This window comes from Gossypium hirsutum, chromosome A07 (genome assembly GCF_007990345.1).
Source record: "Gossypium hirsutum isolate 1008001.06 chromosome A07, Gossypium_hirsutum_v2.1, whole genome shotgun sequence".
NCBI lineage: Eukaryota > Viridiplantae > Streptophyta > Magnoliopsida > Malvales > Malvaceae > Gossypium > Gossypium hirsutum.
In genome coordinates this window covers 97,667,565-97,739,653 of record NC_053430.1, presented here as the reverse complement: position 1 = coordinate 97,739,653, position 72,089 = coordinate 97,667,565, and the positions used below count along the sequence as shown (strand labels likewise).

Genomic DNA, 72,089 nt, shown 5'->3' with positions numbered 1-72,089 from the left:
CACGATTTACTCCACTACTTCCCCTGCTTTACTATGGACGTATAATTTAAAAAATTATTATTTTTTAATACATCCATTCCCAACCCAACTCAATTCAACTCCGTCCCATCCCACCTCACTTTAATTTATTTTTTGTTAGTTATTTTTAATATTTTCAATCTTTTTTAAAAGTATGTATTTAAACCTAATTCTTAGAAAAAATTTACACATAAAACATATGGGTTTTTCTTTGACATTTTATTACAATTTTACTTTAATAATAGTTATATATATAAGGGTAAAATGATAATTTCATAAAGTGGGGTGAGTTGGAGTGAAATGAGGTAAATAATTACTATAACCGTTCTATAATTCATATTCACTATCCCCAAAAAATCCACCTTATCCCGTCTTGTATGCACTTTTTAAGAAAAAAATCCGTCCAATAAAAATAGATTAGATCACGATATGTGTTTTGCCATCTCTAGATGAAATAGTAATTGCAGAAATGTGACATGTTTTTCCAATGGTTTGCAGTGATGGGTGAAGTGATAAGCAAGGTTGAGAGTGAACTTCTATGCAGGGCTTATATCAACATGTATCTAGGAGATGATCCACTTGACAAAGATGCCAAAGATAAGTTTGGAATCTCCTTGATTTCCCTCTTCTAAATTTCTAGGTTTATGGAATAAGGCACTGTTGGTTACTAAGATCTATATATGATTATGCAACAATGGCTATGAATGTGAGTGTGATATTAGTATTAATTCCATATTAATATGAGATATGTGTTACACGGAAGTGAATGTATACGTTTCTAACATTTAATTGATTGCCACAATCAATTCCTAGGCATTGCCTTGAAAGCTACGAATTTCTAAGTTGGCACAAGTACTATGTCACCGTTATTAGAAAGCTACCTATTCGGTTTGAATTCTGAACAATCTTTACATCATATTTTTCACTCCGTCTCATTAAATAGAATGAAATCGAGTTGGAGTCGAATTGCATTATTATGATTCATAGGTATTGGTGGGATATAGTGTTCATGTGTCACACAAAGTTGTCATGTATAGGGGTGAACAAAATTCGATTTGATTTAAAAAAATCAAATTTTTATTTCTAATTTCGAGTTAATCTAATTGAGTTATTCGAATTATTTGAATCAACTCGAATAATTCGATTTGAGTTTCGAGTTCAAGTCGAGTTGAATTTCACAATTCAAATAACTCGAATAATTCAAATAATTCGAATAATAGATTAGTGTGAACACTCTTTTGGTCTTTGTCAACTTTGAAAATAAGTAAATTGTCTCTCTCAATAAAAATTATAAAAAAATAAAAATAGTTTTTAAAATTCAAAATATTTATAAAATTTTCAAAAATTATATTTTTTAAAAAATAAAAATTCTAAAAAATATATAAAAAGATTAAAATTTTAAAATTTTTCTAAAATAATAATTTTGGGACCTAATTAATGATTCAAATTTATCATATTCAAGTATCTTATTTATTATTATTTTGTTTTGAAATTTTTTTCAAATATATATGGTTTCAATTTTATGTGCTCTAACATGAAATTAGTTATCCTATAACAATATTTTTATTTGACATATTTAATTTTTTTTAATTTAACTCGAACAATTTCATTCAATTCGATTCGATTCGACTCAACTCGATTTTACTTTACTCTACTCGATTTGAAAAAAAATTAACTTGAGTTAGGATAATAAAAAAGGACTCGTAAACTTAGTTAACTCGAAAATTTTTCACTCGGTTCTACCGAACGCTCACCCCTGGCCATGCAGATAAGTGAATCAATTCATTGAGTTCTTCACTGGTGAAAGACATGTTATTGTCTTCATTTTTTATCCGAAGATTCAATTTGATTCGATTCGATCCGATCTGATCTCTCATAAAATCTTAGTTTCAACCGATGAATTCGTTGCAATAAGACATGTACTCACAGTGTCTTTCCCACAAAAACTCAAATGTGTCCTTTCATGATTTTCAAGCTGCTTCATTATATAGCCAACCATGATGATCTTTTACTTTGCTTCATTTGTTAGTTTTCACATTCAACTAAATATTGCATGCTAATCCAAATTTATATTTTTATCTTCCCAAATTATGATTTTAGTTTTTCTATTTTCCTTAAACTTTGAATTTAATCCTCGTCTATTAATTTGACATAATTCGTGCTCTCAACTTTTTATAACTCCTTTTAATATAAAAATTTATATTAACATCATGAGTTTGAAAAGAATGTATATCCGTCTTATGATCCATATTTAAGGTTTTTAGTTGTCCATTCTAACAATATCGTTGTCAAGATTTAAACTCTATTCTTATCGGGAGAATGTAAGGTGCTTTACTACTACACTCAACACTCGGTGAAAAGAATGTTTTTTTAAATATATATTATTAGAAATAATTAATGGTGTTAAGATTGTTGTCAGTTTGAGTGTTTGGTCGAATCGAGTGAAAAAATTTGAGTTAATCAAGTTAATGAGTCATATTTTATTATCGTAAATCTATTTGAAATTCTTTCCGAATCAAGTCGAGCTGAATAAAGTGAAATTGTTCGAGTTAAATTAAAATCTTATTACAATATAACTAATTCCATGTTATAGCACATAAATTTGAAATTATATATGTTGTAGGCCAATTTTAGCCTACCATTACAAAAGGCCGTTTACAACCTTAACCCATCAAGCCCAATACCCGTTACAAACAAACTAACCCACTAACCCAATACTACCAGCCCAATACCTAAAATTAACCAAAACTACTAGCCCAACTAAACCCCTAACCCAACTAAACCCTAGCCCAAAAAAATCAAAAAAGAGCAAACCCTAGCCTAACAGCCACTTGCCTCCACAAACTGCTCTCTGCACCGCCGCTTCTCTGTCAACCTCTGTCACATCGACCAGCAGCTACCGACTCCCTCCACTTGCCCAAGTTGCACCGTTTGCAGAACAGAAGAAAGGACAGTAAATAGAATAGGAAAAATCATGTAAAATGGGGCTACAAAAGCCTTCAAAACTCAGTGTATAAAAAGAGAAAAAAGGAGAATTTTTAGGGAGGTTAGAAATACATACATTGTTTTAAAAAACAGTAAGATAAGTACCATAGATTGTTCAAGTACCAGAACCGAAATTGAAGGCAAAAAAAGAGGTTATTAATCTTCTTCCCTTTCCCGAATCTGTTTCTTTTTTCTTTTATTTCTTCTTTCTTTTCTATTCAAATACACACCCACATGCACATATATAGAGTATATTATTTAACTAAAAGAAAATAATAAAAATATACCTTTTTGACTTTTCGGCCACCATGTACGGTGGCCGGCGGTGGCCGGCGGTAGCAATCGGCGGTGGTGGTTGACCTGGGGCCTCGTCGGAGCCTAAACCTGCAGAGAAAACAAAGAAAGAGTTAGATTTTTTTTAGAAACAGATATCAAATTATTTTAAAACAAAAAAATTAACCTTTATAGATATTACAAAACGACGTCGTTTTGGTCGGCACCCTTAAGCACCAAAACAACGCCGTTTCTTGCAACCCGGTCCGACCCGATCCATGCTCGCCTAGGATCCGCGTGTTTTTGTTCTTAAGGGGCTAATTGCGCTTCAAGCCCTTCCGATTTTTCTGTACTTTTCAATCAGGTTTTAGTTTTTTTCAAATTGGCCCTGAAATTTACGTATGTTTTTAAATCGATCGTCCATGCTACGCAGCGTTTTAAAAGGTGAAGGAAATTGTTGTTTGGGTCCCTCAATGTTTAACGCGTGTTCGATTGAGTCCCCCTCTTCTGTTTTTATTCTAAATTCGCCAAAAAAATTTCGATTTTAATTCCATTTCGTCCTTTTTCTTATCTTTTCTCATTTTAATGTTATTGTATTTATTACTATCTATATTATTGTTATCACTGTTATTATTAATATAGGCTTTGTTATTTGTGTATATATCTTTAATATGTATATGTATCTATATATATAGTATTATTAATTTTTGCTTTAACGTTATTACTATTTTCTTATCATATTACTATGTATATATTTTAATACTATATTATATATACATTTAACACCATATTATATACTATTATTATCGTATCTATTTTTATTACTATTTTATCTATTCTTTTTATATTAGTATTATCATCATTATTATCATTTTTATATTATTATTATTATTATATTATATTTATATTATCTTTAATATTATATTTCTATTATTATATTTATTATTATCTATTACTTTATTTTTATTTTTATTTTAATATTATTATATTATATTCACCTTTTATATTATTATTATTATTATTATTATATTATTTTCATTACTATTACTTATCTTTACTTATATATATATACGTATTTTTATGTACATATAGCTTTTATATAGTTTTTTTTTTACTTTGTTTTTTATTTTACTTTGTTATATTTGCTTTTCGTATTTTATTATTCTGCTAGCATTATTATTATATTATTACCGCTATTAATTCATGTACACACGTGTATATACATCATGTACATACTCTTAGTATTATTACTATGTATTCAATTTTTATATATATACATGTATGTAACTGTATGTACTCGTAGTTGTTTTAATATTATTCTCATTCGTAATATATATATTACATATGCATGTTTAAATACCATATTATATACATATATTTTATATCTATTCTTATATATTCTTATTTTTGTTATTATACATATTATTTTCACTATTATCACTTATTGTTTTATTTTAATATTGTTATATATATATTCTTCATATATGTTATGTACATATTTTTTTTTCAATATCTATTATATATATATGTATATATTATGTATATATTTTAACATTACTAGTTATATATTTTTACTATCTTATGTATATACGTCAAATACTATATATAGTATATTTCTAACACCATTACTATTTATATATATATTTTACTAACATACTCTTAATTAACTTTATATGTATATTCATTGTGTTCTCATTGTGTTCTCGTATTTGATATTATTGTTACATTTAATATCGTGTGCATTGTTATTGTTTTTAATATTATTGTCGTATGTATTATGTGCCTTGATTTATTTTCAACTATTATCTTTCGTTTCCTGCCCATTTTTATATATTATCCCGTTGTTCGTTATTTTAAAATATTTATTCGTATTTTTATTTATTTCAAGAAGCAAGGCAACATACCAATTTAAACACTATGTCATCGATTTTATCGCTATGTTGGGTGAATATCAATCGACTCGTGTCAAAACGGTATATCCTTCTCAAAAGAAAACGAAACTTGAAATTTATCGTGTTTTGATCGGATCACGATTCAATGTTACTTTGAACTTGCAATTTTGAAAATTAAGACAACACTTGTTTATAAGATACCAATTTTGGGCGTCGCAAGGGTGCTAATACCTTCCTCACGCGTAACCGACTCCCGAACCCTAATTTTTCTCTGGACTTTCACGTAGACCTAAACTTGGCCTTCTTTTTGTTTTAAAAATAAATTTATTAGGTGCCCGATCACACCTATAAAAAGGATCGGTGGCGACTCCCTTTGTTAATAAAAGCGAAAGTTGGTTTTTAAATGTTTAATAAATCACCACAATTAGCGACCAAGCTAAAATTTTTACGTCGCTACAATATATAATTGAAAACTTTTTAAAAGCAAAATAATAATAAAATAAGATACTTTAATATGATAAACTTGAATTATTAATTAACTTTCTAGGTCCCAAAATTATTATTTTAGAAAATTTTTAAAATTTGAACTTTCTTTATATATTCTTTAGAATTTTTCTTAAATTTTTATAATTATTTTAAAATTATAAATTTTGGAATTTTTATAAATAATTTAAATTTTTTTGTATTTTTTAGAGACCAATTTGCTCATTTTCAAAGCTGATAGGGATCGAAAGGGTATTTATATCAATTTATTATTTGAATTATTCGAGTTATTCGAATTGTAAAATTCAACTTGACTTGGACTTGAAACTCTAATCACTTATTCGAGTTTACTCGAATAACTCGATTCAATTAACTCGAAATTAGAATTTTTCAAATCGCCCCTAGCTTAAATTGTTCAATCAGAAAAGAGTGAATTACAAAAATAGTTACCCAAATATTTGTTAGTTTTTATTTTGGTTATTTAATTTAAAAAAAATATAATTTGAATAGTAACATTTTTAAAATATTTTTATCATCGAACCGTTAAGTAATTAACATAATAATGACGTGACACTTTCTAAACTTGTTTCTTTATAAATTTAATCCCTAACTTTTATAATTTTTTTCAATTTCACCTTGATTTTATAAACAAATTCTTAAAAAAATGGAAAATTTTAAAAAATATATAAATACATAAAAGTTTAATATATATACACACAAGGGCGGAGCCAGGGGGCTGGTATGGGCCCCGGCCACCTCTAAAATGTAAAACTACTATTTTGGCCCTTAAAATTTTTTAAAAATTTTAAATTAGTAAAGGTAAAATTGTACTTTGCCCCCCTAAAATTATAAAAATTCAATTTAATCATTTACAAATTATAAAGATATCAACTATAAAAAATTAAAATTTCATCCAGCCCCTAAATTTTTTTTTTGGCTTCGCCCCTGTATACACATAAATACATAACAATAGATGAAAAAAAGTATATATATATAAATACATAAAAATTTCAAAAAGTTTGAAATGCTGGAAATCATAAATTTTTTTTATGAAAAACAGTGTTTTTTTCCCTCAGTTTCATCTTTTTTAATGGTTTCTTGGAGGGCAGCCATGGATATCAGAAACAGCAATCTGCAGTTGTTGTTGGAACTATGTACTGTGATGCATTCAAGCCATTTCATTTTGGGTTCTAAATTGAATTCCCAACTTCTAATTACCTTCAATTCCCCCAAGTTTCTTCTCAATTTTATATAAGTTTTCTTCCACAGGGGCAACTGTTGCAGTGAAATGCAAAGATGGGAGGAGTTCAAGGCCATGCTTTCAGCAAGATGTACTGGAACTAATAACCATGATTTTTCTTTTTTCCTTTTTTTGTTTTTTTTTGAAAATTTTTAAAAAAAGCTTTCATTCTTTCTAACCTTCGAGTTATTTATTGGGTTAAATGACTATTTGAGGCACGAAACTCTTTTTGGTTTAAATTAATCCTCAAATTTGATAATTGTTTTTATATCGGGGTTTGAACTAAGCAATTGTTTTTATTTTGGAGCTTGAACTTTTTTTTGTCAAATTATTCTTGTATTAGAACTTGAACTTGGCAATTATTTTTACATTGAGACTTGAACTTTAGGGTTTTCAAGAAAATATCAAGGATTAGCTTTGACCAAAAAAAGTTTAGGCCCTACCTACATAAGACCTCAATGTAGGAGCAATTGTAAAGTTCAAACCCCATAAAGTGATTTAACCTAATCTTTATGTATATTTATATTTATATTTAAATTTGTATCTATCTTTTTATAATTTTATCTACTTTTATGTATTTATGTGTGTATATATATGTATATATATTAATTTATGTAAATTTTAATTTTTAAGTATTTATATATTTTATATATCTAAATAACTTTATAATTTTTTAATTTTTAAAAGAATTTTGTTTTGTATATTTTTTTATATAAAATCATGACTAAATTGACAAAAAAAAAATAAGAAATAAAAGTTAAACCTAAATTTATAATTATAATCAATTTAAAAAGTGTCACATCATCATCTCATTAGTCACCAAACAGAAACAATCTTAAAAATTGTTAGATTACAAAGTAACAAGAAAAAGAAACTTTCCTTCTTAATTTCAGAACCTGTATAGAACAAAACGTTATGACTATTTAACATAGCAATGTAATTGTACCAGAAATAACAACAACAATTATATTAACAAGATAACTACTTTAACTAACTGGATCAACAACAGTAAACGTTGAAGTGCTCATAACATTCCTCGTGCTTGGTGATTTCTTTCCCTTCTTGTAACTTCATGACTGCTGGTAAGAACTTTATGTTTACTTCTAAACTTGGTGAACAATCTTGCTGATAATGGTTTATTAAAGATGTTTTCAATCTGATCTTGACTTGGAACATGACCAACCTGAAGTGAACCATCTGCAACTCTTTCTCTAACAAAAAAATAGTTCCAACTCTACATGCTTAAATTTGGAATGTAAAACAAAATTCCCTGAAACTAAAATAGTTGCTGAACTGTTACACCATACCAAGGCTTTGTTCTTAATTAGTACATGTAATTCAGATAATAGAGACTGGATCCAAATTATTTTTGCTGTGACATACGCAAGGCTTCTGTACTCAACCTCAGTTGTGAACCTCAAGACTACTTGTTATTTTCTTGAACTCCAAGAAACTGGGTTCCCTCCTAGGAAGACACAATAACCTGAAGTGGACCTTTGATCATTAACATCGGAACCCCAACTCGCATCTAAGTAGCCTTCTAGTAAGAGCTTTGAAGCTCGAATGAAACATAACCCGTGACCTAAGGTGTCTTGAAAATAATGCAAGATCCTTTTGACAGCTTTAAAATAAGAGTCCAATGGCTTGTGCATAAATTGACATACTTTATTCACCGAGAAGGCAATATCTGGCCTTGTGATCATAATGTATTGTAGAGTACCTATTATACTCCCATATAAAGATTCATATTCAATAGGACTTCCAACTTGAACAAACAAACTACATGTAGTCACCATTGGCTTGGGAGATCCATTTGACTTGTCCATGGATGCTCTGTGAAGTAGATCAAGAATATATTTTTTCAAATTGAGGAAAGACCATTTGAAGTGTAAGTAACTTCAATGCCCAAAAAATAGCTTAGTTGTCCTAAGTCCTTCAAAGAAAATTGATCATCGAGTTCCTTAATAAATCGATTTATCGCATGATAGTCATTCCCAGTGACAATGATGTCATCCACATACACATTAACATAAAGTAGTCGAGACCCTTCACGATGAATAAAGAGAGAATTATCAACCTTTGACACCTTAAACTTAGCACCTACAAGGAACTCCTTTAGCTTGTGGAACCAAGCTCGAGGTGTTTGCTTGAGACCGTATAATGCCTTTTTTAACTTGCATACCAGTTGTTGTCCATTAATCCCTTGTTGCTCAAAACCTGGTGGTTGCACCATGTAAATTTCTTCATGCAGATCACCATTTAGGACAACATTGTTTATGTCCACTTTTCTGAGAGACTACCCCATCGAGACAACTAGTTCAAGAACCACCCTAATTGTTGTTGGTTTAACTACAGGACTAAAAGTCTCTTGGAAATCAACACCTGTATTTTGAAGATAACCTTTAACCACTAACATGCTTTTGAATCTAGCCACCGAGCCATCAGCATTCATTTTGACTTTAAAAATCTACTTACAACCTACTGCCTTACGCCCCTCAGGTAAAGGCATTAGTTCCCAAGTCTGATTAGTGATCAATGTATCATATTCTTTCTTTGCAGCCTCTATCCAAACAACACTTTTGAATGCTTCTGCAATAGATACGGGCTCCTTTTCAGTGAGAGCTATCGAGAACACACGAGGCTTATAGATTCTATTTTTTGACCAAGTTTGCATGGGATGCAAATTTAACTTGGTGTGTAAAGGTAAAATAGACCTGTCACAACCTGCAATTGGTGGTTCAAGTGGAGGGTCATTAGCACTGAAACAAGCAACTGCTGATGGATCTACAATTTGAATTTGTCCATCTGTAAGAGATTCAGACACAATAACCCTTGTTACTGAAGAAGGTCTTGCTATAGAAGAGACCCGTGGTAAAACTAATGAGGGAGTAGAGGCACGATTACAATGCCGAGTTGCATGAATCATAACTACAAGAACAAGGGACTGCTGATGCAAATGCACTTTAGAGCCGGACTGAGACTAGGAAGAAAATTTTCATTGAAAGGGAAACTTATACTCATCAAAGACAACATGTCGAGAAACAAATACGACTTGCTTCATCAAGGCACTTGTAGCCTTTTTGATTTGTAGCAAAACTAAGAAAAACACACTGTTTAGATCAAAACTGAAATTTATGTTGATTGAACAACCGTAAATAAGGGAAACAAGCACATCCAAACACTCGAAGGTGTGAGTGAACAACTTTGACTATGTAAAGTTTCACATAAGGGGTATATCCTTGTAGAACAGTGGTAGGTAACTTGTTTATCAGATGTACTACATGAGAAAAGGCATGTGACCAAAATTCTAGAGGCATGGATGCTTGAGCCAAAAGAGTCAATCCCATGTCAATAACATTTCTATGTTTCCTCTTAGCTACTCCATTCTTCTCAGAAGTATGCAGACATGTGACCCTCTATTGAATTCCTAATCGAGAGAGTTCCTTCGAGAGAAAATGATACTTTCTGCCCCAGTCGCTTTGAAGCATTTTGATTGAATAACCAAACTGAACTTGAACAAACTTCTGAAAGTGAAGAAAATAGCTTAAGACTTTAGATTTATTCTTTAGGGAATATAGCCAGGTATATCTGCTATACATGTCAACAAAAGAAACATAGTAGAGAAAGCCATCTAATCAGTTGCGTGCTAGTCCCCAAATATTTGACACAACTAACTCAAAAGGTAAAATGTACATTATTTTGGAAGAGTTAAAAGGAAACTTGTGAGCTTTGCCTAGTTGATAAGCTAAACACACTTAAGGAAATTCATTATAACTGAAAACAATATTACAATCACGCAAAACTTGATCAAGTGTGTTATTACACAGATGACCGAGTCATTTATAACACAATTCAACAGGAGGTCCTTGTTGAACATTATATGCTAGTTGCGCTGCTGACTCTCATATCCTAGCAACCACATTAGTAATTACCCTAGAAGTTGCTCGAGAAATATCAAATCTATAGAGTCCATCATGCATGTGGCCCACTAGCAGTGTTAACCATGTCTGAATATCCTTCACAAAATAAAGAAAATGATGAAACTCAAAATAAATGTCATTATCTTTTGTAACTGTCCTACTAAAGTAAATTCTTACAGATAGCTGGAACATGAAGTACATTCTTGAGTTGCAAACAATCCTAGCACCAGCCAATAGAGCAGAAGACCTTACATTAGCTATAGACACAGATGCACCATTTCCCATAGACACCTTACTTGTACATGTATAAGTCGATATATTGGTGAGATTGGCTATGTTAGGAGTAATATGATTAGTTGCTCCTGAGTTAGGGTACCAGATTTGATCAGTGCTGACAGAAGAAGAGTCTCGAAGATTGCTTGGAGAGGACTGAAAATGAGGTTGTGGAGAAGAAACAGACGAGCCACAACAATTAGATAGAGTGGAGTAGTGAGATGCTTGCCCATTGAAATGATGATAGTTGACTGACATAGAGAGTTGTGATTGGTACCAGAAAAATTCTCATCAAATCGGTAATAGTAGGTTTAAACCACATGACCAACTTTGCCACATAACTGACACTATGGCCGAGAACGAGACCAACTACGACCAGCACCATGGAATCTGCCTCGAGACCAACCTCTTCCATACCTCTGTGTCCATGGTTGAACTCGTAAGAATAACTCTTGGAATCTGCAACTTGTTTTGATCGATCATCTTATTTTTGGTGAGATGCCAAATTGGCCTATAGAGGAACTTTAGTGAGTAAGGCCACCTGCCTCACCTCGCAATCAAAAAGCATCTCTGTCAGCAAATCAAGTGACACCGGAGTTTCCGATGCTAACACACGAATAGACTCATATTCCATCGAAAGCCCTGCTAAAATAATGCTCACTTATTCTTCATCAGTCACCTTACTACCAGCTGCAATCAGGCTATCACTCATACTTTTTACTTTGAACAGGTATTCTTTGACAGTAATATTTACTTTCTTTAAAAAATATAAAGCATGACGCATACTTGAAGCTTTAACATTTGACCTCAGCACCAAACTATTTGTCAATAGTTGACCAGATCTCAAAGCTAGTCTTAGTTGTTGTGAGATACACCAAGACTGTATTTTTTTACTGTAAATAACAACCACGAAGCGAGAAACTTGTCCTGTTTCTTGTGAACAAGAAAAGCTGGATTGGCAACCAGCTACCTTTCATTTCCAGTTAGAAATTGTGCAGGAACATTAACAGTGCCTAACACATATCCTTTAAGAATCAACAAAACTTGATGTTTCCATAAAAGAAATTTGTTCTCACCAAGTTTTATCTTCTCATGTTTGGAAAAGTACTGAATCTGCTGCAAAATCAGACTATTAGTATCTTGGGAACCAACTGCCTCCCCAGTGTTTGATGAATGATGAGGAGTATCAGCTGTTGGAACTTCATCCATAGCCATTAAACCACAAAACACGATACTTGTTATATCACGAAAATACTAGATCTTGATACCATGTTAGATTACAAAGTAACAAGAAAAAGAACTTTCTTTTTTAATTTCAAAACCTGCATAGAACAAAACGCTATGACTATTTAACATAGCAATGTAACTATACCAGAAATAACAACAACAACTATATTAACAAAATAACTACTTTAACTAACTGAATCAACAATAGTAAACGTTGGATTACTCATAACAAAAATGTACGCTTAGACTATAATAAAAACAAAAACAATGTTGAAAATGTTGGTGACCAAATTTATAACTTTTTTAAGCCGAGTCATAAAAATAAAAAATTATACATAATTAGATTACTATCAAAGAAATTTACTCATAATAAAAATATATCAATAGCGCAAAATCCTTCTCATTGATATCAGTAGAGATATGATTTTAACTTTATCACTATTTATATAAATTAAATACACTATTAATATTGAAATAAACATTTAAAAATATAAATAATATTACAACAAATAATTTAGTAGTCACTATATGTAAATTTAATTAACAATCTACATTAACTAATTAATAATTAATAATTAAAACAACTATTATTACAATATTTATATTTTAAAAATAACTTCAAAAATAGAATTGTCATGTTTGTAAAATTAAACTGTTTTTTATTAATGAAACATTACAAATTTTATGAAAAATTTTAAGAAATAAATTAAATGTAGTCTAATTAATACATACCATCGATCCAGGCTAAATTATACAAATTATGAATCAACCCTTAGTGCTGAGTAGTGTTATCAGCATCAAAAGCAAGAACAAATTCGACATAAAGATTCTTCAAAGCAATGATAACTGTCATGACTAAAGGACCCATAATTGCTCCCTGTAAAACCAAACCAAAATCACCAAATTATAATCACACTTGATAACATGAAAAGATACAAGGAAGAGGACATAACATTACTTCTAAAATGGAGGGGAAAAAAGCAATGCCACCAAAGATACTAAGTCCAGTCAAGTAAGCATTATGTCCTGGTATCTCATCTTGTATTGCAATTGTTCCATAATCCAATAATATAATATGAATCGATGTAAGTAACACAGCTTCGATATATCTCGATTCCATCGCTAACTGAACTACGGCCGGTATCGACGAAACCCAAGCCGGAGTTATCGGCAAAAGAGCGTTGAAAAGAGCTAAGAATGTGCACATATAAAGGAAATGAATACGGTAAAATCTGCACAAAAGATATGTGAAACATCCTTGGAACAATGTGAGCTTAGCTGTGGCTAATAATACACTACTAACAGCATGGTCAAGAACTTGAGCACATCGGTTCCTGGTAGATTTTGAAACTGGTAACATTCCCAAGACATGATCCATTACCCCTCCTGAATCTGAAGTGATTAAATAATATAATAGCCATAAAAACACTGTTAATTCAAATATGAAGTTTACTAGTCCAGCTGCTCCTGATACAATGAGGATTCCTAGAAAGAACAAGAGATTTGCACCCGTTCCCAACACTGTTAAACAACTGAAAAATACCCTTTTAGTTGAATCCAAGCTTTGAAGTAGAAATGCTTTGATTTTCTCTAATAAATCTTCCTTAGCTATCGAAGACGTGAGTTTCCTATAGATGCCATAGAAGTCACCATAGATTGATTTCCATTCTCCTTTTTTTACTTTTGATTGTAACCCATGAATGGTTTCATATAATGGCTTTTTGTAGAAAATGCTTTCATTGTTCATGGTTGCAACTATTGATGGCTGCTCAAAATATTGCTTAAAACCATCAACAATCTCTGTCACATTGTAATAAACAGCTAAAGAATCAATGTTTTGTGACAAAGTTTCATAAAACTTTGGCATATAACTATCAATTAACTCTGGGATTTTATTATCATCAATCCATTTGTTAATCCCAATAATCTCACTGTAATTGTTTTCTTCCAAATGTTTCTTCAATGAAATGACTGCTTCTTTCCCTTCAATTGCAATCTTATAAGAAAAGAAAAGGAACCCTAACATTGACCCTAAGATCATAAACAAAATTAATCCAATCCCAACCATTGTATTCAATCTATTGAACAACATTGAAGTTATATCTTGGCCTAACTTTCCAAAAAATGAGAAACTTTTGTTGTTTTCAGTTGCTTTTCTCTTTGATGAAATTCTTGAAAGAGTTGAAGCAAGTCCTGGTTTAATCATAACTCCAAAACCAGATATATAAGCTAAAAAGCAAGGAACTGTAATAACTGGGATAGAGAAAAACCCTATTCTTTCGTAAACAAGAACAAAAAGGCCAAAAGTGACTAGCCATTGCATGAGCTTGGAGAAAGCAATTACACGTGATTTTTGATGACGACGACCGGATGCACGCGGTGTCGAACACGAAGAGGAAGAATGGTAGCTGATGAGACGGAGCAAGGCGGCATGCGAGTCGAGGAGGGAGGCGGTGGTGGCGCTCAAAATGGCGATTGGGATAGCGATTAGGGTTTCAAATAGGCCAAGGCTAAGAGGGTGTGCCCAAAAGGAAACTATCAACATTCGAAGCTCACGTAAAGGCATGGAACAAAGGATTGCCCATTGGAGTGGTCGCCAATAGTTTTGAAGGAGTTTGGTGAGGCCAAAGAGGAGAGTTAACGTTAACACAAGTCCTGCATGAGCCATGGCGACGTACATCGCCATTCGTATGGAAGGATCATTGGATGAAAATGGCGATTTTTGGCCTTTTTTTCTTCTTGGGGTTTTCTTTCTTTTCCTTGGGCTTGAATTAGAGAAGGTTTCATTGCCTGTTTTGGGTTCTTGATGATCATCTTCATTTGCTTGTGCTGAACATGGGTGTTCATCGCCATGCCTGATTTTCTTGTTAGGTTTTGAATGACTTTTGGGAGTGTTTTGATTAATTGTTTTTGACATAATTTCGTAGTTTTATCCATATTTTTAATGTTAAGATTAGGAAATGGTTGAAGTGAGAGAAAGATAATAAAGAACTAAGATCCGAGAATCAATGAAGAAATTTCAGAGTTTTTTTTTAGGAGCATTAAAAATCACAAATAATAAAATTTAGCTAATGAGGGCTTTACTCAATTAGCAAACGGGAAGATATTGTGTACCTACATTTCGAGACCTATTACATGCAAATGTATAGTTTTTTTAATCTCATCTTGTGCGATTGTCATGGTTAAGTTGGAATTTAGTTAGTCTAGTCAGTTTGTCGGTTTTAATCTAAATTATATAAATTTTTAATCTGTTTGTGATGTAATAGTTTGACTCCACATTGTGATTATTTAGATAATCTATTTGTAATCATTTAATATTTGTATTTATATGGTTAAAAAAACAATAAAATTTAAAAGAAAAAAATGTATATAATTTCACAAAAATAAAAGGAGATATTAGAATCAAGATACAAACGACGAACACTTAAAAGCCATTTGGTTGAAAAAAATTTCAAATTTTACCCATGTTAAGTCAAACATCGATTAAATTGAGTTTGTATGTAATAATATTCTATATATTGTCGGTGTATAGATTTTATGTACATTCAGTTAATAATAAAATAATATATCATTATTAGTGTAAAATAAAAAGTATTGAAGGATATAAAAGTAAATACAATTAATTTTATTTAATATAATTAAATATTAATTATAATTATTTTGTTTCTTTACTCAAATAGCTAATAAGTTTAGATAAACTTTCAAATTTTTAGTTGATATTAGAAAATTTTAAGGTAAATTACACTTAAGGTCACTAAACTCTTAGCAAGTTTACATTTTGATAACTCAACTTTAAAAAATTATAAAATAGTCAATGAACTATTTGAAAGTTTTCATTTAAGTCACTGTATTATTTCAAAGTTTTTTTTAAGTCAATGAGTTGTCAAGTTTTTTTTTTTAAGTTTGGCTAGTGAGCTTCAAGTGATGATAAATATCAAAAGTAACATATTTTAGCTTCATTCTTAGTGCATTTTTGATGATTTTGTGACATTAATTGTGAATTATATACTCCTAATTTTTTATATTCATGTTTTGATGCTTAATAAAGCACTTAGGAGCAATAAATGTGAAAAACAGGTGGAAATTAGAACATTGGAGCAATCCAAAAGCTAAACACATGCAGTAGAGAATCACACAGGCTGACCACATGACCATGTGTGCCACATGGGTGTGTGTCCTGGGTGTGTGGATTTCGGGAACCATGTGCGCTAACAGTTGGAAGTGACGATGTTTAGGTTTTTTGACACTTTAAGAAGGTATAAATAAGGATATAAAAAAGGGAATAAGTAGCTACCATAAAATAGCACAAACATTACTCGAAGAACATCATTGAACCCGATTTCGAAGCAATTCTCCATCAAGATTCAAGATTGCAAGTTGATTTCCAAGGGACTTATCATGAATTTCTTTTATTTTAGTGGTTATATTGTATTTTTGGTGTTTATTCTTGCAACTATGAATTAATTTTCTTAATACCTAAGGGAGATGAACCCTAGCATGGATTCTATTGTTTGATTTCTAAATTTATTGTTTGATTTCTAAATTTATGCAATAAAACCTTAGTTCTTTGTTTTCAATTTTGAATACTTAATTGTTCTTGGGTTGATAATTCTAGAGTATTAATCCATGTTTGATGTGCAAAAGTTTGAAGTTGAGTGGACCCTTCTTATGATTGGATCTTGCATAATTGAATGGAGTTGCATGCAATCCTAAAAATAGGACGACATAAATCTACCGGATAAGAGCCAAATCTAATACGGGGATCCATAGAGCGAATTAATGCAATAATAGATGTTTTAATTAGAAAGAAATTTCAATTAATCAACTTAGAGTGTAACGGCCTAATTTTCAGTGGTGTCGGAAATGGTGATTTGAGATCACTAAATTCGACAAATGAGATTGAACAAGATAGTAATTTAATATTTATGAGTCAAGTAAGAATTTAGAAGAATTTGTGAAATGGTGAAATTAGTGAATTAAAAGAATTTATTAGGTCAAACGGGTCAAAAATGAGGTATCGAGACCTCAAAGTTGAAAATCGAGCTATAAATATTTTTATAAATATTTATGGAGTGTCATTGAGTTATTATTAAAGTTCCGTTAGAAAATTTTAACGTTTGGATGGCTAATTAATTAAAAAGAACTAAATTGAAAATAGCGCAAAATTTGTTAAATTGTGAGTAAATAGCTTAAGTATTTAAAAATATGGATTTAAAGAGCAATTAGACCCAAAGGTTAATGGCTGGACGGTTTGGGTATGAAATAAGCAAGAAAACAATGTGAACAAGGGGCAAAATTGGAAATAGCATAAAAGTTAATAGTTAAATAATGATGTAATTGAAAAATCTAGACATTTCTTCATATTTTCTCGGCCAAAACGCCATAGAAGGTCTGGAGAAAGCTGGTTTTTCATATTTTTACATCATGTGCGTTTAATTCTTACTTTTCTTGATAATTTTTATGTTTTTATGACTTTTACAATTAGGTCCACTTGTAGAATTCATTAGTTTTTGATTTTATGGGTGAAATTGGAAGTTACCCTGGATGGATAAGGGAATTTTATGATGAATTATTATGAAATTTAAGTTCTAATTTCATATTAAGGTGGTTTTATTAAGTGATTTTGATAGGAAATGATATTTAGGACCTAATTGTGAAAAATTTGTGAATTGAAGGTTTCTGTTGAAATTAAGAATATAAAAGGTTTTGAAATAGTTTATAATGATAAAATAAAGTGTTAATTGAGAAAAATTAGTTCAATTGATGGGTGAATTGAGCAGGGACTAAATTGTGAAAACTGTAAATTTTGGGGTAAAAGTGCAATTTCGAAATTTGAACAGCATAAATTGTGAAGTGAAATAGAATTGAAATGGATGCTAATGAAGGAACAATTTTATAATTATAGATCAAGAAAACGAACTGAATCGTGGAAAGGAGAAAATTCAAGAATAGTACCTGAATTTCTACGACTTTTGCAAATTAGTCCAGGTAAGTTCATAGGGCAAAGTTCAATGTTTTGATATGAAAATCTTATGATTGTTAAAGTATTTTATTGTTGATGAATACTATCAATTTGCATTAACTAATGAATAATGTGTAACTAAAAGTACAAATTAGTAGGAATAATAGATTTGAGTGCTTCTATTCTGTGACCCTGATGAATTGACGAAAAATATGTGATAAGTGTGCCCGTTTAAGACCGTAGCTGGGCTATGGCATCAGTGCAATGTGATAATGTGACTTCGTATAAGACCATAGCTGGGCTATGGCATCGGTATAATGTGATAATGTGATTCCGTATAAGACCATGTCTGGGATATGGCTTCGGTATGATATGTGAACCGTGTAAGACCATGGCAAGGCTATGGCTTCGGTGTGTGATGCGTAACAATGTGAAAGTACATAGTTTACTATGGAAATGTGATAATGAAGCACTCAATTCCCTTATTGTTCCTTAATTTGACAATGAAGTAAATGAGAAATGGGCCTAAGGGAGTTAAATTGTGGGTAGCCATATGGAAATTATTCCAATGAGTTATTAATGAAATTGTGATTTGGAGGATGAAATAGTTAAACTAATAGATATATGATTGTGTACGATATTTGATATGATTTGTGTTTATATGCCTATGAGCTTACTAAGCTTCAATAAGCTTACTTGTGTGTGTTTAATATTTTTATGTAGATTGACTTGAAGTGAAGTGGGTAGATCGGATCAACACAACAGGGCACACTATTCAGATCAATTCTGGTAGTTTTTGTTTTATGTTTAAAGATTTATATGGCATGTATAGAGTTTGAATGAATTGAAGTAAAGATGTTATGAACTAGTTAACAATATTTGTACTAAAACAGTTTTTGGTAAGTAGCAGTAGTTTGACTTTGAAAATTCACCATAAATTGTGGAAATTGAGTTAAGGGCTGGGAAAAAAATGAGATTAAAACCTAATGAGTCTAGTTTCATATAGAGGAAACGGTGCATGCAATTGGATTTTATGTTATGAGATATTTAAATTGTGGTGAGACAGAGTCTGAATGACTTCGAGTTCCCCTGTTCTGATTTTAGAACATCATTAAAAATTGCACAAAAATAATTATGAGTCATACTGTATATGTATGGATTTCTCATTGGGTCTATTTTTAAGAGAAACAAATGGCATGGTTATTTGAATTTTGTACAGAGAGAAATTTGGTTCGTAGTGCACAGGGGTCAAAGTAGCCAAACCCTAAAACAGGGGAGGATTTAACTAATAAACTGTACTAATTGGACCAACCAAAAATTATAAAAAAATTGGTAAGTAGATATATGAGTATAAATTCGGGGAAAATTTACGGATTTGGGTTTCGAGTTTTATAACTCGAGATATGAATTATTTAGCAACTATGACGCAGTTGGACAGCTTGTCTGAAAAGTATGATATAAATTATCTAAATTTGGTTAAGTGCTCAAATAAGTTTAGTAGTGCCTTGTGCTCGACTCCGGCAACGGTCTCGGGTAAGGGGCGTTACATAGAGTTAGTTGTTCTTATGCTCGAAAGAGATATTAGCATAAATTAGGGATTTCTACATATCAAAGAAATTAGAAAAAGAAATTGCATAAATTAGATTGAGAATTATAGATGAAGTCTAGGTGGATTCTTACCTCGATATTATTTTGTCACTTGGTTAATATATATATTTGTGTTTTGTTTCTTTGATGCATTCGTTAGTTAATTTTAGTTTTAATCAATCCTTTGAATTACTAGGTTAAATAATAAAAAGACAATAATTACTAGTAATTGTAGTCCTCAAGGGAATGATATGTGTGCTCACCATAGCTTTACTATTAATTGATAGGTGCACTTGCCTTAGTTGATTTATTAGTTAGTTTAGTGGAAATCAAGTGACAATTCGATTATCGATATAATGGTTTAGTACCCATTAACGAGTAGAAGAACATACCTTAAATGCAAGTCGATTTGACGATCAATGTCAGAGATTAGAGAAAAAAACTGTTTGGATTTGGTTCATAGATTCATAATGTCAAAAGTTGTTTCATAAAAAAAAACTTAGTTGTAAAAGATAAGGGGAATGAGAGCTTTCAATTGTTGTAGGCAGTGTGAGCAGAGAAGGCCATACAACAACAATTTTAATAGCTCGATAACTTAAATAAAAACTCTTAAATAGTTTAATGATCATTTTGTAACATTTTAAAATTGAATTATCAAAATGTAAACTTACTAATAGTTTTATGACATTGGATATAATTTATTTTTTAATTAGATTTTGAATTTAAGCTTAATCTTATTCAAAAATAAATGAGCTTAAAGTCGAATATGAAAATCAAGTTTTCCTTTTCTAAGTGATAGTTCAATTTTTTTTCCTCAAATAAATATTCAAACACAAACAAATTCTAAAATCCCAAATTTCAAAATTGAGTTTAAACTTCTTATATTTCAACTTGAACTCAAATTAATTGCATCCATAGTCGAAAGCCTGAAATACTAATCACAGAGTAGCCCACAAAGGATACCTAGTGGTTGTAGTAGGGACATACAGTTTCTGCAAGCAAAAAGGAGGGCAATAGCCATTTTCTAGCTTTGCTTTGGACCTAGCTTAATAATGGTTTAAGGAAGCTAAAAGATGGTCCAGTGTGAGCTATCTTTGATTTAGATTGGTTTGAGTTCTTGTAGTAGGTATGATAATGGAGTAGAGTGGGGGGTAGATGTTGCCAAATACATCACTATCTTAGAGTTGGCACGCTTTATTCCATCACTCTCTCTATTCCATTATGGATGTATAAATTTGAAAATTACTACTATTTTCATGGATATTGGATGCATCCATCCTTGCCTTACCCCGCTCTACTTCAAATCAATTTATTGCTAGCTATTTTTAATAATTTCAATATTTTAAAAGGGAAATGAATATTTAAACATTACTTTTTTAAAAAAAGTATTTAAACTATTGTTTTCAAAACTAGATTGGTTGGACTGAGAATTGACTGGGGTACTAAACTGAAATAAGGGGTTGACCCGTGAACTGATTTACTCTAATTTAACACGTATTTTTAATTTTTTAATAATTTATATAATTAAACTAGACGAACTAGTCGGATTGATTGAATACATGATTTGACCAGTTCGACCATCAGTCTAATTTTGAAAACCATGATTTAAACATAAATCACATGAGTTTTTCTATAACAATTTATTACAAATTTGCCCTTAATAGTCATATATATTGAAAGGCAAAATAATAATTTTATATAGTGGGACGGGGTAGAGCAGGTCAAGAAATTATCGTAATTACTCCATACTCACTATAAAAAAAATCACTTCGCCCTATTTTGCATCCACTTTTAAAAAATTGTGTATCGAATAAAGTGAAATGACTCAAAATTTAATTGGACGACTTGAATTTTACCATCCCTAACTAGCATGTGGGGAAGTTGGTACCAACCAAAACACTTTAGTAAAGCAACAATGCTTATCGTGACCAATCAAATATGAAAGGGTAAACTATATTGTAGGACACCTTAAAATAACATCATTATTACTTTGGTCACTTTAATTTTTTTTATCAATTTAGTCAATATCATTAGAGAAATTATTCAAAATTGATGCTCAATTGTTAAACCCTTAGGCCATGTTTGGTTCAATGGAATGAACCATGTATTCAGGTCATATTCAATGGACCGACCACAAACATGCGTTTGGTTTACATCAATCACCAATTACAAGATTAAATTACCTAAAAAATGCTGAAAATAATTTTTTTTACGTGTTTAGGCTATTTTCTCAAAAAATGATGAGAATAGACTGATTTTAGGAAAACGCTTCTAGCTGGAAACGTTTTTAGCTGAAATGCAGAAAAGCGCTTCCAAAACAGTCACCCACCCCAACAGCTTTTTTCCCCAACTACTATTTAATTAGTCGTTGGGCCCAATGCCCCCCACCAACGTTCACATTTTCTTTTCTATATAAACCTTCCCCCTCCCCCCCCCCCCCCAAATTCATTTTTCTATTCAATTCAATTTCAACTCTCTCTTACATCCTCAAATCTTTTTCAATTCCCTCATAATTTCTTACTATTTTTTGTTTCTCTCTTAACTCTATTTTTTTAAAGAAATTGCCTTAAGTTTTTTTGTAAAATATTTTTATATTAACATTTATTTCGTATTTTCTGAAATTAATAATGACACAATATTTAATTTATTTGGATAAGAAGCACATTTCCGTCAATTAATTGCAAATGGTAAGATTTTTTATTATATTTAATGTAATTTAATTTAAATATTTTATCGTTATATTGGAATTTAAAATTTTGTATGTTTTTTTTATATATAGGTTGAAGATCGAATTTTGGAGACTTATATTCGTAATTTACCCGCTCCTCTATCACCCTTAATCGAACTGTACTTAAGAGATGCCAGATTTTTGCATGTGGCACTTATTGGTCAGGGGTATAAATTGGACCCCACACTTGTAAGCGCATTGATGGAAATGTGGAGGCTCAAGACGTACACATCCCACTTTTTTATGCGGGAAGTGCACTAGCACTCTAGCGGACATACAGTTATAGCTCAAGTTCCCAGTGGATGGGCCGATAGTGATTGGGTCAATTCACGCAATCGATTGGAGAGACATATGCGAGCAACTTCTGGGGTGGGTTTTGGAACCATTTTTGGAGCGTAGATAGATATGAATTGGCTAAGAAGAAATTTTGGTGGGTTCGATGAGGATTCGACTTAAGTCCAAAGAGAACAACACGCTCGGGTGTACATCCTTATGGTTATCGGGGGTCTCCTAATGCCCGATAAGTTACGAAATCTTGTCCATTTAAGGTGGCTTCTAAACTCATCAACTTTAAAGAAGCGGTCGAACTCAACTGGGGGTTAATTGTGTTGACAACATTGTATCGAGAGACGTGTCAGGTGACTGAATCACCAAAAAACAAAATTGGTGGTTGCAGGCTTCTACTACAATCATGAGTACGGTATTGGTTGTCATTTTTACGTTCTCGAGTGCACTACCCTTATACATTCCCACTCGTAAAAAGGTAAAATTCATTAGTTAATATATTTACCGCAATAAAATTATTCAAATTTTAAATTGTTGTGTTAACATATTATTTTGATAGGTGGGACCAAGGGCCGAGTTACGTGGGACTACCTAAGGAGCTTCGAGATATGCGGCTTCTATTAGACCAACAATCGAAAGCGGAAGTGTGTATTTTTTTAAATTTGAATTATATAATATTAATGTAGTTCATTTTAAAATTAGCAGTATATAGATAACTAAAATTTTTATTATTTTAATATAGTTTGAATGAATGCCTTACTCCTATATGGCAATGCAAGAATGCATCCCATTGAAATTCTTGGTCAATCCCAACATTTAGCAGGTGAAGGTGTCATTGGTAGTATACGTTACCGTGGAAATGCACGAGTCGGATAGAGTATTGCAACAATTCGGCTTTAAGCAATCGATTCAAGTGGCACTCCAAGATCTCGAAGATTTGCATTGTGTCGACTTGCGAGAGAGGACGGATGAGAATTGGACTACATTCCACGCCTAAGATATCAATATATGGAATAATAGGTACAAGTTTTTACCTACCCGTGAGGCTATTGTTGCTCTCGACTTAGCCTACTGTTCGGAGTACATGCCATGGTTTAGAATCCATGGCAAGCCATATCTGCTAGGTGAAGAAGCTAGTGGCAAGTCACCGCATATGAGGAGGCCATGATAGGCGCTTAGGAATCCAAGGCAAGAAGGCCACGATGGAGCTGCCGAGCAGATCCATCGTCTAAACCGATGCAAGAACCGATATTAATAATCTTATCACCACTGGTCAGTATGACTCATCTTATCTTACTTCTACTTTAATACTAGGTTTTTCTTATGAGCCTTAATCCCTGACATGTTACACATCGATGATATCGACGTTTCCAACAACCACGATGTTGACCACAACATATAAACTATCTATGTTTGACGTACTGATCGACCTAATCATGTAATTTTCAAAAAATAGAGCTAATATGGCTTGTTCACTTTATTAATAATTGTACGATGCTTTTGTGAAAACCAATAAAGGCCCTTTTCAGTCGTAAATGTTTTTCAAAATTTCTTTTACATATATATCAAATAAAAATTGGGTAAATTACATAAACAGTCACTTAACTTTGGGGTAGCTAACAAAATAGTCACCTAGGTTTCATTTCAGTCACTCATCTTTGAAAAAATAACAAAACAGTCCTTTTAACCATTTTCTGTTACTAACGTAACGGAAAAATGACATGGCACTTAATGGTGGGTTAGCTGTCATTTTATCAACCCTTTTTAACCCTAAACAGCCCTGAGCAGTAGAAAAAGAAGAGAAAAAGAAAAATAAGAGAAAAAATAGAGAAGAAGAAGAATAATAAGAAAAAGAAGGAGGAGAAGAAGAATAAGAGAAAATGGAAGGAGAGTGATATATCTATGCAAGCTGGTTCCATGTATCTAGAAGAAAATCAAATGGACAAGGATAATGAACGTGATTCTAATAAAAAAAACCATTTCTGATAATTGTACCCAAGATATTTCCTTATCTCTCGAAGAAAATGAGCTTAAAAACAGAATTCCGAGTCAATGTGATATGGAGGATTTGATACTATCTAGGAAAATGATGGATGATACAATGAAAATGGCCAGAGATGATGTCTCCAAAGAGTTGTTTACCCTTGGAGAGTTGCTTTCCATGCTAGAATTCAGCATAGTGAAAACCGAAGCTATGTCATCCAATTGCAAAAATGATGGAATCAAACAACAGTGTTTTCAGGTAAACTCATCTTGGTCAAAGTTACTAAATTTTGATGTACTATGCTGAAATTCCTTGGAATAACAATATGGATTCACCAATGTATGCAGGGAAACATGCATGATTATATTTTATCATCCCCTAATTTTTGCATTCATGTTTGTGTTTAGCATCGAAGGCACATTGTTTTCTAGTAATTATATGTGTTTCCCATAATGAACGGACCCTCTATATGAAAATTTGAAACTAGAAGAAAAACCATTGTAATTTTGTTTTCCTCCTAAGTTAGGAATCTATGAATATCTGAAAGTGACAAGTATCTAGATTGTTGAAGTTACTTTTCTGTTAGGGGTTCACATCTTAGGAAGTAACATGATGTATTTTGACTTCTATACAGAACTCAAAGGAGAAGGAAGTCATGGTGATGCCTCATTTGGTTTCTGCAGATAAAACATCAAACAATAGCTGCAATGAGACAATTCTATCTGCTTCTACCCCGGTCTCTGTAACTAAAGAAATGGACTGTGGGAAAGAGGAAGTTACCATGTTTAGCCCTGCTACCAGCAGCAGCCTTGTCAATGAGGTATCAGATGATAGCAAATTGGCAGCTCGAAGTATCGCATTTGGCTTTTATTCTTCTGCATTGATGAGCAGCAAAGATAAGGGTTGTATAAAGAGAAAGAGGTTGAGGGAGAAGAAGATGAAGAGAAAGATGAGAAGAAAAAGAAGAAAAATCATTCTAACCAATCATCTTTTCCTTTTTTGTTTGACCCTTTGACTATTCATCTAACATGGCAAGTTAACTGGCCACATCAGCTAGTTAACTTGCCACGTCAGCACTCCCGTTAACCCTTAACGAAAACTGTTAATCAATGACTATTTTGTCACTTTTTCATAATGTTAGTGACTGTTTTGTAACTTTTTGAAAGTTGAGTGACTGAAATGAAACCTATGTGACTGTTTTGCCAGCTATCCTAAAATTGAGTGACTATTAGTGTAATTTACCCTAAAAAATTATTTAGTAAAATACACTCACCACTCAATTATTTGGAGAAAAGTGGAGCAATCGACCTCTACTTTAATGAAAAATAACATAATATCAAGCATGGTTTTCATATATTATCTTTTTGCTAGTTTGAATATAATATTAATAAAATATCATTACAAAATAAAAATAACAAAATAAACTAAAATAAACCCTCAGTTATATCCAAACATGCCTCCTTTGAACCTCACGTTAACATATCTCGTAAACAACCAAGAAAAATTGTTCATCTAATGTTTATTCAAAGCCAAACCAATTTCAACCCCTCACTCCCATCTCTATTTTCTGCCATGGAAAAAGCTCCATTCTTATCAGTGGAAACAATTACCACCTTATGATGTTTGCCCCATCCAAAATCTATTCATAAACACCAAATCGAAGAGGCCCTGTAACAGTTATAAGTTGAAGCTTTGAGTCAGTAATAACATCTAAAACAAAAGAAAGGAACTTTTCCATTCCTTCAAGAATCCATCTCTCCATTAAAGCTTTGACCATCCCACTTACTTTCTGAACACCAAACACAAACTGGATTTCATCAATGAAATCCCTTGCTTTCGCCACTTCAAATTTAGTTCTATTACAGTTTCCAAAATAGTTTTGTGAGACAGGAGGGTTTAATCGTGGCCTGCAATCAGCTGTGAATCCGAAAGCAACTTTCTATCTCCATCTCCTCCTCTAGCTTTCACCATGCAAGTTATTACATAAGCAAATGAAGGAACAAAAGTTGATAGATGCACTTCTTTCCCACTATCTGATAGTTTAGATAACACCCTTTCTCTTAACTTTTTGAAATCTTCACGAGTAATCTCAAACGTTGCTCAAACTAGATCTGACGCTCCTCCTCCTCTTACGCTTATGATTTTCAGGCTTTTCTTACTTGTATCTGAATCTGACCAGCTACTAGCTCACCACTGGTTCAAATATAACATGTCAAGTCCATCAAGACCTTTGACAACAAACCTGCCAAAAACTGGTGTTAGCTTAGGTGGCAAAGGTGAGTTCTCGTCATTGCCTTGCTTGTATATGTATGCCCAAGATTTGATGAACATGGTTGTGGTTTGGCCATCAAGAATTGCATGGTGAGCTGTGATTCCTATCCAAACCCTTTATTTGGGAAAAAAGGGCTTGCACAGCTATAGCTGATGCCGAAACATCTAAAGTTATGAGGTCAGGTTTGAGAGGATGCAACTCAGCAGCGTCATAGACCCCACTGCTAGAAAGGATGTTAAAGTCGACATCGGAGTGGGAAACTGTAAGGGAAAATCCATCGTTTAGAGTGTATAAAATGATGGGTTTAGGTTCATTTGGTGGCCACTTGAGATTGTCAGCAAGGGAGAGGTAACGGACGAGCGTGAGAGAAATAGAGCGCTTGAGTTTTGGGAGGATAACTGAGTTGAAACAGGCAGAGGTTAACTTGTCAAGTTGGTAAAAGAAAAGGCACTCAATAGGAGAAAGCTTGAACCAAAATATGCCGTATAAAGTGAGTGGAAGATGGAACTCAGTCATTGATTCTGGTGAGTTAAAGGTTGGGGTAACTTGGGTCACCTTAAGAATATCCATTTTGTTTCGTTGATTATGGAAGACCATATGCATCAACAAAATATATTTATAACCAAAAACCGATGTATTTACCTATGGTTAATGGAAAAACAACAATGATGGTGAGATTAAATATCGTAGCGTAAGATAAAAAAAAAGTTAAAGGCACTAAGTAAACATCAGTCTAAGAGGGCCTTAAATGTGATAATGATTATTAGAGCGTGTTAAGTGGAGTATTTTTTTATTTGTACTTAATCACACCATGAATGTCGCAAGTAAATTAATTCATAAATAGATGAAGAATTAATTCATCTTGGGTCCAGTCCAAAGTATAATTCTTCCAATGAATACATCTATATTTCTATCCGTGAAGTCAACTGCTCCGATAACCAAGACTAGTTATCTCCCCAATTGGATTTAGAGAAGACATAATAACCTTTCTAAGTATTTGAACCAAATGTTCATTTTGGGTCCAGTCCAAAGTATAATTCTTCCAATGAATACATCTATATATCTACTCGTGGAGTCAACTGCTCCAATAGCCAAGACTAGTCATCTCTCCAATTGGATTTGGAGACAACATAATAACCTTTCTAAGTATTTGTACCAAATTTTCATTTTGATTCTTTTACAGGATTATAGACTCATTTAAATTATCTATCGAAGTAAGTTGTCTTTCTCGCATTATAAACGTTCTTAAAGTGTCATTTATTACCAGTTTGAACTTAGACAATTAATGATCTAATATTTGTTTGTCACAATTTCGCTATCCATGCAAAATATGAAAGAGAGAAAACACAAAAGACATAATAGTGAAATGTGAAATTAACTTTATTTATTTATTCATTGGTCAAATATATAGAAAACAGTTATATGTTTACTACAATATAGATAAATTTCCCAACAACCTCTCACTTGCCTTAGTGAAGTAAATATTTCATAATTCACATTCATATATCATCGACATGTTTGTTAAAACTCCTAGTTACAAGAGTCTTAGCAAACAGATTCGCAAGGTTATATTCAGAAGCTACTTTTACCGTATTTACTATTCCTTCGACTAAATTGATATTTGGACATGTGTAAAGCATATACATAACGCTTTCAACTACCGAACAATATGAAACCTTACTCATATGCTCTCTTTCTTCTTCTATTTTAGGACAATTATCGAAAGAAAGATGAAAACCCGATGCAGTCGGCTGAGCGCCTAACTTTGCATCAGTAATTGTAAATTGTTTCAGTACCTTATCGATGTATGAAGCTTGTAATAGAGTTATCATTTTATTTTTTTGATTCTTAAGGATTCAAATTCCAAGAATATAACTAGCTTCACTGAAGTCCTTCATGCTAAACTATTAAGCTAACCATAGTTTAACCGAAGACAATTCTCTTACATCGTTTCTGATAAGTAGAATATCATCGACATATAAAAAAAGGAAGACCACTTTTTTATCTTTTATACGCTTATAAACACAAGATTCATTATCGTTTTGCTCAAACCCCAAATTTTTTATCATTGGATCAAATCTTTTATTCCATGAGCGGGATCCCTACTAAAGTCCATAAATGGATCTTAGCAATTTTCAAACTTTCTGCTCCTTCCCTTTGACAACATAGTCAGTGGGTTGAGCCATGTAAATGGTCTAATCAAGATAGCTATTCAAGAATGTTGTCTTAACATCCATTTGTTAGATCACATAATCGAGAGCAGCTGCAATGGATAAGAGTATACAGATAGACTTGAGCATGGCTACCAGAGAGAAGGTCGCATCACAATCGATGACTTCTTTCTATGTGTAACCCTACCCTAAAAGTCTAGCTTTATGTGTTTCCATTTTCCCTTCCACATTTCTCTTCTTCTTGTATATCCACTTACACCCTATGAGTTTAATCTCAACCTATAAATCTACAAGTTCTCACACTGTATTGGATTTCATAGAATCCATCTCGGCATCAATGTCCCACATAGTTGACCTGTCGTCAAATGTAGTAGTTAATTTGGGTCATTTTTGCACTTGAGTAGCTTATTTTCTATGAAATTTAGTATTTTATTTCACATTTTCAGTATTTAGTACCTAGGATTAAATATTAATAAAATAAGTGTTTTTAAAACATTTTATAAGTGCTATGACCCAAAAGGCCGACACAGGCATTAGGTAGTACTAATATGTTTAGTTGAGTGTGTAAGATGAATATTTATAGGCCCAATTGACGTGGAAGGAAGGGACAAGTGATGCAAAAGTTTCTTGGGATGTCAAAGCACAAAACGAACCATACAAAGCATAAATTGCATGTCATGTTGTGCTATAGCCCTTGCATGGTGTGACATAGGTCAACTTCCTGCCCAAGTATATTGGGGTTTTTTTCTTCCGCACAATCAATTTTATACGAAAATTTAGGACGTGTCGAAGACCTAATTTGGGCTGCCAACACTTCTATAAATAAGACATTAGGGTTTTTATGTAACTAAGTCATCCTAGACGCACTAAAAAACCCTAATAGTTTAGGAGTAGGATTAGATTAATTTTCTTTGGGTTTTTCTTATCTATTTGTTTTTCGTCTTGGAATCGGTTTTGATTTAGGAGTTTATTTAAATCATTTAAGTACTTCAGTTTATCTTTTCTTTGCATTCAATCTATTTCATTATTCCAATCAACCGATTTGCTACTCTATTCTCCATTCGATATCAATCTAATATTATTCAAATCTCTTTTCTCTTCAAATTCAATTGTGTACTTTACATGATTTATTCATTTGAGATAGAGATTATGAAAATATGAGTGGTTAAATCTCTTAAGGGAGATGATAAGCCATAAAAGTAACATATTTTTAACCCCATTCTTGATGCGTTTTTGGATGATTTATTATATGAATTAGTGAATTTGATGCTCCTAATCTTTTAAATTCATGTTTCTATACTTAGGTGAGCATAGGGGAGCGAAAGGAGCGAAAAATGACCCAAAATCGGGCAAAAATAGCTGTTTTCAGGATCCACACGGCCTGGGCATTTCCATATGGCTGGCCACATGCCCATGTGCCAGTCCGTGTCTATTTTGTACCCTACTTCTTTGTTACGCGGAAAAACCCAATTTTTAGGGTTTCTGAGCATTCTAAAGTCTATAAATACACACTAGAAAAGGTCCTAAAGGGAACATGCAGAGTAGAACGCTGAAATTACTCGAAGAATGTCGACAGACTCAACTCAGAAGCAGGATCTCCTTCAAGACTGAAGATTTCCATTCAATTTCTTTGGAAGTTTTTCTGTTTCTTTATATTTTGTTGTTTTCCTATTTTTGTGATGTTTTCCTTCTCAAGTATGAACTAAATTCCCTAAATACCTAGGAAAGATGAAACATATGATAGATCTTATTATTTGATTTTTCTGAATTACATGATAAATATTTGTTCTTGATCTCAATTATGTTTACTTACCTTCATGTTTAATGTTTTCAGGATATTAATTCATGATTGATGTGCTTATTCAGTGGAGTAAAAGTGTAACACCCCGAAAATTTATACAGTAAGATATTACTCTTAATATAGTAAAATAAGGAAATAAAGAGACAAGAAAAGGAAAATTGAGTTATGTCACTGGGAAGTATATTATGACATATTGATTCAAGAAAGGACTAAATTGTAGAAGTAAGAAAATTTTTTTGGCCCAAGAGTAAATACTTAAAATTTGGGGGATTAAAGTGTAAATATAAAAAATTTGAAGGGCTAATAGTGAAAAAGGATCTAGAAACCAAGGAAAAATTGATGAATTAGGACCAAATTGAATAGGTGAAGAATTATGAGGGACTAAATTGTAATTTTACCAAAATTAAATGATGACTCAATAATGGAATTTTAAAAGATCACAAAGGGCAAAATGGTCAATTGGAAGAGAGAGAAATCTAGAAAGTAATGATGATGTTGGAGATATTTTAGATTAATTAATTAATTAAATATTAGTTATTAATATTTTAATTTGATTTTTTATATGATATTTTATTATTTTATTAGTATATATAAAGAAAGAAAGATGAGAAAATTCTCATCCATTTTCCATGCATTCACATTAGGAAGAAGAGAAGAGAAGAAAGAAACTTTTCATTCTTTACAATTTAGTCCTTCTACGAAAAATTCACCATTTTCACCTAGAAATCAAAAGAATTTTCATAGCTACCAAGGGAGAAAAATGTTAAGGAGACTATGAAAAGTTAGAATATCAAATTAGATTCAAGGAATAGAAGCTGGAAGAGAGAGAAAATCAAATTAAAGATTGGAATCAATAGAATAAAGTAAGTACATCAATATTTCAATATATTTTTAAGTTTGTTATTATTGACAAAACATAGAAATAATGTTATAGTAGAGTCTTCTTATATAAGGTTCTATGATCTTGATGAGTTAGTGAAGGGAAATAGTAGAAAGTGATGGAAAATATTTTAGAGAAAGGGAATAAGGGTGTTATAAACATGGTAAATAATATCTTGCACTAAAACAGTTTTGGACAGCAGCAGTAAGCTAACTTTGAAAAATCACCAAAAATTATGGAAGTTGAATTAGAGGTTGAATAAAACATGAAATTAAAGCTTATTGAGTCTAGTTTCTTATAGAAGAAAAGGTGTAAGCAATGGAATTGTAAATCATGAAATATGTTAAATTGTATGTTATATTGGGTTGAATGTGAAATATTAGTACATTCGTATAATATGAAACAATATGAATACGAAATGAACTATTACCATATATGCTTGAAGTATATATATAATGATTTGTACATGTTATATGGACACATGGTGTGGAAAGTATGTGCATATAGAATTTGATTTATGTTAAGTTTGATATGAATTATTATCGGAATAAATATACGTGAAATATATGGAAATTATGGTTAATGAAATTTTAATATAATGAAATAAATTATTTTAATTGGTAAGAGAGTGATATATTTCATGACATGCACATATATGATTATCTTTGATTTATTGATACAAGGAAATTATGTAGGTGGAGACAATTATTGAACTCAAGTGTGACGTGTTGAGAAAATAAGTATATCAATGTTGAATTTATATAAAATATGCGTAAGTATACTAACAATGTTGATTGATGCTAAGACAAGTGTCAAGCTATTGATTGAATGATAATATATTTATCTATATGATGCATTGAATCGGTAAGTATTTAACGGAAATTTTTGCTAAATGATATGTAACTCCGAGTAATGCTCCGAAACCTTGTTTCGGCTACGGATACATGTTAGGAGTGTTACAAAAAGTCCCTGTTTAAGTGTAGTTAAAGAGATTTTTAATTAATCAACCTAGAGTCAGTTATTTTTACTCTCGAAAGAGATATTAATATAATTTAGGGATTTCTATGGATCAAGTCAAGTGAATAAATCGTCTAATTCAGATTTAGAATAATAAGTGAAGTCTAGGTGGATTCTTTCCTGGGTATTGTCTCTCTCATCGGTTTTCTTTGATTATTTTCCCAATTCGCTCTCTGTCGCTTAGTAATTAGTTTAGTTAAATTTAGACTTTAAAATAATCCCTTCAATTTATTCGGCTAAATAATAAAAAGATAGTAACTACTAGTACTTTTAGTCCTCGTGGATACGATATTCCTGACTCACTATAGCTATACTACCATTCAATAGGTGCGCTTGCCTTTGTCGTTTTTTAGTTAGTTCGTAACGTCATCAAGAGATGAACGAGTGGATGAGTATTTAATTAACGAAGGATTTAGGGTTTTACCGAGAGGGTTAGTGGTATAGATTACGTGTCCCTTAAACCACTAGGCTTGACAACCCTAGGAAGTTATCATAGGCTAGATGAGGTCGGGAGATAAGTCGAACCAAGTAAGTCATAATTTATCTTGGTTGAGAAAGTGAGATCGGGAAATAAACAAGTATCAAGCAATCTATTAATTAGATAGTGGCCGGGAAGTAATAATCGGTTAATTGGTAGCTAATCCACCCTAGAACACTAATCTGAAGTTAATTACAAATCCTAAGGCGAGTTAATCTTCCTAATTGGTTTAGTGATTTTAGTGATTTTTTATTTTTTTCTTATTTATTTATTTTCCTTATTGAATTTATCTTATTAATCTCTTTTATGGTTTATCGTAATATAGGAATTAATTAGTAATACTTAGAATTACTATTAATCTCTTTTTTATTGGTTTAGAATTATTATTGTAAAAAGGATTTTGTAGATTTATTTCATCCTCCTTTAGATATGACCCTCGGAATACTTCCAAGTGTTTCGTTATAACTAATCTATATTACCATTTGACTCGTGCACTTGTGGACACTGTCGTTTTTAATTGTTACATATTTTTGGTGTTATATTTTACTATAAATGATGCGGCCAAGTTGTCGGCGCCGTTGTTGGGGATGTTTCGACAATAAATCTTGAAAATATTTTTTTTTACAATTAATAAGATAAGTAGGAACATTAAAACTTATAGATACAATATTTAATCTTTGTTTACTTATTTTTATTTTCTTTTCAGGTCGTTTATGACTCGAAGCTCCAGCACTCCAATCGAACCATACCTAGATCTGGTGCAAATTTTTAAGGGTAATCCTCAAATGATGAACGCCGATTCACCCGCGATAATTAATTTACCCCAGGAAAATCTGTTATTTGAAGATCCACAAGAGTGATAAGGAAATAACTAGAAAGATGTTTAATGGAGTAAAAGACGTTGTGCGTGTATGCCCTACCTACACTAGATGCGGTGCAAGGAAGCATAAAACGGTCAACAATCAATACCAATAATTTTGAAATAAAGACGATCACGATTCAAATGATCCAGAAAATGCTACAATTCAAGGAGAACATGGTGGAAGACCATAACCAACACATGAAGCGGTTCTTACAACTCTATGACACCTTCAAGTACAACGGGGCATATGATGATGCTATGAGTCTTCGATTATTTCCATTTTATATGTGTGACAATGCGGCCGATTGGTTAGACTCATTAGAATCGGGTTCCATTACTACGTGGAACGATCTAGTAGAAAAAATTCTTTATAAATTTTTCCTGGTAAGTAGAACCATTCAACTCAGGTGAGAAATCACCAACTTTAACCAATACGAATGTGAGACCCTGTACTAGGAGTGGGAGAATTTCAAGACAATGCTGAGGAAGTGCCCACACCATGGACTACAAGCATGGCTCCAAATACAAATTTTCTATAACGGTATTGACGGACACATTAAATCTAGCTTAGACGAAGCATTCGATGGATCTCTCACGTTTCATACGTACAAACGAGCCTACAAAATCATAGAGGATGTGACTATGAACTCGAACATGTGGCCCAATGACAGGTTTATGTACAAATCAAAGCCTCAAACAATGAAAAGGTGAACAAAGAAAACAACGATGACAGATTCCAACGAATCTTATAGAAGCTCAATCGTTTGGAGACGCTTGTCAAGCCAAGAAGAATGAAGCCAAATTATGAGGACCAACCAGAAGAAGCAAATTATGTAGCTAATAGGGGTTGAGATCCCTATTCAAATACCAATAATCTTGGTTCAGTGGATCATCTAAACCTCAAGTGGGGAAGAAACCAAGCTACATGTGGACGACTCAAATCCTTAATAGAAATCCTTTACCACCAAATGAGCCAGTTCATATTGATGTTTCAAAAACAAAATGGTCAGAGTCTCCCCATCAATACGGAGAATAATCCTCGAAGAGATGGAAAGGAGCACATAAAGGCGATTACATTGCGATCAGGCAAGGAATTGAAGTCTTGCTAAGCAAGCCCATTCATGAAGAGGAAGTGATTCCCGAAGACGTCGATGAATACACGGAGAAGGAAGAAGTCGAGGATCAAGAGCCAATCGAGGAGGTAGATGAACCGGTTCCTGATCCAGTAGTCTCAACTCAAAGCACAAAGATGACACTGTTTTCGACGAGACTAGAAGACAAGTAAAAGAGGGATGAGAAAGATTTTTTATGTTTTCTGAATTTATTTAAATCCCTCAATGTCAAACTACCGCTCTTAGAACTTATCAATAAAATTCCAAAATATTCCAAGTACCTAAAAGAAATTATGAAACAACATAGGAAAATAAAAAAGGGCGAGCAAATTGACATTGATGCTTTATTGTAGCATGCTAATCACAAATAAGATACCCTAAGATTAAAAGATCCAAGTAGTTTCACAATTCCAATAGAGATAGGGGATCAACACTTTAGCAAAGCCCTCTACGATTTAGGGGCTAGCATAAATTTAATGCCCCTATCGATCAATCGAAACCTCAGACTCGAGGATCTCAAGAACACCTCAATAATGCTACAGCTTGCCGATAGATCCTTAGTGCACTCGAAAGGTGTACTTGAGAATGTATTAGTTAAGCTAGGGATTCATAATCCTCATAAACTTTTGTAGTCCTTGACTTTAAGGAAAATTGGGAAATCCCCATTCTATTGGGTAGGCCATTTTTGGCCACTTTTAAATCGACTACCGATCTCGAGCAAAACGAGTTTATTATAAAAATTGATGACAAAATAGAAGCTTTCAAATGTAGCCTTAATTCCCAAAGTGAGGGATCAATAGGGGAGGAATGTTATGTTTAACCTATAACATCCTCGATCGAGGATATCTCTTCAGTTGTGTTGGTGTAGAAAACCAAATTACAAAGGAATGTGATAAATGGCGAGATCCCAGAAGAAGTGGAATCAATTGGAAGGGCAACGATAGTCATGAACGACGATTGAAGTTAATGGTGAAGTTTAGAAAATTGTTGGACACGTCTAGTAGCACGAACATATATTAACCATAGAAGTTTAATAACCTTGTAACACACCTAACCTGGTCTGGTTGTTGGACCCAAGCCACAAGATGTTACAACAGTTAACAACATCTATCATCCAAGAGTTCAACTTAAATATAAAATTGAAACATTAAGAATTCAACCACATTATTGTAATATGATTTACAACCAAAATCAAGCTTTAATTGAGCTTACGAAGCTCTTAAACCAACTCAGAAACAAATCATGACTAATTTGAAACTTTTATGAAATAATAGGTAAAAAGTAAAAACATGAGTCACATTGTCGGGTGGCCAGGCCATGTAACAGGCTGATTGATGCCCGGTGATGCTAGAAGACATAGTTGTGTGCCTAAGCCGTGAAGCAGACTAAACTCGTGTAAAACTGGGTCACATGGCTGTGTTGCCAGGCCATGTAACAAATTGTAGCCGTGTGGACCAATTAGCACCTAAATTAAATAAACCACATTGCCATGCCATATGCCTATACGTGGCACATTGTCGTGTGGCAGACCGTGTATTAGACAGTGTGCACCTAAAATACCTTCTAAACCAAGCAACAACATCCTAAGTTCACTTAAGCCACAAGCAAGCATTTAACCATTAATCAACCTACTCAAAAACATTAAAAAAAATACCAAAACCATACCTTAAAACATCCATCCTAAATGCCTAACCAATATACCACACTTGGCACCTCAATTGAACCATTTACAATCACACATTCATTATCATTCATACCAAAAATTACATACCTAAACATTCTTACATAATCATCATTTCAAATACCAAAACATAGTATTTATAAACACTTACCATAACCTTACCTTATGGACCACATAACCTAACTTAACCAATTCAAAATATACTTCACCCAAAGTGTTACATAAGAGCTCAAACATATAACATCTAATGCATTTAAATGCAATACCTACCCAATCCATAGTACCTTATAACCTATAAAGCAAGATCAAAGAATTTCATATAAATAGACTTTCATATCCATAAAGCTACCAACTTAGCCAAAATACCATTTTAACATTCATGTACTATTTCAACCCACAACTTGCATATATATACATTTGTAACCAAAACACCTATTTACATGCCACTTATAACCTATTCCAAAATGGATAAAAATCTACCAAAAGAGTTGACAGATAGTGTGATTCTCCAAAGACGATCCAATTGATAACACGAATCTGACAATCTACAAGGAAGAAAATGAAAATGAAACAAGTTAAGCTTACTTAAAGCTTAATAAGTTTGTATAAAATTTAAACACAACGTACTTGCCATTTCATAATTTACTTAATGCAAATAACATACATACTTATCATTCTATAATCACCTTATACCTTTCACAACATAACCAAATAGGTTAGTACATCATTCCATACTATCTATGAACATGGTATGCACATGAACCATAAATATAACACCGGTACAAAGTACCTAATAATATGGTCACTGATACATAGTACCTGATCAATATAATCACTAGCACATATTGCTTGATAAACCCTAATGACATGTCATTTGTATCTTAATCATTCATTAAGCTCACATGGGCCTTAATTCTCATACTCTTTCCATCATTATAACATAATACCATATTCAGCATGATCATATGCATTTTATATCAACTCTAAATTCATTTCCAAACAGGTAAATTGCTATACTTTACAATTTAGTCCTTCAATATCCACTTCAACATTTATTTCAACAATCATGCCAACATATATACACTTAATACAAACATAAGTAATTATCAATAAAAAATAACCTAATAAGAACTAACCTAAATGAAAAAACAACAAACACCACACTGAGGACTACTTAGCAATTTTCCCTAAACTTTTACCTTTTATTCACTTTAGTCCCTAAATTGAAACTTAATTTTTTTTCAAAATTAAGCCCAAAACCCTTAGGCCGAATTCACCTTTACTCTTTTACAACCTATAATTAATGAAAGTTTACAAGAACTTCATGCTAAATTTAATATTTTATTATTTTAGTCCCTAAACTTAAAAACTATTCAAAATCACTTTACAAAATAGTCTTATTTCATCATCAAGCTTCAAACTCAAGAATTAACATCTAAAAAGCTTCAAGAACATCAATGGTAAATTTTCAAAACTTTCAAAGTATTTCAAAATAGCCCCTGGGCTAGCTAGATTAAGCTACAACGACCTAAAAGACATAAAATTTATGAAAAACGTGTTAGAAATTCACTTACATGCATGAATCCTTGCTTGGCAAACCTTAAGCTTTATCCATGGTGTTTTTATGTTTGGTTTTTCTATGGAAGAACAAAAAAAAAGACGACGACTTGTTTTACTTGTTTTAAGTTTTTAAAATTAATATTACAAAACATATATATTTAATTCAATTTCCTCCACTAATCGTCCACTAACCTTAAAAAGGGTATAATTACAATTTAGATCCTTAAACAAACATTAAACATGCATTTTAGCTAATAGCAATCAATAGAGATTAAGTTTTACATCTTTTATGATTTAGTCTTGTTTCCTTAATTAACTAGTCAAACGTCAAAATTTACCAAACCAAACTTCAATAGACACTCTTTCAACTTTACTCGACTTTGCATTGAGCTCAACAAAATTTCTTTTCAACCAATTCACATCTATCCGGGCTCTATAAATTGAGTCGGAAACCCTCCTTAAAAGTTGCTCGTAGACATCTTTCCAATTAGCTGCAACAATTGACCCAATCACTACCGACCCATCCACCAGTAACCCAAGCTGTAACTGTATATCCTTTAGTGTGATAGTAAGATGAAATGTGTGCATCTCGGGTCTCCATGTTTCCACCAACGCGCTTATAAGTGCGGGTCCAATTTACACCCTCTACCCATACAGGCCATATGCAAAAATATCGTATCTCTCAAGTATGGCCCGATTAAAGACGGGGGGTTAAAATTTCTTTGAAATAGCCGTTGGGGGGAGGGAGCCATTATAATTTGACCGCTGGGGTGCGGTGTAGGCATTATGGAAAACACTCGTTTTCGTTCTCTCTCTCTGAATTTTGCCTAATCCGATAAATTTTAGAAAAACTACTCTAATCAAGTAGTTTTCCAAACATACTAGCATTTATGGTAATTCACGCATTTTTTTATAAAAATAACCCAAAAAATTTAATTAGTTATCAAAATGACTCATTTTTTTAATTAAGCACAAAAATGACCTAAAATCTACTGTAAAAGTTGGTGGAACCAAAGAGTTTCTGAAATACTGCAATTTCAGAAAATATGGGGGACTTTTAAAAAACATTTCCATTTTCTGGTGGAGCCAATTCATTTGGCGCCACCAGTTCGCCTGACACCCTGTTACTTTTTTTTTATTACTTTTTTTAACTTTTGTCATTCTTTCTTTTTTTTTCTTTTTTCATTTTTCTAAGTTTTGTTTTTATCCTTATCTATTTTGTTTATTTTTTATTATTAATTTTAAAAAATTTGAAATGGTTTATAATATATAGTTTTTAAAATTTTAAATATATAATTTTGAATTTATTTTTTAAAATTTTAAATATTATTTTTTAAATATTAAATATATTTTTTAAATATTAAATATTATTTTTAATAATATAAAACATTTAAATATTTTAAAGATATGACCTTTCAAATTTATTATTAATTTTATAATATTTTAAATATTTTAAAATTATTTTATAATATTTTAAATTATAATTTTTAAATTATTTTTAAAGATATTCAAACCTTTTTTAAAATTCTATTTAAAAGTTAAAAAATAATATTTTATTTAAAAAAAGTGAAATTTGAATTAATTAAAAAATATATTTGTTAAAAAAATATTTATTTATTAAAAAATAAATTTATTTAAAAATATATATTAAAAAGAAAAAATTTAAATTAAAAATTAAAAATATATATTATAACTAGTCACATCAACGATGTGAGCAGTTATAAACTTAAATATTAATAAATAAAAAAAGAAAGAATGGATGAATGTTATATAAGTGGATTTGGTCCCCTCCAGAAGAAAGAAAAGAGGAAAAAAAAGTAAGTTACTTAAAATTTTTATTTTATTTTTTTATATTTTATAGTTATTGTAATATTATAATTAATTATATTGTATTTATGTTTTTTATATATTATGCAAATATCAAAATGTCTTCTGGAGCAAATACGGATCGCACTTCATCGAGGATCAATGAAATAGTAAAATTAATTATAAATTAAATAAAACAATCATTTTAGTTTCTCTTTTTTTCTTGCTAAGCACTACTTTGCTCAACGTATTTTGATTGCATGAAACTGATCTCTATTTAGTTATTATTATTCCTTTTTAACTATTTTCTTACATGAAATTAATCTCTACGTGTTAGTTATAATTTTTTAATTTTAGGTGTATTCATAAATTTATATATTAATTTTTTTAATTTTAGTACACATTCATAAATTTATGTACTTAATATATATTTTTAATAGGTAAAGACAAAAAAAATAGTTTTTAATATATTTAAAACTTTAAAAAACTTTTAAAAAATTAAATATATTAAAAAATGTTAAGTATAACCAATTTTAAAATTTTAAAATAGTTAATATATTTTAAAAAATTAAATATATTAAAAAATATTAAGTATAAAAAATTTTAAAATTTTAATATATTCAATATATTTTTTAAAAATATATTTTAAAATGTTAATATATTTAATATATTTTTTTAATAGGAAAAGAGAAAAGATTTTTTAATATATTTAAAATTTAAAAAAAATTTAAAAAATTTAAATATATTAAAACTTTAAATATATTAAAAGAAAATGTTGAGTATAAAATATACTTAATATATTAATATATATTAATATATTATTACTTTTTTAATTTAAATATATTAAATTTTTTAGGTTACTTTTTGTAGTTATATAGTTGCCTTTAGTTTTATGCTTAACTATGATTAGGACATAATAATCACATTGATTTCTACGTGTTATTATTAATATTTTATGACAAATCTTCATTCTATTATTAATATATTATTAACATATTAATATTTAATTTAACTTAAATAAAAAAATACAACAGAGACGAAACAAATATAGCAAGAAATAAAATCGAAACCTGTAAAGATATTTTATGAGGCTATAAAAGCCCGAATAGAAACAATGTAAAGGGGCTACGGTTTTTTAAACGGAGATATATAATAAAAATACAACAGTTTATCAAAGAAAACAGAGGTGATTAGTTATTTACCTTTTCTTCTTGTTGCAAACATATACAAATGTCATTAAAATAAAAGGAAAGGGAGTTTACCGTTGGATTTGCGCCAAAAATGGAAGCTTTTCAGCTTTCGACCGCCGCATCCGGCGGAGTCGACGAAGCCGCATGGGCGCGTGAGTCCGATGACCGGGGTTGGGCCCGACGGAGGACGGAGGCCGGAGCCCGGAGGACTTCCTCTCTTTTCCTCTTTCAAAGGACTCTGTTCTTGTTTTTAAACCAAAGGCTAAAATGATTTTTGAAGTTTTTTTTTACATTTACAAGCAACCTATACGACGTCGTTTTGGGATGACCGTTTAGTGACCAAAACGGTGTCGTTTTAGGGCTGAGGATCCGCGCGTTGACCCGTGACCCGGGGAGGATCCACGCATTTTTGGTAAATGGGCAAATTGCCCAATTGATCCTCCCGCATTTTCATGTTTTTAAAATTCATTTTATTTTTATTTTAATCTGGCCCTAAACTTTTGCATTTATTTCGATTTAGTCCCAATAGTCATTAAAATCTATTCTGAAGATCGACGTCGTTTTTAGGGATTAGGGCTAATTGCCCAGTGAGTCCCTCCGTTTTTAATATGCTTTTCAATTAGGCCCAAATTGTTTGTTTATTTGTAATTAACCCTAGATTTTTAATTAAATTTGATTTTAATCCTTTTTATATGTTTATTTTATTTAAATACTATGTGTATTATTTATTTTTATAAATATTATTTATAAAATAGTATATATATTATTTTTTATTATATATTATTCATTATGTTATATTATTATTATACATTTTATTTATAAGTTTTATTATACATTATATATTTTACTATATATATTATTCCTTATATTTTTTATTTTATTATATATTATATATTATTTTATTATTCTTTAATGGTGTAAATTTTAATTTTTTTAAAATTATTATTAAATAATATATCAATCATTATTAAATAATTAGCATATTATATAAAGTTCTAGAATTTATTATAAGGTTTCACGCATATTTAATATAGTATTATTTATATAAATATATATTAAGCTATTATATCATATAATATATTTTTATTATTTTTTTAAAAAAAATTCTCTTTATTACCCATATTTTACTTTAAATATTTTTTTTCAAATTGTTTTTTTTAATTTTTTTTTATCATTTTTGTATTCATTTGGTATTGTTTTAACATGTTAATTTTATCTCATAGATTATTTGTTATCTTTATGTTATTTTATTATTCATATGAGAATTGATTATTTATGTCGTTATTTAAAGATTATATTCACATGAAATATTATTGTATATGTATGCGTAATTTGTATTGTTATATTCATTATTTTGCTATTTTGTATTTTTTGCATAAAATAATAATGTGTTTATATTTATGTTATTTATAATTATATATGCATGAAGTGACAATGTATATTGTGTAATTTATGTCATTATTTATTATTTTTATATTATAATTGCATGGAATAATAAAGTAGGTATCATGTAGGTTAATTTGTTTAATATTGATCTTTTGAAATAAGTTGAATGCATCATCACTTTAAAAAACTTTTATATTTCATTCAATCCAAAAGAATTTAAAAAATAAGGCAATGTTTTTGGTACTTAGGAATTCGGGAAGTAGTGCCCTAACATGCTGGGTTGCGATTTCCCGTTTATCTAAATGCCTAAAATATCCTCCTAAATAAGTTTTGAAAATCACAAGATGATTTCAGTTATGAAAGTTTAAGAATATCATGTCCAATCATGCTGGATGTGATGTTTATATTCTTTTGAAGAGAAAGAATTTTTTTTAAACTCAAATCATTACGATTTTATTAGGAGATCTTGTTTCTAAATTCTTTCAAACTTTTGACATTAAGACCAAACTATTCAATTTGGTACCAATTTTGGGCGTCGCGAGGGTGCTAACCCTTCCTCATACGTAACCGACTCCCGAACCTATTTTCTCATAATTTCGTAGACCAAAATGTTTTATAAGGTGATCCAACCATACTTTAAAATATTGGTGGCGGCTCCCATTTTCAAAATACTTACCTTTTAAAAAGAGGTTTCAACAGATACATCCCTTAATACGGGGAATTCGTTAACCTAAATACGCAACGTATGTTCAAGAGTGTACACATTGTTGATATATTATTCGAAATTCAAACTGTAGGTAGCACATGCTGCAACCACATGTGCATATGGATACCGTAGTGTTTGGAACATCTCGCACTCACACCTCCTATTTCAGAAATCAACTCCGTAGGACCGTGGCGAGATCCTTGACCGACGACTGATATACTCTGTCACTAAAAAAGTTTCCAAATTTCGGGAATATAGTTCTGCATTCATCGACCTAGCCCTTTGAGCATTCTCTTTCCTAGCATCTTTAATTTTTTCGATGTACACGTGTTCTACCTCTAACTGTTTTCCTTGTTTCAACCCTATTTTTTGCATTAAGGTTGCTAGCCTATAAAATGTGGTTGAAAAAATCGCTGAAATTGGTAAGTGACGCGTACGCCTCAAGACGAAGTTAATGGTCTCAACGAGGTTAGTTGTCATTTGACCATATCGGTACCCCTCGTCAAAACATTGAGCTTATTTCCACGGTTCCATGCTACCCAACCATTGCCTGAGAGAAGGATTGGACCCCGCCATATCAGTCTCTAACCTCGCCAACTTATGTCTGAAACGGTGTGCTTCCAACTCCTATCCTACGTATGTATTCCAATAAAATACGTTACCATCCGAATTAGGAAATGGACTCGAAATAATTAAAAATACGAATTTAAATATGATATTTTTACCCATGTTCATAATTCGTTTGCGCCAGTCTTTGTTCTTGTAGTCATTGTGGAAGTTGACAGCGATGTGACGAATACAATAGACGGACCTCCACGAAACGTCAGATTGTCAAATCACAGCAACAAGACCCTTCGATCTGTCGGAGATAATGCAAATGTTGTCTTGCCTGACAACATGTCTCCACAAGTTTTGAATGAAATACGCCCACAATTCGGAGTTCTCGGACTCCACGATGGCAAAAGCGATCAGTAGTACATTTTAGTTACCGTCTTATGCAACCGCATCAGAAGTATCTGCGTGTATTTTCCATAAAGCCATGTTCCATCAACTTGCATTAGCGGTTTGTAGTGGGGGAAGGCCCTAACACATGGATCGAAAGTCCAAAACAGTCGATGAAAAACTCTTCTCCCCAGTTCTAATTGTCCATTAGGGTCTCTATAAGGTAATGTTTGCAAGTCCACGACAGTTCTTTGGATGTACTCCACCATCGCTGAAATCTAACCCTGAAGTTTATTGTATGGCTCATCCCAGTCGCCGTACAGTTGTTGCATAGCCATTTGTTTCGCCCACCATGCTTTCTTGTACGACACTCTGTACTAAAATTGAGCTTGCATGTCTACAATCAATGTTGACACAGAAATGATTGAGCTATCTTTCACTAGTGGCATGATGCAGTTGCAAATACTTTTGACATCCAATTTCCGGTGGTCTTAAGTCATACGTGCTACAGTACATGTATGACGCCCTTCTAATTTTCATATTTGCCAATGTTGAGTCCTCTGTATAAATGCAGCTCGAACTAGCCAACCACACCCATTGTCGGCTCTCCAACATTCTACAACATATAACGTCGATGTAGATTTGACAACCTTGTAATCAATCGACAACTTCATGCTGTATTGTTTGATGGCAAACACACAATCCACCTTGTTCTCAAACTAATGCCCAACTAAAAACTCCTTGAACTGTGAATTTACCACCAATCTATGAGCAGGTACTATATTGGCGTACTCAGGAAACTCAGATGCATGCGCTGCATCTGGATCTACGTTCAACATGTCGCCCCCAGGTTCATTTCGCAAAATAATGCCACAACTCGGGTTATTGAATGAAAGGCCGTGGATATCTTCAACCTCCTCTGGGATTTCATCATCGATATCGTCTAGAACCTCATCAACATCGGGGACACTAAAATCTTCAACGTCTTGATCAGAATCTTCACCATTATTGGTCATTTCGCTGATATTTTCTCTGTGCTTATTATCACCTCTGGATGTATTTGTAGACGAGGACCTGGGGTAGGGTTGTTATACGAACTCCCACCATAATTATGATTTTTGGGTATCTACGATGTCCCTTCACCTTCTAATTGGTCTGTCCGTCCAACATTAAGATTAAAGTCAAATTCGCGATGTTGACTTATTGGACTAACATTCTCAACAGGCTCTAAGTCTGCTAACTCCGCAAATAATTCAACTGGTTGGGGGTTCTCACTTCCAGTCGGCCACCATATTTCTATCATAGTGCCCAAGTCATCATCATCTAACAGCTGCATCTCACAAAATTTGAACGGATCTATAGGGACTGGAAACTTGTAAAATAATTTGGACATCGCTCTTATACAGTAGATAGCTATTTTCGCACTGATCTTCCTTTTCATTTCTGCTAGCTTCACATTTTTTTTGAATCGCAAACTTACTCTTTGCCGACCTTGAAATACACAACCAACATCACCTTCTATAATTTCACCATAAAAAAGAACATACACCAAAAACACCTCATTATTCATCTTGAATAGATTTTTTGAACTCTCATAGTGAACACAACAATTTCACCATTCTATATATGGTAAAGAACAAAGAGGTGGAGCCATAAAGAAAGGCTCCACCAAAATAAAATATTAAATATTAAATTTTTATATTAAAAGAATATAAAAAGTACACTATAAAGTGATGAATTCATTCAAAATGGCTCTACCAAATAAAATATTAATTTTAAAAATTTTTAATTTAATTTAAAAAAGTTTGAATATCTTTAAAATTAATTTTAAAATTAATAATTTATAAAAATTATATTTAAAATTTTAAATATATTTAAAATATATAAAACAAATAATAAATTTGAAAGGTCATATCTTTAAAAATAATTTAAATATTATAATTTAAAATATTATACAAAAAATTAAAAATATTGAAAATTTAAAATATATATTTAAAATATTATAAAACTAATAATAAATTTAAAATTTCATAATTTTAAAATATTTAAATGTTTTATATTATTCAAAATTTATTTAATATTTAAAAAAATAATTTCAAATATATATATTTAAAATTTTAAAAAATATATATTATAAGAAATATACATTTCAATTTTTTTAAAATTAATAATAAATAAAATAAATAAGGATAAAGACAATAGTTAAAAAAAGTAAAAAAAAAAAGACAAAAGTTAAAAAAAGCAAAAAAAAAAGAAAAAGTAATAGGGTGGTAGGGGAATCTAATGGCGCTAAATGAATTGGCTCCAGTAGAAAATGATTTTTTTTTAAAAGTTTCTTATATTTTCAAAAATTGTAATATTTCTCTAGTATTTATACAGGCTTCACCAAAAAATTATTTTGTTTCTGATTACTGACGTGGCATGTTGGTGGAGCCAAACTCTTTGGCTCTACCAACTTTTACAGTAAATTTTAAGTCATTCTTCGTGTTTAATTAAAAAATAATTATTTTAAAAATTTTAGATTATTTTTATAAAAAAGCCTTAATTCCATCACGTAATTAATGCCAATAAATGCCCTTCTCAGTCATCAGTGTTTTTCGGGGGTTTTTTACCTCAATATTATAAAAAAAAATTTATACACGAAAATGGGTTGTCAGCCAGATTAATTACGAAAATGGTATATTTTTTTAGGTCGTGCCTACCTAACAAGCGCAACTGATTTTTTTAATATTAATTTTTTCGTTTAAAAAATTATTATTATATTATTTTTTTAATATTTATATTAATATATATGTAAAAATATAGGTTTTATACGGGTTTTATACGAGTAAAAAATACCCGAAACGGGTCGAGCCTGTCAGGTAGGCATGACTAGTCGTGCCTAAAAGGTAGGCGCGACACCTCCACCTACTGCTGCTGCTGCCGCTCCACCTACTGCTGCTGCTACCGTTGCTTTTGCTGCCCTTGCATGCTACCCATTTTTTCTCCATGCATGAGTCATATCACTAATGGGAAAAAATAAACTTTATGAGGGACCTTATAAGCATGGTCCCCCCCATATTGAAGCAGCCACCGATTGTGAGAAAGAAAAGAGAGAAAGGAGGAAGAAGAAGAAGAAAAAAGGGTAATGTATTATTTTAGTAATTTATTATAAAATTATTGTGTTTTGTGAGTTTTTAGCAATGTAATTTTTTTTAAAAAAATTGTATAATTATTTTGTTAGTAGTTTATGATTAGGTTATAAATTATTAGTTTTTTTGTATTTTGTTATAGTTATTTGTTTTGTTAATAATTTATGGGATTAGGTTACAAATTGTTAGTGTTTAGTGTATTAGTGTATTGTGATTTTTTTAGTAATAATATATTTAAAAATAATAATTTTAGAGCTATTTTATTAGTAATTTAAGATTAGGTTATATAAATTGTTAGTGTTTAGTGGTTTAGTGTATTAGTGTATTGTAATTTTTTTAGTAATATATTTTAAAAAAATATTTTTATAGCTATTTTATTAGTAATTTAAGATTAGGTTATATAAATTGTTAGTGTTTAGTGGTTTAGCGTATTAGTGTATTGTGATTTTTTTAGTAATATATTTTAAAAAAATATTTTTATAGCTATTTTATTAGTAATTTAAGATTAGGTTATATATTGTTAGTGTTTAGTGGTTTAGTGTGAATTAGTGTATTGTGATTTTTTTTAGTAATGTATTTAAAAAAATAATTTTATATTTATTTTGTGTTAGTATATGATTATAAATTGTTAGTGTTTATAGTTTAGTGTTTTGTGATTTTTTAATGTAATTTTTATATAATGTAATTTTATATTATTATATTTTTTTTGATAATTTTTTTTGATTTATTAAAATGTTGATTAAATTTGTTGTTATATAATTTTATAGGTTATTTGGAAGTTCTTCTAATTAGGTATGTTTCTAGTTCTTTTTCTTTTTAATTCGTATGTTTTTTTTATATTTAGATAGTTTATATGTTTTTAATTATATTATTATTGTTATCTAACATAAAAAAATTGTAGGTAAAAAATGAGAAATTATGAGATATTTACCGTGTTTGTTTCCAAAATTTGAAATAATTTATTGTATCTTTTAAAATAAGAAAAAATGAATTCAATTTTTTTAATTGCAGATTTGTAACAAATGGGTTCTTTGATTGAAAATACAAATCACATATCAAGTACCATTAAGGAGATGGTAATAAAATTTTTATTTCATAGTCATGTTATTTGTTGAATTAAATTATATTGTATTAACTATTTCGCTAATATAATGATGTTAGGAGCCGTACCGCATATTGAGAGGCCGTGTTAATAGTATAGGGTTTCAGCCAGATGAACGCCTAATACCGTTCTTGGAGTTAGTCGGGTTCGGATCAACAGCGTTGATCCGGACTTTTGATCTGCGATATGACTTGATTTCCGCTTTAGTCGAGCGATGGCGTTCAGAGACCCACACATTTCATTTGTCATGCGAGGAGTGCACCATCACTCTAGAAGACGTTGTAGTACAGTTCGGGCTCCCCATCGACGGGAACGCGGTCACGGGCTTAAGTTCGATCTCCAGGCCGGCAACCCTTTGCTATGAATTACTTGGACGCTCGCCAAATGAGGGGAAATTTTCCAGTTTGAGGTTTTCATGGCTAAAGGCTAATTTTGAGTATTTGTCGAGAACTGTCAATGAATAGGAGGTGATGCAGACCGTTCGAGCTTACATTATGCACATTATAGGGGGTGTACTTATGAAGGAATCAAACGGTAGTACTGTTCACTTGATGTACTTACCCCTATTATCTAATTTGCATAACACTCGTTCATACAGTTGGGGATCCGCAGTGTTAGCCATGTTGTATCGAGAACTTTGTCGGACGACAGATCCTTCTGCATGGACATAGGCGGATGCCTCATACTGCTGCAGTCGTGGGCACTTTACCGGATGTCATTCTTGGCATCAATTAGTCACCAATCATATATATTCTCACTCGTTAATAGGTGATGAATTTTTATGCGTTATAACAATTAGTTGACTTTTTTTTTTGGATTATGTTGCTCTAACAATTTTTTTCTTAGATGGAGCACAAATCCGAGTATCGGAAGGTCATACACGGTTTTGATATACCGTCTGATGATCGAGAATCATTCTCGAGAGGGGGCAAGTTTTTCCAATATCAATTTTATTTTATTATTTTATTTCACTCGACCTACGTTAATATAAAAAATGTGATTAACTGTGCAGTTCATTTGGATGCCGCATTCTGTTCTAGAAATTATGGCTGTGATTCCCTCGTCTGCCCGCGTCCACTCAAACTTATAGTGCATTAGTGCACCCGTTATCAATTTTCAGATAGTGGAGTGGTATCATGGCGATCGAGTACTTCGGCAGTTCGGTTGCATTCAATATATCCCGAGTCTGCCAGTACGATTGGGGATATCCATGGGATGACCAGGAGGGGGAGGCATGGGCTTGATTGGGGAGATGAGCGTGAAGAATATGTTACGATGTGGAACAACCGGTTTGGGAGGGTACCTTAGATGGATCGTGGTTTAGATCTCCAGCCCTCGTTACAGTACCTAAAGTGGTAGTGTGATATAGGGAAACCATTTTTGTTTGGTGGGTGGTCGATGGTAGTCCACCCCGCATACGACACTAATTGGGAAACATCTTCCAGATCCGTATCATGCACTAGAGCCGGAGCAAGAGTAGGAGCCAGAGCCGGAACTACACTCTGGAGGTAGTTCTTATCATCCAGATTTAGGGGGCGATGACTATTTCTCGGGCTCCTCAGGCCACGGATATCATTCAGAGTTTGATATCTTTAACCCACTACCACCTCAGTACTCCAGTCATCCCGGATCATATTTATCTCAGCACTCTGCTCCTTCCGGCCCGTATCCACTCATGTACTCAACTCCTCCAGAGTCGTATCCACCGCCGTACTCTACTCTTCCAGGCCCATATCTACCGCCATATTCTACTCCTCTCGGCTTAAGTTCATCGATGGCGTTTGAGATATATAATTTTCCGTCTATGTTTCACACACCCCCACATACAGATAAATAGAACGTTGATCACCGCAGTCGTCCGCAACGTGAACGTTGGGCTCCACAAAAATATACTCCTAGAACCACTCCATCAAACCATCAATTTTTGGGAGTTTTGTAATATAAATAACTTCCTTTTTTATGTAATAAATTTTTTGGCATTTAATTTATTTTTGGCAAATTATGTAATGACTATTTATGTAATGAGTTTTTTATCATTTAATTACAAAGGATAGTCATCATTCCCCCGGTTGAAGAACGTAATTATAATAGTAAATGAAATACATAATAAATCCGAGTTAAGTATGTATGAACACAAATAGTCATGCTTCACCCGAAGTAAGTATGTAAATTGTATATAAACATGTGCTTCGAAGGTGAATTTTGGATTTGCTTGGGTTGAAGTACATAATTGCAAAAAAAAGAGGAGTATTAAAAAAATCAATTTTAAAATGCTTAAAAAATCCATTTAATGCTACTCGGCGGGACTTTTTCTTCCAACATGTAATTAATAAAATCTTAATTTCTATCCGATCGTGACGATTGTCTAATATGGTAGTTTCGGAGCGGGCATTTATTCCGATTATGACCGGGTAATCTGTATACTCCACACAACTTCCCATCGGATTTCTCTCTAATGTCTATTTCGTTACGGATTCTAGATGATTGCGGGCGACCTTTTAGGTTTCTACGCAACCCTTTGTCTGTGACAAGCTCGAATGTCGTCGGAGGAACCTCCCAAGTAGATAGGTCAAGAAGTACGGGAAACTCATTCTCCCATACACGCAACGTGCGTTCGAGGTATACACTTCATCGATAAATTGATCTACATTGAGCAAGACTTTAGCACAAGCTGCTACAACATGTGCACAAGGATAATGAAATGTCCGGAACCTCCTACAATCGTACCGTCTATTTCGGAGATCAACTCCGTAGGACCTAGGTGGTATGCCGGGTCAACGACCGATGGTCTTTGTAACTCGAAACGTTCTATTATGTCGTGAATATACTTCTACATTCATCGACCTCGCCATCCAACTGTTTGCAACCATTGCATCCCTAACATATTCGACAAACACGTGTTCTGCCTCCATCTAGTTGACTTGTTGCTGACCCATTCTTGGCATTAAGGTAGCCAACCTGTAGAATGTAGCCGAGAAGACAGATGAAATCGGAAGATGTCGTGTTTTCAATAACACAGGGTTAATGCCCTCCACCAAGTTTGTGGTCATTTGACTGTAACGAAAGCCCTCGTCAAAACTTTGAGCCCATTGCCACGACTCCATGGTACCCAACCATTGTCGGAAAGATGTGTTCGTTTGACGTTCCATGTCATTCTCAAGTTGAGTCATCCTTTGCCAGAAAATGTGTGGCTCTAGCTCGTACGCTATGTATGTATTAAGAAAATATAAGTTACAGTCTCATCACAAAACATTAGGTTATATATTGAAAGGATAAGGTTATTTTTTACCCATTTTCACAACTTGTCTCTTCCAGTCTGCATTCTTATAATCTCGATAGAAGTTAGACGCAATGTGCCGTATGCAGTAAACAGATCTCCATGGCACACCGGAACGCCTAATGGTGGCAATTAATCCTTTCCCTCTATCAGAGATGATGCAAATACTATCATTACTAATAACATACCTCCGCAGGTTTGTAAGGAAGAATTCCCACGACTCCATATTCTTTTTATCTACGATGGCAAACGCAATCGGGAGCACGTTATTGTTCCCGTCCTGAGCAATCGTAAGAAGTAAGATCTATGTATATTTACTGTATAGCCATGTCTCATCTACTTGCACAAACGGCTTGCAGTGGGGAAATGCACGTACACATGGATCAAACGTCCAGAACATCCATTGGAAAATTCTTTTTCTCGGTTGTAGTTACTCATCCGGGCCGTAATAAGGTCGTGTTTGCAACTCAATGGTAGCCCCTGGTACGTACTCCCTTATAGCGGCAATCCATCCCTGCAACTCATTATATGATGCATCAAAATCTCCGTACAATTGCTCTATTGACATCTGTTTAGCTATCCATGCCTTCCGATATGACACTCGATACTGGAATAGTTCCTGTATTTTGGCAATCAGTACCGAAACTTTAATGGTCGACATGTCTTCAACCATTGGCATGATGCACGTATAGATAGTTTTGGAATCAAGTTTTCGATGATCTTCTGTCATACGTGATGAAATGCATGTGTGAGGCCCAACAAATTTTCGTATCTCCCACATCTGCGACTTTTGGATAAATGCAGCTCATATCCGCCAATTGCAGCCTTCCGCCGACTTCCAACACTCTCTAATATATAATGTCGGTTTAGACACGACGACTATATAGTCTACTGATATATTCATACTATACCGTTTAATGGCAAATACGCACTCTTCCTTATTTTCGAATTTCTGGCCCACGAACAACTCTTCAGGATCAGAATATACGGCCATCTGATGAGCAGATTGTATTTTAGGGTACTTTGGGAACTCGGCTACATTCGCCGCATCGGGGTCTATTCGAGACATGTGTGCCCCAGGATTATTATGTATCACAATACGATGAATCTGGTTCCCGACTGAAGACGCATTAACATTTACTTCCTCATTCACGCCTTCATCGTCAATTTCATCTGGGACCTTATCCACTCGGGATCACTTTCACTATCGACTTCATGATCAGAAGGATCACTACTATGGTATACATCATCACCAACCACAGCAGTCTCGGGTGTAGCATTAAGATCAATGTCGATCCCATGTATAGTTGATTGACTACCAACGTATGATACCAAAACCACCATACACGGTTCTTGAGCTTCATTTTCTTCACCTAATGGAGTGGGATCTTCAGTTTCCTCCACACCAACTAACTCAACAAATAACTGAATCGGTGCATTTTGGTTGCTCCAAGTCCCACAATAAAGAGCGACCATTGTCTCCACGTCTTCATCGTCTACAAGTTCCATTTTGATGAATTTTATGGGATCCGTTTAAACTAGAAACTTGTAGAAAAGTTTTTAGATCATTCTCCCACAACGTTTATAAATTTTTCACTAATTTTTTCCTTCATATCATCAAAAGAGATATTTCTATTGAATCTCATTGTTACTTGTTTGCGACATTCAAATATACATCCTACGCTTATTGTCAAAATTTCTCCATCAAAATAGATGCATACGAAAAACTGATTCTCCATATTCAATACTAGATCTGTTAAAAAATTTTCAAAATTCTCAAAATAGTTTCGAATAGCAAAAAAGTTACATAAAATTTTTAATGCAAAATTTTTCATTCAGAAGCTAACAAAACTATTAATCTAAAAAACTTTTAAATAATAAAATTTCTAACAAAATTCTACATTCTATTTAAAAATAAATAAATTAAAATATCTTATCCTTCTTCTTGCTTTCCTTTCTTTCCTTCTTCTCCCTCTCTTCTTACTTCTATTTTGCTACTAAATTTTGTGTATGTTCTTTATCTGATTTTCGGGAGATATATAGGGGAAAATTTAAGCATGTGGGCCCCATCAGTTGCGCTTACCAAGAAGGCACAACTAGTCGTGCCTGTCAGATAGGCGCAACATGTATGTATGCTTTTCCCGTCTGTATATACTGGTTGTATACTAACTCGAAAAGAAAATATAAATATAATAAAAAATTTTAAATAAAAAAAATTAATATTAAAAAAATCGGTTGCTCCTGTCAGGTAGACACGACCTAAAAAAATATACCATTTTCGTAATTAATCTGACTGACAACCCATTTTCGTGTATAAATTTTTTTTATAATATTGAGGTAAAAAACCTGTTTTTCGGAATTTCCTTAACATATATATCAAACAAAAAATTATTTAGTAAAAAATACTCAACACTCAATTATTTGGAGAAATAGATAAAAGTGGGGTAAGCAATCGACCACCTCCGCATGTTTTATTTTCTGCTTAAATAACATAAAGTGGAGCAATCGACCTCTGCTTAAATGAAAAATAACATAATATCAATACAAAACAACAAAATAAATTAAAATAAACCCTCCCGTTTAACGTATCTAGGAAACAACCAAGAAAAATTGTTCATCTCGTGCTTATTTAAAGCCAAACCAATTTCAACCCCCCCGCTCCCATCTCTACTTTCTGCCATGGAAATAGCTCCACTCTTATCAATGGAAACAACTACCACCTTCTGGGGTTTGCCCCATCCAAAATCTATTCCATAAACACCAAATCGAGGCGACCCTGCAACAGATATAATTTGAAGCTTTGACTCAGATGCTTCTTTAAGAACATCGAAACAATATGATAGCATCTTTTCCATTCCTTCAAGAACCCATCTCTCCGTTAAAGCTTTAACCATCCCACTTGTTTTCTGAACAGCAAAAACAAATCCGTTTTCATCAAGGAAATCCCTTGCTTTCGCCACTTCAATTTTAGGTCTATTACAGTTTCCAAAATAGTTTTGTGAGACAGGAGGGTTTAATCGTGGCCTGCAATCAGCTGTGAATGCGAAAGCAACTTTTCTATCTCCATCTCTTCTAGCTTTCGTCATGCAAGTTGCTACATAAGCAAACGAAAGCACAAAAGTTGATAGATGCACTTCTTTCGCACTATCTGATAGTTTAGATAACACCCTTTCTCTTAACTTTTTGAAATCTTCACGAGTAATCTCAAACGTTGCTCGAACTAGATCTGATGCTGCTCCTCCTCCTCCTGCACTTGTCATGATTTTCAGGCTTTTCTTACTTGTATCTGAGTCTGACCAGCTACTAGCTAACCACTGGTTCAAATATAACATGTCAAGCCCATCAGGACCTTTGAGAACAGATCTGTCGAAAACTGGGGTTAGCTCAGGTGGCAAGGGTGAGTTCTCGTCGTTGCCTTGCTTGCATATATAAGCCCAAGATTTGATGAACATGGTTGTGGTTTGGCCATCAAGAACTGCATGGTGAGCTGTGATTCCTATGCAAAACCCCTTATTTGGGAAAAGGGTTACTTGCAAAGCTATAGCTGATGCCGAAACATCTGAAATTACGAGGTCAGGTTTGAGAGGATGCAACTCAGCAGCGTCATAGACCCCATCGCTGGAGAGGATGTTAAAGTCGGCATCGGAGTGGGCAACTGTGAGGGAAACTCCATCGTTTGGAGTGTATAAAATGATGGGTTTAGGTTCGTTTGGTGGCCACTTGAGATTGCCAGCGAGGGGGAGGTAATGGACGAGTGTGAGAGAAAGAGAGCGCTTGAGTTTTGGGAGGATAACTGAGTTGAAACAGGCAGGGGTTAACTCGTCGAATTGGTAAAAGAAGAGGCGCTCAACAGGAGGAAACTTGAACCAGATTATGTCGGAGAAAGTGAGTGGAAGACGGAACTCAGTCGTTGATTTTGGTGAGTTAAAGGTTGGGGTAACTTGGGTCACCTCAAGAATTTCCATTCTGTTTCGTTTATTATAAAAGACCATATCCATCAGCAAAATAAATTTATAATCCTTCAAATGTGATCATGATTATTCGAGTTTTCGTTTTGGGTCAAGAGAAGTAACTTTATTAGAAGGATTCACTTAATCTTTGTGGTGGAATTTTGGTTCCTCATTTCAATTATAAATCCGATTTTAATTAATAAATTATTATAAATTATAAAAGTAAAATAAAAAATTGTAAAATTTAGTTTAATAGTTAGTTTAATTTTCTATTTAATTTTTGGCCTATTTTAATTTTTAAATTTACGTTGTTTACAAAATTAAATCAAAATAAACGGAAAAAAAATATTTATTAATTATATTGGTTTGGAATACACATAAATTAACATGTATACGTCACATTAACTTTTCATTAATTTGTAAAAATTAAAAATATATTATATTTTTAATACTTTTTAAATATTTTTAAATTTTTAAAAATATTTTTATAATTTTTAATTTTATATGTCACATCAATAAAGTTAATAAATATTATTTTTTATTATTTTAAGTGATTTTTAAAATAATATAAATTTAAAAATAAAATAAAATGTTAAAATAATTTTTTTTTAAAAAAACGTGTCACAAAGCATTCCAGAGAAGATAAAGTTGGCCGGATAAGATGGGAACCTTGAAAAGGAAAATAATGAATGACGTCCAAGTAGACACGTCTCTAGTTTCAGGTGGATGAATCCAGCACGAAACTTTCTCCGTTTTATTACAAACCGTGAAGTCTACGCGCTCCATCGCACACTATATAACAAGTTTTATTCTATGAAAACAAGGTCAATTTCAAAAATATTTTATTGGCCTATAGTTTTATTCCAAAGTAAATTTCGGCAGCACAATCCAACCTTTCTACCAATAAGAAAAGAAGAAAATTTTATTGATGTCACCATCGTGTCAGCCTGTCAGGTAATATCAATGTGTACTTTCTAAAATATTTTTATTTTCACGTGTATTTACGATGGGAGAAAAAAATGAAAAATATTAAATGAGTGCTTGATTTTTAAAAAAATTATCACGAGAACAAAAAGTTGATAAAAACAATAACTCAATTTCATAAATGATTTTTCCTTCAATCTATTTTTGTAATTAATTAATTTTTTTGTAAAAAAGCTTTTTTTTAATTATTATTAAATGTATTTATTAATTTAATATAAATAATTTTCATATTTAATCTACATATATTTTGTACTTATTATGAATTATTATTATAAACAAAATAAATGTGTTTATTCACGTAGGTGAGAAAGAAATTTAGTCTGTATAAAAGTACGAGTTTGAAAATTTTTTGTATTGATCAATATAACATTTATGCCTCATTTGGTTACTAGTATAATAACATGAGGGGAAAATTTATCATTTGCGAATATAACTCATTTTTTTATTTTTATCATTTCCATCCATTTCTATTTATTTGATTCTACATACAATTCATTTCTAGTTTCAACAAGCTAATAGATAGACCGATTGGATATATATTTATGCAATTCATGCTCAAATGATTTATAATTAAATTTTAGCTTTTCGCCTATTAACTATAAACTCATTTAATCACGAAATCGTTCCACTATAGTATCGTGACTGAGCTCTCCCTAATTACTTACCATTAATAAAGCTACTTAATCAGTGCTCGTTCAATGACCTTATCATAAGTGTGTTACCCTCATAAGATATCCTTAATCTCATTAGGATAAATCTGTTATCCCGATATGATCTTATTTTATCTCATGGTAATCATTATATCTTCTTTCATGAAAAGTCAATTACTATCAAATTGTAATAAAGTCCTTTATCACAAAGATAAACGACCCGTGATAACTTTTACTTTTCATCTATCACGTAATGTCTATGAGAGGATATCATTTACCTATTTAGTTGGGCTATGAATTCTACTATTGTAAATTATGATATTGTAGAAGTCATTTACCCAACGCATTAACTTTCGGTTCCTGAAGTATTTGAACTTAGACTTTTAATTACATCAAAGTATATGAGTCACGCATACATAAACAAGTCTAGGATCTATTCTACTTGGATCCTATTTGATGTACTGTTAGTCCAATTAGTCACATCATGTCTCTATCTTCTAGGAGTCATCCGCTTCGATACTCAAGACAAAGTAACTCCCCGATTGGACTTGATAGACAACATATTAGTATTTCAATCGATATGCTCATTTCTAATTAGGCTAAAGATATGTTTATATTCATTTACTAATACAAGTTATCTTTTCGTATTACGATCTAACCACGCAATACCACTCAGTATTAGTTAAACGTTAAATAACCATTGAGCCAATATTTGCTTCCATTTTGCTTTACATGCAAAAACCACCGAAGGCAATAAACAAATGGTATTACTGTAATTAATGGATATTATTAAAACCAAAATTTTCAAAAAAATACAAGAGTTCTGTAACACCCCAAACCAGGCCCAGACATTATGGCTGGATCCGACATGCCATATCGAAGCATTCAAAACATTTCCGATCCAGAAAGAAAACTTACTGAGTGTTTTAAAAGATGATTTCATTATAGGTTAAAGTGAATGGAAGCTGTGCACCAGGTAGGAAACCGGAAAAGAGGAGGTGAGTCCATCGGACTGCTTAAGTACCAAACTCCCTTCGGCTCCAATCCTAGACATGCAAACCGCCATTGCCATACCTTAACGTCATGTATATTTCTAGGAAACCGATTTGATTAAGTCCTTTTTAGGAAAAGTGATTAATTTTGGAAAAATATCTTCATTGCGGAAGCTTTGCTTGTTTTCGTGTTATTTTGAAATCAATTACTGTTTTTGAAAACGCGCCCTAAAGCTATCCAATTTCAACAGTTAAATATAAATATTACCTATCTTAATAAAACATATAAAAACCATCAAAAATAAATAAGCGGCCTTATTACATTTAAAAGTCCAAAACCTCAAACGTAATTAAAAGGATGTCCAGTTCACCAGAAGAAAATCAAACTTTCAGAACGGGTGGCCACTCCGAATTCCCTCACAACTCCAAGCCCACTATGGTTGGGGATTTCCTGCGTGGATGAAAATAAAAGGGCTGAGTTTGGGGAAACTCAGTGTGTAAGGAAAACCCATTCAAAGCCCAAGTCGGCTCAAGCCTATTGGGCCTAAGCCCATTCAGGTAACAGTGGTACTGGACCAGAGCCCTTTTCAAATTACAATAAACTGGGCCTTAGCCCCTTATTCAGATAACAGTATGGCCCATAGGCCCATTTCAAAATACATGCAACATCAATAACATATGCAAGCCCATTTGGGGAGACTACTCAACCCACCAACCACTACACTCCACCCGTACCAGCCATACACTCCATGTGGGGATAGCTCAACCCACCCAGCCCAACACTCCACAGTTGCAGCATTGCTGCTCAGTTAACAGTAAATTGAGGCAAAGCCTCCAGTACATGGACAAGCCACTTTTAGTACTTCCTCCGTCAATATCCCAATCCCATGCATCAGATAATAACAACATGGCATGCAGTAAATAATAACAGTCAAACATGCATTTAAGTCAATTTAACCCTAGGGGTATTTCGGTAATTTATCTCCTAGGGGTAAAACTATAAATTTTCTACTTTTAAAGGTATTTCAGTAATTATCTATTTTAGGGTTTTTCATGCATATTCCTACCTTTCACGTACTACAGAATCACGTACCGAGGGTTCTTACCGAATTGGGCCCGTTGGCCCATCATTCCAATTTTAGCCCATTAAGCCCAAAAATATTGAGGGCACAGAAATCATGCACTTTGCAGTCCAAACATTGCAGCTTACCAAAAACATTAATCGATTTACCTCACAAGCATTCGCACACTCGCAAATCTACAAAATACTGATTTTCGGCATTTCTGATTTTCGACTTTTGCCGATCTAGACTAAGAAAGAGGGTGTTAGTTACACACCTGTTTGCGACGATATGCTCACGAAATCCACACACAAACCGCCTACAATTGGATTACTGACACGTTAATCTAACTATTCAAATACAAACTACGTATTAACCCCTTACAATATTCGGCCAACCACACCTACAGATCATAGTAAGCTTATAAGAAAACAATAAGCAACTCATTAACAAATTTTTGTCAATGTTTACCACATAATCATAATTTCACTGCAAGCTGTCTTCCTGAGCAATAGTCACTAAATCATTTATAACTGGAGCTACGAAACTCCAAATCAAGTTCCGTTAATTTTCCTTGAAAATAGACTCATATATCTTCTATCCATAAAATTTTCAGAATTTTTGGTTTAGCCAATCAATACCAGATTTTTCTCAAATTTTCCCATGTTTCACTGTTTGACTAATCTGACCACTCTTCATTACGAATCAAATTTCTCATTGTACAGAATTCAAAATATGCTCTCATTTATTCCATTTTAAACTAGACTCATTAAGATTTAATTACATAATTTATGCAGCTTCTAACTCATCTCCCACAATTTATGGTGATTTTCCAAAGTCACGTTACTGCTGCTGTCCCAAGCAGATTTATTACCAAATCACTCTTTCACACCTAACTTGCATGCTTGTTATTTAAACATGTATATCACCAATCAATCATCATATATCTATGATTTTACTTAAGTATAATCTCCATTTCATCATTTTAAAGCACAACATGTTAGCTGATTTTTCCCTTTAACATCTAAGGCACATGCATGCTCATTTGTTTGGCTCAACTTCACCTATCTTCCATTTTTCATCAAAAGAACATGAAACAACAACCATTTCCTTCATTTTAATTCATGACTAAATGCTCACAACACAACTAAAAACCAAAATATGCTTCACGAGTTAAGGTAGAATCAAGAAGAACTCATGAACCTCAAAATAGAAGTAAGGTACCAAGAACTTACCTTCAATTTTCCTCCTCCTAGTGACCGAATACTCAAGAGTTTTCTCCTCTCCTTTCTCTTCTCTAACTTTCAGCTATGATGAACAAAGATGGACAAAACTTTGTTCTTTTCACCTCTTTTTCTTTTAATAAAATTTCATATTTCATCCATTTAATTTTTTAATACAAAAGACATGAAATTCCCATCATGGAACATTTACCTAACCCATTATCATGAAACATTTACCTAACCCATTATCATGAAACATTTACCTAACCCATTATCATGGAACATTTACCTAACCCATTATCAATTTGTATCAATTTGTACCATAAATTATGGATATCAAGTGCACATTTTGTCTACAACAACACGATGGCTGGCCACTTCATGTAAAATGGGAGGTTTGTCATGCAAATCCTCCTATTTTGCACTCCTATTTATTTGGCCACTTCAATTTAGCCTATAGCATTTTCAAACATTTTCACATAGGTCCTATTTCATAATTTCACCCCTTTTTTCTTATGGAACAAACATTAACTAAAATTACCGGGTTCTATCTTAAGCTTGGGCCTTCTAGAGGCCCACTAACATAATTAAACCTATGCCAACATTCACAGAATTCCCGAAAATTGGGGCGTTACAAGTTTATAGATGAAAATACTACACTTAAAGCACTAAATCCAAGAAAAAGATCATTGATGAGAACTTGATAAGTCGCTTTCCTAATGGTATATAATAGGGAGATTACAATCATGATACTTTTTGCGGATTGACTCCATGACTAAATAATGTTGTAATTAATAGATGAAGAAATGGAGCTTAAAAATTACTTTTAATGAATTGGTCGGTGAATTTAGAGCCCATACTCTAAGTAAGTCGCGGATTTGAAAATAATGGAGAAGATTGTGTTGGTAGAAAGTCAAGAAATCGCTAAGTTTGCCTAGCTCTAAACACAAGTACTGATTTGGTAAATGGTTTATTGCTATAAATAACACAACTTGATTCTAGAAAAGGGTTAATGTACTATTTGCCCCCTTCCCCAAAATTGCACCCAATTATCAATTTAATACCTAAAGAAATTTTTATTAGTTTGGTACATGAAGTTTTCAAACGTCAAACACAATATCCCAACTGTTATTGTTGTTACAAAAAAAAGATGATGTGGCCCATTGAGAGTGCTCCACGTCACCCAATTTTTTGTTTTTTCTTAAATGAATGCAAAAAAAAAGCTAAAAAAATAGTAAAAGATGAGGAAAAAATTCAAGAAAAAATAAAAATCAGGAAAAATTATAAAAATTTTCTTGAACTTAAAAAGCATGCTTTTCTTTTCAAAAAAACATAAAATATAGAAATAGTGAAAATTCAAAAAGAAAAAGATAAATCATTAAAAATATAAAAAAAGAAACATGAAATTATATGTATATATAAATATATATACAGTACTTTTTAATCACCACCAATGTTTTTCTATTTTTTAAAATTTTTATTTTTCATAATAAAATTAAAAAATAACAGAAATATACAAAAAAGAAAAGAAAAAAAATATACAAATATTATAAAAAATTCCAAAAATGATGAAAATATACTTATATTTTATACACAATATGTATATAGAATGGTTTCTTCCAAAGCTTTCAAGATTTAAGAACTAAATTATAATTGTACAAAATGCGCTGGGCTTTAATCTTGTAAGTTGCTTATGTTTGTTTTTCAATCACTTTTGATTCCGTATTGGAGCTGCTATTGCGATAAATTTTCATGTAGATGAATTCGTAGTTGTCATAATTTTCTTCAATGAAGATTTGAGTTCATTTCGAGTTTAAATATTTTAAATTTAGATGCCTTCGAGTTTGATTAATTTAAATGCAAGTCGTTGGCTATTTTTTTTATTTGATTCATTCTAAATTTAAAGAATTATGGGTTGGTTAAAAATAGAGATTTTTAGATTCAAAATACAATGTTGAGATTATTTGCCATTTGAATAACATTCATTTTGAATTCCATTTATCCTTTACTTATTTAATATTTTAATTTTTAAATTGATTCAAGAAATTGATTTAGAAAGTTTCAGTATAAGAATAATTTAGTTTATAGAATTGAGGTGGTAATTATTATTTCTTTAAAACTATAAGTGACAAGATTTTTGTAATTGTTTTTATGAAAAAATAAATTTAAAAAAAAATTAAAACTTTCAATGTTAATAAAAGTACTATACATATATGTTTATCTATATTATTTTGTGTTCTTTCTATATTTTTAATGATTTTTTCTTTTTCATTTTTCTTTTCATATTTTATCTTTTTTTAAAAAGAAAACTATATTTTTAAATTTTGGAAAGGTATAGTTTTTATAATTTTTCCTGATTTTTATTTTTTTAGATTTTTCCTTAATTTTTTTTATTTTTCACAAATTTTCTAGTTTTTTTTTGCATTTATTTCATAAAAAAATTAGAAAATTGAGTGACATGGCATGCTTTTTTTTTTGTGACGGGAGTAACTACTGGGGTAACGTGCATGACGTTTGGAAACTACAAGCACCAAACTGAAAAAGAAATTCTTTTAAATATCAAAGTGATAATTGGATGCAACTTTAATACTAATTTGGTAATAGGTTATTGCTATAAATAACGTTAAGGCTTAATTTAAAAAAAAACAATAATTTTATATTATTTCTAAACTGAACTTTTCCAAAATAATTCATATTGTAGATTTAGGTTTATGTGTTGGGAGTTACTGAAAGGTTGTGCTAGGTAAAAAAAAAAATAAAGGAGACAAAGGTGATGCATGTTATGTCAGTCTGACTAAAAAGGGGAGGAAGTCCTTTTTATATGCCAAAGGAGGCTTTGGGATCTTGTATGCATGATCTAATATGCCATACCCTTATTTTTTAGGCTGTTAGGAAAATATATGGGTGACTTGATCAGATAAGACGAGTCATGCAACGAGTCGCTTGTGACAAGAAGTAATGACATTTTGGATGGGATGGATGGGAGTTTTTGATAACGAAAAATGGAAAAAGATTGTATTTAAGTGGTTTGACTTAAGACATAAAAGTTTGAGTTTAACCTAAAAGAAGAAACCAAACGATTTAGGAAAATAAAAAAATAAAAAAAAACTAAAATAAGAAATTTAAAAATAAAGTATAAATATTTAAAATAATAAATAAATAAATGATAGAATAAAAAGTGGAAGATAGGTCAAATAAATCGATGGATATGATGGATAGATGAATAAGTGTTCAATTGAACCTTGTAAGATATAAACCCCAACAAATTCAATTAATAACTCTAATTAATCTCTAAGAAATAATCCTTGACAAATTAAAGGATGATGAATGAATTCACACGACTTCTTGAAAAAAATTAAGAAGAAAACTACTTCTAAAATTTACAAGAAAGCAATCTTGCGCAAATAAATTAACTCCTAGAGTTGAAAATTTTATTAATGAATAAAAACAACAGTCTATCTAATGAATAATGAAGAGAACTTAATATAGGCTAGCTAAGCACATCCAAATAAAACTCTCAAGTATGTTCAAACTTTAATTAATCAAAATAAGAAGTAGTTTTAAACTAAACGTTCTTGTTGACAAAGAAACATAATGTTACAACCTCAACCAGACCTGATTCACTAGGTCTGGATGTCGGGTGTTACTACACATAATACTTAACAAAAATTTCAAAGCAATCACCATATACACTTAACTTAAAACATTTTTCATATTATTTTATCTAAGATCTCATTATTAAAGGAACAGAGAAAAGTATTTAAAAATAAAATAATAAATTAGACTTGTCATAACTTACTACAACACAAAAGTTAGCTAAAGGTAGACTCTTTAAGGCATAATCCTACTATACGTCACTTTTCCAAATAGTTCACTATATCAATAATAACCTGAGTGACCGCTTTCTTGGCGTATTCCTGGCTTGTCCCTCATGGCGCATTCAATAATACCTGAAACAAAAATTAACATATGTAATTCCAAGAGAACTTAGTGAGCTTTAATACAGAATACCTTGGTGGGTACTTTTATAATTTCAAATGTATGCATGCACGCCAGTTTCGTACTTAACTTGTGGTGTAACAGCCCGTTTTTGGTCAAATCGGAACAGTGGTTTTGGAATCACAAATACGAAGTCAAAATATTTATTTTATTATTATTTTAATATTTACAGCATGATAATATGTTTGTGTGAAATTTTCGTTAAGAAATTTTATCATTTGAGTGTTTAATTTGATAAAAAGGACTAAATCGTGTAAAGTAAAAAAGTGATATTTTAATAGTTAAAGGTATCTATTAGCTATGGATTATAAAATTAAAGGTACTTATGTGGTGAATAATCCATTAATTTTTTTAGTGGGCAATTTTGGACATCAAATAGATGATATTAATGGTTTAATACTAAGGTTAATTTAGTAATTTATTTAATATGAATTTATTAGTTAAAAGGTAAATTAAAGAGGTTTGGATGGTAAATCAACCACCATTATCCATAGTGGACAGTTTTGGCTTTCATTTATATTTAATTAAGGGTAAAATAGTAAATAAGTAAATAAATGAAATTTAAATGAAATAAAAGTCAAATTGACTATGAATTCATGTCTTCTTCTTCCAAAAAGGCCCGAAGCACCGTTGAAGGTGAGAGCAAGCTCCAATAATTATTGTATTTTAAGATAAAAATGTGGAGGATGAAATTTTTAATGAGGGGAGAGTTGTAACAGTTCGTTTTTTAATGTTGTCGAAAACAGTGGTTTTAGGACCATAATTCAGGCGAGTAAATTTGTATAATTAGTATTTAAATTATATGAGTCAATAATAATTTTTATATTGAATTTTGATTTAAGGAATTTTAACTAATTAAATTAAAAGTTAGTATAAGTGATCAGTTCAAAAGTCGAGTGGTTTATGAAAATGAGGTATTGGGACAATGTTTCAATAATTGAAGGTCGTAAATATTTTTATTAAGTATTTACAGAGTCGTATTATATGTGAATTGAAGTTTAGTCTGAAAATTTTGATGATTTATTACTTAATTAAGGTAAAATGATTAAATTGTAAAAGAGATAAAAGTTAATTGCTATAGATTTAAAATAGTAAAGGACCAAAATGTGATTAAACCATGGTAAAAAATTCCAAGCGGTGGTGGATGCCAATCATTCCACTAACTTTTGGGTTATTTGTTTATTTAGTCCTAATTAGTTTAAGGCTAAATTGTAAATAAGTTTGTTTAATTAGAATTGAATCTAATCGAAGGACCAATTGTGTAATCGGGCCTCCTTAATGGTCTAATTATAGAAATTATGTGGAATTCTCTAGATTGTGGTAAATTGCAATTAAATCCTAATTAAATAAGGATCTACTAATTAGTTCGTTTTCTAGTATGGTCAGAAATGGTGATTTCGGATCACAACTTCGATGTGTGAGCCCGTAAATATAAATTATTTAATATTTACATGGTCATTAGCATGGTACTAAAATTTGGTTGGGGAGTTTTAACGTTTGGATGATTAATTAAGTAAAAAAGAACTAAATTGTAAATATGAAAAAAGATAGATTTATTAGTTAAAAGGTAAATTAAAGGGGTTTGAATGGTAAATAAATCGCCATTATCCATGGTGGACGATTTTGGCTTTCATTTAGCTAAACTGTCATGAGTTAGTTAAGGTAAAATTGTAATAAAGTAAACAAATGAAATTTAAATTAAATAAAAGCCAAATTGCCTATGAATTCTATGTCTTCTTCTTCCAAAAAGGGCCGAAACACCATTGAAGGTGAGAGCAAGCTTCGGCTAGCTAGGATTCCTCCATTTGGTATATGTTTGATACTCGTTTTTGGTAATTTTTATATTTTTGGACTCGTATAAATTTGATTTAGCTAACCCAAGGACTAATTTTTAAAACTATTAAATATTTTGGACTATGCCATTAATGAGTTTGAGTTGTTTTTATAATTTAGTGATAAATTATTAAGCTTGGTTGTTCAATAAGACTATTTAAAGTAATTTATTGTAATTTTAATGTTAAAGGACTAAAATATTAAAGTGATTAAATTACAAGGACTTGATGTAAAATAACAGCCATTATGGGCTGAAATGGGGTAGTATACAATTGAGTTGAACTTAAATTTTATTAAAATTGGTTAAATTACATGATTTGAACTTAGGGACTAAATTGCATAAAAGTAAAATGTTGGAAGTAATTTTATAAAAAATGTCAAAAAGACCTAATTGCATAAAATGAATGATTTGTTTTGTTAGAATTAGTTAGTTGAATGAAATTATTATTCTAGATTGAGAACAAGCTGTTAATTGAGGAAAAGGGGAAAAATGATAGAATAGTCCTTGAAATTTCGTTTTTGTTGCAGTTAGTCTGGCTTTGCGCCGGTGTACTGTACCTTTGTCATTGCTGCAATTTAATTAGGTAAGTTTGTTCGATTTAATTTTAGTACATTTTTAAATGTATTATATAAACCTAGTTGCATAATGTTGGATTATATTGATGTGTGTAATTGAAAATGGAAATAAAGAATTGATATAACGTCGATTACTGATTGAGATACTCTAAACGATTACTATAAATCAATCCTGTAAGTTCATTTATATAAGTATGTTATAGATAATTTTCTTAATACTTGTTTACTTTAGTAATTGTATTGTTTCGTAATTATTGAACGTTTGATTTAACGGAGGTCAACAGTGAAATTGAAATGTATTGAATGTATTGAATCGGGCCTTGAGCCTAATAGACTTTATGCCGGTGTACTGTAATGTATTGGGCCTTGTGTCTAGCAGGCTTCGTGCCGATGTAATTATCAGGCTTAATGCCTAGCAAACTTCATGTCGGTGTAATTATTTGGTTTAATGCCTAGCAGGCTTCTGGCCGGTGTAAATTCGTACTAAATATTGGTGATTGGAGATAGATATTGGTGATTGGAGATCTTACTAAACGATGATTTGGAATATGGTTTGAATTAATGTACTGTACAATACTCACTTATTGTGAGCTGTGATTGACAAGAGTTCTAATAATAAACTTGTGACAAGAACTCTGTTCTTTAATCTTGTTATTTTAAATTCGATAAGATTTATCGTTCGACCGACGAACTTACTAAGCTTTACGAAAACTTACTCGTGTTATTTGTCTTATTTCTTGTAGATATGTTTTGTGGATCGGGAGATTGGATCAGCTCGAAGAACCACACTATCCGGGAATCATTTTGTAGTTTTTGAATATAACTTGGCTTATATGGCATGTAATAGGAGTATTCAATTATGTTCTGTAATGTTACATAAGTACTTGTAGGTGTTGTTGTTAATATGCATATGATGATGTGGTATAAGTAGTTAAGTGAGATGTGCGTACTTGATTCTATAGTAAAATATAAGAGGTTGGGCATGAGATGGTAAGTTTGGCTAGAATTTTGGTATAGCATTTCTGAATAGAAAATAAGTTCTGTGAAAGTGCTTGTAGCTTGTGTACGTAGTAAAGGAAATGAATTATGTAAGTACTTGAAATGTGGTGTCATTGATAACACATTGGTTATACTTTAGGATGATTGTTTTGACATGTTTTAGGTGTCATTGAAATGTATTTTAAAGTCTTATAATTATGTGTTGAGAATTGGTTTAGGTAACTAAGCATTTAGATGTAAATTAAGTATGTTTTGGGTGCACAAGACCTAGGACACGGGTTGTCACACGGCTGTGTGTAGCGACCCAAATTTTACCGTTACCGAAACAGTGTATTTTCGGGTCTCCATTTCTGAAAAACGGATTATTAAATATTTATTAAAAATATTTACGAAGTAAAATGAGTGGTTAATTAGAGTTTAATTAAGTGAATTTAATTTAATTAACAGTAATTAAGAAAAAAAGACTAAATTGAATAAGGGGTAAAAGTTGAATTATAGATTAAAAGAAAATAAAAAGGACTAAAAAGGAAATTATACAAAAAGTATAAATTGAGGCGGTTTATCGTGAAGAAAATCTAAGATTTTTTTTATGTTTAGTATATTATTATATTATTATATTATTATATAATAAAGATATTTTATGTTTTAATTATATTATATTATATTATATTATATTATATATATAAACTAAAGAAACAAAAGAAAGGAAATAGAAACAGAATGAAACGAAACAGAGAGCAGGGGAGAAAAAGAAAGAAAGAAAGGGAGAAAAGAGAAAATTGAAGGTTTGAAGCTTTAAGCTTTAATAGGTAAGTCAATCAAGCCCTTTTTACTTAATTTTGATGTTTTAGAAGTTTTAGAACAAAGTTTTGATGAAATTAAGTTGATATTTTGAAAGTTATTAGATTTCTAGATATTGTCCATGTTAAATAAAATGATGAATTAAGCGCTAAATTGATAGAAATTCAAGTTAAAAATGATACAAGGATTGAATTGTAAAGTGATTCATAAGTTTTATGCTTTAAGGACTAAATTGAAAGAATTTTGAAATTATGGTTTTATGATGAAAAATAGATAATTATGTCTAAGTTTGGTTAAAAAATTGAGTAGAAATAAAGTATGAATTAAGATAGAAAAGTAAGTGAATTTAGTTAGGATTAAATTGAAATTAAAGTAAATCAATATTTTGTACTAAGACTATTTTGGACAGCAACAGTAGTCTAAGTTTGAAAAATCACCAAAAATTGTAAAAATTGAATTAGAGGATGAATAAAATATTGAATTAAAGCTTATTGAGTCTAGTTTCTTATAGAAGAAACGGTATAAGCAATTGAGTTGTAAATTATGAGATATATGAATCGTATGTATATACTGAAAGCTATCAGGGATAGTAAGTTGATATGATATAAATGAAATTGACAGTTATTGAAATGAATTAAAATGGAATATGATTGATAAGTGTATAGTTGAATATAGTTTAATGATATTGAATTGTGAGTAAATTAAGGAAAGCTATACCGAGTAGTAAGTGAAAGAATGGAGTAAATAATAATGGATTTAGTTAAGAATTGAACAATTATGTTATTGTGTTTATTATATGATTTGTATAAAATTTATATGGTAAGTAGTTGAAATTTATCTATGAATAAATAATTGCATAATTGTAATTGTTATTATGATCTTAAGTATTTGTTATATTATTAAATGTTCAGATTATAGAAATACCACTGAGTATACCATACTCAGCGTACGGTTTGTTTCTGTGCGCAGGTTAAGTAAAGATAGTACGTTGAATCAGCATCCCAGGACGATCCCGAATTCATTAAGGTAAAGTATGTTGAGTATTGATAGTGGCATGTACCCAGGATGTTTAATGAGAGTCATTTAGGTTGTAAAAGTATTGATGAAATGAGTAAATTATGGTTGGCAACGGTATGTAGTATGAATTTTGAAATTTACTAAAAATTCGTAGTGATTCTAAATTAGTCCCGAATTGAATTTACTGTTCATATTGGACCGCGAGGGCCGATTAAAGGGACGACATCTTAAAACTAGGATGTGTGTGAATATTTATTTTAATTAATGACCGAAATTGGACTGTACTGACTGGTAATGTCTTGTAACCCTGTTCCGGTGAAGGTATAGGGTTAGGGGACGTTACACTGTGTGCCACATACGGGTAAACCACACGGTCGTGTGAGGGTATTGCGAATACTACACGAGCTAAGACACGACCTGCGACATGATCGCGTGGATTTATTTTGAAAGGTACATGGTTTGTCACACAGTTGGGCATACGGTCATGTGACCCTTGTTTTAAAAATTTTTCAATTTTTCCATGAACATTCTAATTTGCTTCAAGTTAGTCCCTGATTGTTCCTAAACTAATTTTAAGGCCTCACAAGTCGTATCACTCCAATATCAATTATTTATGAAAATTCTGTTGATTAATTTGGTAAACTTGCTGCTATCTGTTATTGATTGTTGTAAATTGTATGGTAATATATTGTAACCCTAATTCGGAGACGAGTACGGGTTATGGGTGTTATATTTACTATACTTCATACACTTACCAGTTATTCGAGATATCATTATGATGTATATATATACCTTTATTTGAATAGTTCACATACAAGAGTCAGAGTAAAGACTCACCTGGTACTAATCTAAACTGTAGCTCAAAGCTTTACACTCGGACATCCATATTCATTCAGCAACAACAACTGCTTAAAGAATATAAATTCACCATTAAAACCCATTTACATACAGTCTACTAACATCCCAGTTATAAATAACCTCCATGCAATGCGTTGTATTCATGACCCACTGTTCATATAACTCTTAACAACCTTACTATTTCAAAAACTTAACATGTAGAACTATATTACTTACCAAGAGGTGGAATAACCACTAATTAAATCAAGATCCTTAACTTCTAGCTTAATAAAAAAGATATACAATTAGATTTAAGAAAAAGAATCAAATGGTAATATTGAGGGAAAAAGAAACTTCCCCATGAACCTTTCTCTTACTATATATAACCTTAATTCTCTTTAATGGAACTTGACAAATGTCAACCATAACTTCACAACTACACGCCTTGTTCTTAGATCCGCCAGACTTGAAGTGTGATACAAAAAACTCCTAAATAACTTAAAATATTTAAAAAAATTCAAAATTTAGAAAAAATAAATAATAAAATAATAAAACCTAATAAATACAATATTTGACTCATATATAATAAAAATTAAGCCTAAAGATCAAACCCAATATGACTTAAACTTGAATTTAAAGCTCGAAACTAATAATTTTCGTTATAATTTTGTCCAAAAATTCTGCTCCTATAGTCTTCACTAAAACGATCATAACTTGAATTCCCAAATTCAAAATCGAGTTATTCAAAGTGCATTACGAATCTAAGAGATAGATCTTCGTATTCTATGAACATCTCAACCAAAAAAATGCTTGGATCCAATTAAAAAATGCATTGCAAGTCGATTGATTTTTCAAACTTAAAAATTAGTAGCTTCGGTAAATGAAATTTAATAAATTTCACCCCATCCGTGCATGTATCACTTTTGGTACTTAATC

At 31.7% G+C, this 72,089-nt stretch overlaps 3 protein-coding genes, 1 long non-coding RNA gene, 1 other non-coding gene and 1 pseudogene across 6 annotated transcripts in view; 1 reads left to right on the top strand and 5 right to left on the bottom strand.

Moving 5' to 3' along the window:
- The window catches only part of LOC107926418 (fatty-acid-binding protein 1), a 2,367-nt gene extending 1,079 nt beyond the window's left edge, over positions 1-1,288 (top strand). Inside the window, exon 4 of one of the 2 annotated variants that reach the window (XM_016857271.2) lies at positions 517-1,288. In XM_016857271.2, coding sequence (XP_016712760.1) covers positions 517-650 — 134 coding nt within the window. In that variant the 3' untranslated portion in view covers positions 651-1,288. The remainder of the gene's footprint in view (positions 1-516) is intronic. The other variant, XM_016857272.2, reaches the window with a different exon arrangement.
- A 1,186-nt stretch (positions 1,289-2,474) lies between these two features.
- On the bottom strand, positions 2,475-3,912 carry LOC107926405 (uncharacterized). Its single transcript, XR_001692197.2, has 2 exons — positions 3,291-3,912; positions 2,475-2,930 (listed from the first exon to the last, which is right to left on the bottom strand). It is a non-coding gene; the product is annotated as an uncharacterized lncRNA (long non-coding RNA).
- Positions 3,913-12,958: 9,046 nt separating this feature from the next.
- On the bottom strand, positions 12,959-15,228 carry LOC107926424 (uncharacterized). The gene is made up of 2 exons (XM_016857276.2): positions 13,270-15,228; positions 12,959-13,188 (listed from the first exon to the last, which is right to left on the bottom strand). The coding sequence occupies exons 1-2, from the start codon at positions 15,226-15,228 to the stop codon at positions 13,084-13,086; spliced, it is 2,064 nt and encodes a 687-aa protein (XP_016712765.1). The 3' UTR covers positions 12,959-13,083.
- Positions 15,229-26,294: 11,066 nt separating this feature from the next.
- On the bottom strand, positions 26,295-27,699 carry LOC121203780 (phenolic glucoside malonyltransferase 1-like; annotated as a pseudogene).
- A 7,038-nt stretch (positions 27,700-34,737) lies between these two features.
- Positions 34,738-34,844, bottom strand: LOC121203909 (small nucleolar RNA R71). The gene has a single exon (XR_005898841.1). It is a non-coding gene; the product is annotated as a small nucleolar RNA R71 (small nucleolar RNA).
- Positions 34,845-54,663: 19,819 nt separating this feature from the next.
- On the bottom strand, positions 54,664-57,591 carry LOC107926536 (phenolic glucoside malonyltransferase 1). Its single transcript, XM_016857415.2, has one exon. It carries the CDS (start codon positions 56,227-56,229, stop codon positions 54,793-54,795), a length of 1,437 nt encoding a protein of 478 aa, XP_016712904.1. The 5' UTR covers positions 56,230-57,591; the 3' UTR covers positions 54,664-54,792.
- Between the last annotated feature and the right edge of the window lie 14,498 nt (positions 57,592-72,089).

Coding starts and splice junctions, on each gene's coding strand:
- LOC107926424 (XM_016857276.2), bottom strand. CDS start 15,228: ATGTCAAAAACAATTAATCAAAACACTCCCAAAAGTCATTCAAAACCT. Junction 13,189..13,269: donor TTTTCCCCTCCATTTTAGAA/GTAATGTTATGT, acceptor TTGGTTTTACAG/GGAGCAATTATGGGTCCTTT.
- LOC107926536 (XM_016857415.2), bottom strand. CDS start 56,229: ATGGATATGGTCTTTTATAATAAACGAAACAGAATGGAAATTCTTGAG.